Source organism: Coturnix japonica, chromosome 3, assembly GCF_054131305.1.
Source record: "Coturnix japonica strain WE chromosome 3, WE-NBRP24, whole genome shotgun sequence".
NCBI classification, from domain to species: Eukaryota; Metazoa; Chordata; class Aves; order Galliformes; family Phasianidae; genus Coturnix; species Coturnix japonica.
Window position 1 is genome coordinate 54,351,714 of NC_140665.1, and position 72,089 is coordinate 54,423,802.

General features: G+C 39.5%; 1 protein-coding gene and 1 long non-coding RNA gene across 4 annotated transcripts; one reads left to right on the plus strand and one right to left on the minus strand.

The window, feature by feature from the left end:
- The first annotated feature begins 2,619 nt into the window (after positions 1 to 2,619).
- Positions 2,620 to 51,021, plus strand: MOXD1 (monooxygenase DBH like 1). 3 transcript variants are annotated; one of them, XM_015858586.3, is made up of 12 exons: positions 2,620 to 2,917; positions 14,493 to 14,639; positions 16,286 to 16,453; positions 16,573 to 16,656; positions 33,006 to 33,185; positions 35,383 to 35,485; positions 38,699 to 38,865; positions 40,274 to 40,465; positions 43,236 to 43,295; positions 44,212 to 44,354; positions 47,744 to 47,912; positions 50,537 to 51,021. In XM_015858586.3, the coding sequence occupies exons 1-12, from the start codon at positions 2,651 to 2,653 to the stop codon at positions 50,702 to 50,704; spliced, it is 1,848 nt and encodes a 615-aa protein (XP_015714072.2). In that variant the 5' UTR covers positions 2,620 to 2,650; the 3' UTR covers positions 50,705 to 51,021. The 3 variants fall into 3 exon arrangements, with proteins under 3 accessions (XP_015714072.2, XP_085397741.1, XP_032299635.2); XM_085541615.1 differs by lacking the exon at positions 2,620 to 2,917 and adding an exon at positions 10,218 to 10,336; XM_032443744.2 differs by lacking the exon at positions 2,620 to 2,917 and adding an exon at positions 13,447 to 13,523.
- Positions 51,022 to 52,537: 1,516 nt separating this feature from the next.
- LOC107311765 (uncharacterized) lies at positions 52,538 to 59,423 on the minus strand. The gene is made up of 4 exons (XR_001554232.3): positions 59,295 to 59,423; positions 57,647 to 57,700; positions 54,926 to 54,989; positions 52,538 to 52,647 (listed from the first exon to the last, which is right to left on the minus strand). It is a non-coding gene; the product is annotated as an uncharacterized LOC107311765 (long non-coding RNA).
- Between the last annotated feature and the right edge of the window lie 12,666 nt (positions 59,424 to 72,089).

Genomic DNA, 72,089 nt, shown 5'->3' on the forward strand with positions numbered 1-72,089 from the left:
TAAATACAATTTAAATATGGTTGCCTATGTTTCATAGGTTGATACTTTTGCCAATGTAATACGCACTGCTATTTGCCCGTCCACCCATCATGTGGGGCACACATGATTTCCACGCTTTTTACATAGGTTTAATAGCAGCTAATTTTTTTTTCCCCAATGACTGCTATGTACTGCTCTTTGAAGCATTATTCACAGGTCCATGGTGTCACACTTGCTGGTAATGCACCTGCAGCACCTGGGAAGGCCTTTACCCTGTAGGTTTAAAATGCTTCTGCACTAGTCAGCCAAGCAAATTACAGTCTGTCCTTCAGCCAAGTGCTGTGTTCAAGGGAGACATTGCTCTGAATGAAGCCCACTGTCACTGCCAGCTCTGAGTGATTTACTATATATATATATGTATGAGATTTTTTCTTAAACAGCTTCAGCAGTTCCTTGATTGACACCCAACTTTGCTCTAGATGGAAATGGGCTATGATGCTCTATCTTGGATGTGTTTTTTCCCCTTACAGTGCTAGGAAGTGACGGGTGGTTTGTATCAAAAACCACAGAGTGCGTAGTTTTGTATCAAAGGGTGCCTGCCTTTGTGAGAAGTTCCTCATGCTTTACACATCTTGTGCATTTTTTTTTCTCCAGTGTTTGTAACATGAACAAAAAATTTTTAACCCCTTTCTTGGTGTGTGAGCAACTCCTGTGCAACTGTGTGAGGGAGCAATGGGCACAATCATCTTCTACAACAGCAGCAAGAGATCTGAGAGGAAGACACCCATCACTGTGTGACTGCCTTCCCCTGGGAAAGAAACACGGGGCTGGGTTCAGCCAGGAGGTGACACCCAACGTGGTTTTGCAAGAATCTGGTCTTTTTCTTAAGCAAAACAAATGTTTTTTTGTTGAAGTCGCTGAATTCTCTTAACTATGAATTTTGGGAACTGCACTGCTCTTCCCACAGAGTGCCTCTTCTAACTCCACTAGGAAAGTTTTATTGCATTGGTATTGTTCTTAGGAGTATAAATAGCAGCAAGCCTGAAAAGGTTGGGTTTGTCACTGTGCTTGTAGATGAAGCACACAGCTTTGCTGGGATGGCTTGTCTTAATGGAAAAATGTCTGCCGGAGGTTGGAAAACTGTAGGGCTGTCATTCCTGCCCTTTTACTATTCCAAGTTCAGCAGTGTGGGTGATGAGCAGGGCCCCTGGGTCCAGTTCCACAGCTGGGGACAGGCTGCAGCCCCAGGGTTGGCACGGCATTGTCTTTGCTCCAGCCTTCAGCCTTCAAAATGCCATTTTTCCACAAAATAAAGCCTGGGAGCAGCCCAGGGTTGGATCGAGTGCTGTGGAACAGGGAAGTCTCCATGATCACAGGCTGCTTAGGGCACACCGTACTGCCTGGGGGCTGCTCCTCAGGGGCAGCTCACCAGGAACACATGGCTGCCCACAGTGCTGCCACTTCTGCCAGCTTCCTGTCGCAGGGCAGACCTCTGCTCTGCCCTCTGAGACACCGCAGCCTGTCCAGTTTACCAGAGTATACACTGCCTTGGCTTTTGGCTGAGCTCTCCGGAATGATCTCAGCTTCCCAAAGTCTGGGTTACTCAGAGCCTGCTCTCTGCTTTTCTGACCCTCATTCCTGGAGATACTCAAGGTCAGGTTGGATGGGGCCCTGGGCAGCCTGAGCTGGTGGGTGGCAGCCCTGCCCACAGCAGAGGATTGGGACTGAGTGGGCTTTGAGGTCCCTTCCAACTCAGTGTACTTCATTCTCAGGGTTTCTGTTGTGTAAGAACGTAATACACAGCCTTAAAAGAAAAGTAAGGCACATTTTAAGAAAACTAAGCCCCTTTGTAAGGAACATCCTTCATTCCTCCCATGCGTCTCCCTCCTTGAGATCTACAGCATATTCTGTTTAACTCTAACAGATTACAGGGCAGATGTGCCATGCAGTTACAGTTTCTGCTTCAGTGAACATCATCCAGCTGTGGGCATTAGCGCTGCGCTGCCCGACACCTTCGTGTGCTCTGTGCTGTCAGTCACCTTTGAAATTACCGCTACAGTGGGAAGTGCTGTCACACTGATCTGTCCCCTTTAAAAATCAGGTCCGTGTCTAATCGCTTCTTGATATTTTCCCCCCTGTATTTCTTGCAGTGTTTCGGATGAAAGTAATTTCTTGGTGCTTACTGTTTTCTCATCCTCTTCTCTTTAAGTTCTGCAGTTTGATGCATCCCTCACTTGGTGATGTTTGTCAGGCATTTGCACACAGAAGCCAACGAAGAGCTCGCTGTTACCTCCCTTACGTACTACTTTGAGTGGCTTTTGTACAATCAGCTTTTCACAGCGCTGAGTACCGCGCTCTTTCCATCGGAGTTAGATACGCTCCGAAGTCCAGCAGCTTGACTTCACTTTAACGGGACGCGGCGAGGACCGACGCGCCCTGCCGGCCGTGACCCCCGGGCGCTACGCCGTACCGCTTTCCCCGTACGGTGCGGACTCACCCTCCGTCGGAGCGCGGCCGCAGGTGCTGCCGGCGGGGCGGGAGCGGACAAAGCGGCGTTGGCGGGGCCGGCCCGCGGCGGGGCGGGGTGACCGCCCCATCCCTCCTCCGCGCTGCCGGGCGCGCACGCTCCCACGCGAGCCCAGTGCCACGCGCGGCGCTGCGCGGCGGGAGGATGCGGCCGCTGCGCCCCTGGGCGCTGCTGTTGGGTGCGCTGCTGCTGGGCGCCGCCGCGGCCGCGACGCGGAGCTACCCGCACGTCGCGGTGTTGGACGGCGCGGCCGCTTACCGCCTGCTGTGGGGCCGCCGCGGCAGCGCGCTCGCCTTCCGCCTGGAGGTGCGCACCCGCGGCTACGTGGGTTTCGGGCTCTCGGCCGGCGGCGGCATGGCCTCGGCCGACATCGTGGTGGGGGGCGTGGAGGGCGGGCGGCCCTACCTGCAGGTAAGGACCCGCATCCCGCGCCCTTTGTCTGGCGGACGCTCCTCTTCCTCCCCGTGCGGCCGTCCCCTTCCTCCACCTCGCTTCTTCTACCTCCGCACCGCTCCTTCCTCCCGGCCCTTCGGTTTTTCCCATTGTTGAGCTCCTCTCCCCTCCTTTCGGTCCGCGCCCCGCCAACCTTCCCTCCAAACTTCTGCGCGGGTGTTGTCGGGGGTGTCGGATTTCCTTCATCCCAAAGCGCCTCAGCCTTCTCCCGTCTCCTTGGGCGCACTCTCCGCCCGTACTGCGAGCCTGGACGCGGACGGGACGGGAGCGGTTGCCCTGAGCGGAGCCCGTCGGTGCGGCCGATCCGCCAGCCCGGCTCCGTCCCTATGACCCGCTGATGCTAAACGACCACTCTGCCGCGTTCCTTCCATCCTCACCTGGCGGCGTTCTGCCCTCGTTACTGAAATGGGCTCACGGGTAACCGCTGGAACTCACCGCTTACCCTCCGCTAAAAGCAAGTTCGCGGGAGCCCAACCCTTCGAGAGTAATTCTCTGGGTGTTCTTCAGCGGTTGCCTATGTATTGCCGTGGCTGGGATAAGCGTGTGGGACGGCGGTTCACCCGCTCCTGGAGGTGTCAGTGTGGGGCCTTTAGTTCTCTCTCAGCGCCCCGAACCCCATCCTGGGTGCTCCATGGGGCCGGGCAGCGGGGTGGGATGCGGGGGAGTCGGGCTCGGCGTGGCGTCTTGTCACCCCTAATGACAGCTCTCTGAGATCGGATTTCACTCTGCTCCTATTGTTAAGGGGACAGGCTGGGAGCCGTGTTAGAGCGCTGAAACTGCCGCTTCTGTATCAAGAGGGGTTTTTGTTTGATTGTTTTCCCCAAATCCTGGATTCTTGCTAACTTTTCCCAATGAGGAAACGAAATGCTCCATAACTTCTCTGCTGTTTGTTAAGGTTTTATGAAATCAAACCTTTTCTAGTAAAAGGGTGCCTTTTTAGCACATATATATATATATATATATTCCTCGTTAGTTGCTATATCAAGTTTAGGCAAATATTTGTCTTATTGAAGTTCAAAGTTTTTCAAAGTAATCTTTTTCTCATATTTCAAAGCGAAGATGGATTTATTTTATTATTATTATTATTTTTAAAAACCTCAGTCTAAATAAATCACCAATAAGAAAACCCCCATTCTGGCTGGTGTGCAGCACAGCTCTCAGAGGTGCAGGGTGTGCGCTCACCAGAGCCCTGCATCGCAGCACATGCACCTATTTAAAGAAACCCAGACTTTCTGTCTGGCTGATTCATGGATGTGTTCATGTAAGGCAAGCCTTGTGGAAAGGCATCCAGAGCTGATGTAAAGGCACCCAGTGGTGGAGAATCCATCACTTTTCTTGGTAGCGTGGCCATGGTGAGACTTTGCTGTTCCTTATTTCCAGTAATCACTTGGCTGGGCCCAAATTCCAGCTATGTAATTTCTCTATTAGATTTAAAAGCCTACTCCCCAAATCCTGCCCCCATAAAGTTATTTATATGCTGTAATCAGGTCACTCCTCAATTTTCTTTTGCATAAAATAAATAGATGCAGCTCTGTAAATATTCCACTACGTGACTCGGCTTATGAGCAGGAGGGAGACTGACTTTTGACACTTTCCAACAGTGACAGGACAAGGGGGATTGCTTTACATTAAAAGAGGGGAGATTTAGGTTAGGTGTTAGGAGGCGATGCTTTACTCACGGTGGTGAGTCAGTGGTACAGCTGCCCAGAGAAGCTGCGGGTGCCTCATTCCTGGAGGTGCTCAAGGCCAGGTTAAATGGGGTCCTGGGCAACCTGAGCTGGTGGGATCAGCCCTGCCCATGGCAAGTGGCTGGGACTGGGTGGGCATTGAGGTCCCTTGTTACCCAAGCCATTCTCTGCTTCTGTGATTCTATGGTATTTTTCCCAACATTCAAAGCACCTTTGTGGCAGTTTTCAGCACCCTTCTCTGGTTTTCAGTATCTTTAAAAATGGTTCTGTGCATTCTTGTGCCAAAGATTTAATTTACTGTCAGCTTATGACAAATAGAACAGAGAGAGAAAAGGAAGGACTGCAGCAATTGCCTCCTGTCATGGAACAGATGATATTTGTTCTGAAACACTTAGTTAACACATAAACATCTGCTAGGCAAAGTGCTATGAGTTATTATGTTACACTCTTGAGTAGATAAGGTGCAGAAGAAGTCATTTCTATCCCTGAGGCTTGCTGGTAACCCGTGGCTTTCACCATCCTCAGTTCTTCAGTGTTAGGCAGTAAGGTTTATTTGCAAAGTGGGACAAGGTCTTTTAAGAAAGGCAAACTGATAAAACATTTCTGTGCTTGCCCTGGAAGAAGGAAGGATGAGATACGAAGAGGATGGAGCAACACCCTGAGGAAACAAAATCCATCCAAAGGGTTTTCCAGACAGGCAGCACAGACTGATACAAAATGAGTTGTTGACCTTGTTCTGAAGCCTCACTTTAGTAACGTCTAACTCTTCCCTTTTCTGGTCACAGAGCTAACATTTTAAAAACACTGCATTTATTAGTTGCATATCATCATCATTTAAATTATTTGCTATGTGAAGGAATTTCTCATAGATAATGGTCTATGTATTGTAGAGTATGTAGTAGTGTAGTACATAGGTTCATGCCTAGCTGCACTCTATGAAATATGTGCACCGTAAATGAAAGAACTTACTTTTCAGTTTCAGAAATACGTTTTTAATCCATGATCATCAGTTGGGAAACGTGCATCGTGCTCTAAACTCTTAGGAAGGTTATTTTTCGATTTCTTTGAACATTCTGAGATGCTTGTTAATGGCCCAGTTTTCAGAAGCCCTTCTGAAACACCTTTACAGCCTTTCAAGTGGGTGTTAACGTGCTGCTCTCTGAGGAAAACTGAACATCTTTCCCCCAGCTCCCTTAAATTCTCTCTCCTTTCAAAATAGAAAGTGTTCTTGGAGGGAAGAGTGCTCTCCTGGGAGCAAACAAGTGAGTGCAGTCAGACTGCAGCCCTTAGCAGAGTGATGGCAGGTGCTGCACACTTTGTGCAATGGTGTGCTGAGGTAGAATTCCAGAGAGCTTTTAGAGAGGAGAGAGGATGTTTCCTCTGGCGTTTGTTCTTCATCCTCTTACAGCCAGTCGGTGCCATTCCCACCATCAGCAGGCAGTGTCTTTCTTTCAGCATATTGAATGGCCGAAAGCTCTGGAGATCTGAGATGGGATTTCTTGTTGTTTCAGATGTTTGGTGAACTTAGTTGTAAGGCTTACCTATTCTGTTTTGCTTTTCCATTTTGGAGCTGTATGTAAGGAAAAGGAGGTGTGGGATAATGAGTAAAGAGCAGAAAGATTTGAAACACTTAACTTTTCTCTAAATATATAGAGGTAGAAAGTGGCACAAGCACCAGAATGTTTTTTTGAAGAACTTCTGAATAATACATAAATTATACCTTGATTATCTCAGCATTTCTGAAGTTTGGTTTTTGGGACAGGAACACAGACTTACTTTGGGAAAGTGTAGAGGATACAGCATGCACGTGTGCATACATCTGTAGCAGTGGTGTGTTTTGAGGGAGCTGCCTGTACCGAGTGCAGGGAGGAAAAGAGGGAGGTGGAGGAGCGAATTACCCAAGCACTTTGCTAAGAGCCTTGTGCTGTGCCACTGAGGGTTATGCAGGTTTGGGGCAAAGGTAATGAGAAGTAGAAGGTACCAATGGGCTCTGGTGTCAGACAGCCATGACCTGCCTTTACCTCTGCTGGTAAAGGGGTTGGCATGGCTGTGCAGTCTGTACTCTGCAAAGTGTTCCTGCAGCATGGCTGTGGCCACTTGCAGCGTATGCTGCTCTTCATGAATCTTCATTTCGGGACAGCTTCAGCTATTGCATCAAGTGATTCCTTCCTTCTTATTTTTCTATTTTACTTTTTTTTTTTTTTTTTTAATGTCCTTTGTGCTTATGAATTGACACAGCGTGCATTTTCATTGCCGTGCCTTTTCCTTGGTCTCCACCCCTGTCTGGAATTGTGCATCCCCACCCACAGCACGTAGCTGCCGAGAGCCCCATTTTGGGGCAAGTAATCCTCCTTGATGAATGGCTATTTTGTGCAAGTTACACAAGAGAGTGCCATTGTTGGAGTCTTCTGTTGAACTTGCACAAAAATAGTCCCTCCTCAGGGTGAATAGGGACTGTGTGTCACTAAAAAGTACTTTATTATTCATTACGGCCCCGCTTGTTAACCATCACCCGAACTAAAGAATATCTGTTATCAAATGTATCCCATGGAGTTAGCTTAATTGCTCGTAGGGAAGTACTTGGAAGAGGTTTTAAGGGACAAAAAAACAGTGTGCTTTCTCTGTACTTAACGATATGCCTCTTTTAAGTGCACTCGTGCCAACGGCAGCAAAAGAAGTGTTTAGAAAACAACTTGAAAGGCACCAGAAGAGAGATGCAAAGCGAGTGCCACGCTGACATATCTCAGTCGGCGCTTTGTTGGAGGTATTTCATGCCTTCGGGCATTGTGGCGAGATCTCCCGATGACTAATGAGTCCTCTTGGCCTCCGAGCGGGGCACAAAGGGACGCGGCACAGGCGTCCCCTCCGGCCGAGCGCTTTGTACTGCCCTTCGAAGGGAGGGTGGGGAGGACTGAGCAGCGACAATCGGGGAACAAAAGATGGGGATCACTCTGGAGTTCCCATCTTTGGCAGGGGCCGGGGGTCCGCTTTGCAAGTTTTTTGTTTGTTTGTTTTGTTTTTCGGGTGTTTGTGGTATTTTCGCTTTCAGTTCGGATTTTGGCAACGCCAGGAAAATTAAGTTTTCCACTAGAGTAAGTGTCAGAGCTTCACAGCCTGGGCTGGATGGAAACGCATTCACCTTGAGTGATGCAAGGGTTTAAAGTATCAGGGGAGTGGTTTTGTTCCCCTAATAAGCAGGAGCGGGACTAGGAGATATATTCTGTGGCACAGATAGCAACTTTGGGAACAAGTATCGTTAATAGTTGTGCTCCAAAATCCCTGCAGTGTTTAGAAAACTTCTAATAATTGAAGCAATTAAAGTAATTAAACCAAGAAAATTTGTGCTGCTTGAATGAGCTCCTGTATAAGGAATGTTCCTTGTGATAAAGTGCAGTAGTGGGACTGGATTGAGCAGTATCTCCTAGTTACAGACTTTCTCTCCCTTAAAACACCTAGCTACATGTTTAGTCTAGTCTGTTTGTGTAAGGATAGTCTTTAAACTAGTTCTGTAGCTGCTGATACAACTGGAATAAAACTTCTAAAATCAACATTTATTGCAATAATGTCCCAGGGTCTGTGGGACTCCTCTGCAAAGTCAAATTCTCCACGCTGATAAGCAATGCCAAGTTTGCAACTGCTAACGCTGCTTATACCTGTGTGTATCAAGATGGAGAACTTAGCATGCATCAGTGTTTTTCATTGCTGTGCACAGAAAATTGTGTTTTTATATCCTTTAGGAGAGCCGCAGGAACTAGGGAGTGTCACCCCAGAGTGTAGGCTGCTGGGAGCAGCTCTGGGCAGACACAAGAACCAGATACAAGAAATACACCCAGCATGTTCAAATGACTTACAGCCTGAGGAACAAAGATGTGTCTCTCAGTAAACAATTGTTTCATCTGTAAAAAAAGAATGCCTTATTTTTTCGAAGACAGTGTAGGTACATGTACACACAGATCTGTGGTATCTGTGCAAATACACAAGTGGATAAAGTGAATCTTTGTGTACCTACGTGTGCATTTCAGAACAGGTGCACCCTGGTTATTTGTTATAGGTAAGAATGTTCAGCCCTTGTTATAATAGCAAAGTAGCACTAAACACGTTGCTACACTGACTCCAGTGTAACTCAGCCAGTCAATACAGCTTCCATGTGACAGAGAGCTGGGCTTCTCAGCAGGGAGTGAATCATCTCATAGTCATCTGGTGTGTAGGTTAAAAAAAACACAAACAGCAACAAAAAGTACCCAATCAATCAGTAACTTAACTAGAAGCAGTTGGTTCTTAGGGCTGTGGCTGAACTTGCTGATCCCACTTACTTTAGGAACTTCTTGCAGCTGATTGATTGCTGCCACCATACTTCTTGCTGTGGATATTTTTCCATTTGCGGGCCAATCCCAAAATCAGATCAGTCAACTGGAATGCTCTCAAGGTGTTCTTATTTTCTTATTTAAAGCAGTGATGCTTTCAGACTCCCACTTTGTGTTAGTCTTCAATAGGTGGGCTCTGCTTTTCCCTCACATGGGGGTATAACAGGATCTTTTCCTTAAACTCAAGCTGAAATTTATTTGAGGTTGAAAAAAGGTTGGTTTTCTTATTTGTAAACTCATGCTCTGCTTGCTTCTTGCTAAATACAATGTAAAAACAGCTTTTTAAGATATATTTTTGGTGGTTATATCCAGTGTGTGCTGGAACCACAAGCAGCAGGATTCCATCTGAATTAAACGCAACAATAAAAAAGAGAAATGTTAACCACAGCTATTCTTCTGGAAACCCAGAAAGGCATAGCTTGGTGCTGATTTCATTATGAAGTTCTGGTCAATTCTTTTGCATCCTGTAATTTTTCCATCCTATTTAGACTAAGATAGATCTCCTCCTGCACCAACTCTTTTCTTGGTTGCAGCTTCCCAATTCCATTGCCAGACTCTTCAGTCCTGCTCTTAGACACAGGTTTGGGCACTCTGGGGATGTTCATAACTGAGAGTTGGCTGTAGATCATAGATTGGGACTGATTGAGACTTAGCTCATTTTTCCCCCATTTCCCTTTCCTGGCTGGTCCCTTGGCTTGCTTCTAGCTGTTCCCACGGCCAGGATGGTTGGGAGCTCCTGGCTGAAAGGCAGCTTGCAGGGATCCCAAAGACAGAGCTGTGCTAGAGCCCAGCTGCAGGTGATGGGGCCGCAGCCTGTAAGCTGTTGGTCGCTCCTTTATGTTGAAAGGTGCTGTATATAATTTAGCATGGGAAAGGGATACCATAAACAAAACGAGCTTGTACATTGTAAAAATGTGGGGAGGGAGCCTTATAAACACCTGTTCAAGTAAGCTATGACAGCTGGTAGTGCTTTTCTCATGAGGCTTCCTTCAGCAGCTGTGCTTACATTCTCTGAGGATAAAAAATTGAGAAATTATCCTGTCTGTCTTTTGCTGAGCAGCAAACAGAAACCATCTATGCTACAAACCATTTTCCTAAGAAAGTGAGAGGTTCACAGGATCTGAAAACTGTTCAATGTGACCAGACACACTTCTGGAAAAAAGCAAACAATGTGCAATATCAGAAAGATCTCTCTTTTCAATCTGTTGATTCAGCTCCTAGGTAGCATTAGGGATGATTGCACAATGTAACCCAGAGATCTAAATGCCAACATATGCGGTAGAATCAATGGAAGCGCAGCAGCTGTAAATGCTTCTAATGTAAATGTAAGTAAATTTTGAAGCAGCACTTTCTTATTATGTAGCTTGACAAATAATGCTGTCAAATCTTTGTTTTAAATGATAACCAAAACAAGATGCTTGTGCCTGAAAAATAGCCCTTTTCCCCTTTTATTCTGTAACTAATGATGTTTTTGTCAAGTTCATGTAAAGCTTAGCAACTCTATCTTCTTTTGACAATGTATTTTGTGTATATATAAGAAGCCGAAGAATCTGAATTCAAGGGCAAAATCAGTAGATAAGTCACGTTTTCAGGTTCTTGCTAAGTATTTGAGAAAATCAGTATTAAGGAGTTGATAGTTGCTGCAGATCTGTGCTGGAACTGCATGAAATTCAGAATATCTTGCACCAGTATAATCCTGCCAACAAAAGAACCAGGTTTTCTGACTGTATGGGGTGTTAAAACTAAATCTGCATGAAAGAGGTGTCCGTGTCAGTCTTTTTTTATTTGGTAGGAATAGTAAGTTGTGCTAAAATGAGGCAAATTTCAGACCATCTGCAATAGTTATTGAAGTATTGTTGTTCTGTTGGTGGAAATGTCACCCTCCTTTCTCAACAGAATTACATGTGTGAAGCTTGTAAGTTTAGGTGAGGTCTGTATCATGGCAGGCTCTCAGTGGGGGCATTTGGAACCATATGTAGATGCCAGCCATGCTGCTGAAGCCCAGGCATCCCTGACTTCTGGTGGGTCCATCCTCTGTGCTGTTCCTTGGCTTTGTAAATAACATTCAAAGGCCTGCAGAGGTACCCAGCTTTCTCCTAACAAAGATTTGAGCAGAGCATAGGCTGCCCAAATATGATCTTTTGATTGGATTTGTAAAGAAATTTCCTTTGTCACTTTTTCTTTTCCTCCAAAAAGAAACATCTCTAGAAACATCTTTAAATATCTGTAATATCTGTGATGCTACTGATCCAAATCACAGCAAGCTTAACTGTGTTAGAAGAAAGTTACCTGGAGTATACGCATCTTCCATGGTAATGCCTGAAAATATTTCTTTTAAACTAATGTTCTTTACATAGGTTTAGCTTAGTGAGCGTGAGGAAAGATGAGTGAAACTTCCAGCCACTTCTTGTTATTTTTCCTTTTTTGATATTATTCAGTCATTTTTGCACAAATGTCTATATATGTCTTTTCAGCTCAGATGGATAAATTGACCAAAACTTGCATAGTTTGGCTTAAAATGTGTTCTGTGAGCAGAAGGAGATTAGAATATTTCTTTGGTGACATGTCTTTAATTTGTTCTCAATTTGGCAAACAAACTTTTCATGGCAGAGGTTGAGCAATCTAATTCTGGGCTTTTCAGAAATAATATATATTATAATATATATAATATATAAATAATATATATAAATATATATAATTATATAATATATATATAATATATAAAATATAATATATATATATTATATAATATATATATATATATAAAATAACATTGTATATATAATATATGATGAACATCTGGGTAATTTTCAACAAAAGGAATAAAAAATAGTGATAGAGGCAGTTGGTAACTTGTAAACAGCTTGTGGGAAATGCATTCAGGCTTGATTCCTTTAGTGCAGTCCAATTGCACTCAGTGGAACTGTAGGATTTGGGGGACAAAGGGACACCTCTAGCTTCCCAGGAACTACATGAATTTGCTTCCCAAGTATTCTCAGCACCCTGATATTCAAGGGATGTTTCATGGAGCCATGTATTATGCAGTGGAAGCAAACAGAGCCAGCGACTTCATTACTCCACAGAAATTTTCACATGGGAAAGATTAACATTAGTTGATCAGATTAAGATCTGCCTGCAGGATGCTCTTGGATGAGTTGAGGAGTGAGATGCTGCTGGGGACTGGTGGTGGGCTGGCAGTGAGCCCCTAGCATTGCAGAAGCCCCTTCCCCAGGGCACAGGATGAGCCCACAGCAAGTGGGGCTGTGGCACAGCTGTCACCCAGGTAGACAAAGAGTTCCACCAATGGTTATAGTATCAAGTCATAGCTGAGAAAGTACCCTTCTTTACGTGCTTCTTTCAATTGGTCTTACCCACACCCTGCAGGCTCGTGGAAGTTAGGGCTGTTCTACACACGGTTTTTATACTTGCAGATCACCAGGAATATATTGGAGTGCACGCACCTGATTTGGCTTCTCATTTCTGAACTCTCCTTCCCAGCTGTTTCAAGCAAAGACTCCCAACCTACTCCCAGGAGGGAAGGCTTCTCTCCCATTTCTATTCTGCAGTACTTCAGTATTTGGTTGCTTATTCTAGTACAAGGATGCTTTCCTCCAGTTTAATGTAACATCTCAGAAATATACCACACCTTGGTCAAAGTTGGTGGTCACAAGGTTACGCTTCTAGTTCAGACAAGCATTTACTATATTTAAGATGAAAATAGATGTTTTACTTACATAAAGGTGTTTTCAGAGCAGGGATGGTATACAGTCTCTCTGCCCAAGCTCTAATATAGAAGTGAAGTGGAGCACTTTGTTCCCACAAAATATCCACCTGAGTACCGTCCCAGGACAGGACCAGTATTTCCATCTGGAAAAGCAAATCTGAAGTAGCTAATGACTACTCTTTTTTTCAGGACATAGCTTCACCTCCCATTCCTCTCTTTTGCTGTTTTTAGTGGTAGTTTTCCCAGGTATGCATTCCTTCACATAAGTATTCATTCACTTCTAGTTGCAAGAAGTGCTGACAGGAAAAGCATGACACTTTTTGGTAACTTTAAAATTTAGATTTGTTTTAGAAGTGAAAATCAGAACTGTTTCAGTAGTTTTGGCAAGGCAGAGCTAAACCTGAATGTTTCCATGCTGATATAAATGCTCTGTGTTTACCCTTTTCTTCCTTGAAATTGTGTCATGACTGAGATAATTTTATGATTTTCATCATCTCGAATAACACATCTTATGAAGTGTTCAAGCATGCAGTTATTCTCATACCTGTAACAGATGTGCTTGTGGTCTCTTGTACACAGAAAGATTTCTTGACCGCGATTAAGTTCAAAGTTATAGCTTTTTGTGAATTCTTTTGTGAATTAAAATTATGTCAGCCACTTTTACCAGTGTCACGATATTTGAACATAATATTTTGTGATTTTTCAGCTTTCTCGCCTCCACTTGAGCAAATGGACATGAAAGCTAGAAACCTCTCTAAAATTAAATGGAGGTTCAAATAGCTTCAGAGGTAAATGCCTTCAAGAAACAGCAGGTCTTGGTGTATTTTGCTAAACATGCAACACAGTTCACAGTGCCCACCAGTAACTACCTGCTGTCAGGGAGGAAGGTGGTATGTTCTGGAAAAGAAAGGTATTTAACTGAGGTTAGAGGCTCTGCACTAGACTTGGCTGAGCAGAGCAGCATGCTCAAACCTCCTCTTATCTCAAGCAGTGCAGAAACAGGCAAAAACTGTGCCTTGATATGGGGGTGGAACAGGACAGAGGAGAGAGAAGAGGATGACAGTGGGACTTGGCACAGCTCTGTGGTGTGGCAGGAATTTGGGGTGAGTAGGTTAATGATCTGGCACTGCTGCACCGCTCCTCCATTGCTCTGTTTTTCTGCTGAGCCAGGGACCATCTCTTTCCTCCAAGAGCAGCCACCTAACCCCAAACCACCAGTACGTCCAACCCCAAAACCCTCCTGGCACATTCTGTGTGCACCGAGTGCTGTTCCTCCTGGTTAAGCTGTAGGACACCTGGTTCTGATTGATTTTACTTTGGGAGATTTGCTGTTTGTGGGGATATAAAAACAAACAAAAAGTTGGGAGAAGAGAGAAGGTCAATTTTATTGATTAGAGTCTGATTATGTTGGCCAACTACATCAGAGTTGGATGAAGGTATTAAGTGAATTTATTTCTCTTGGTAATTTCCCCAAAGTTCACAGCGTCTCAGTTTTGTTAAGTTAGGACTGAGTACAACCTTTATTTCTGTAGTTATGTACAGTCAGTGTATGGTTAAAGTTGTTCAAACCTTTTCTTAAAGGTTGTCAAGGAGACTTCCTTAAGATTTTTAATAAAATACAATGTTTAGTGTCACGCAAACTATGATCCCTCAGTGTTTTACATAAAGACAATATTTAAGAGTATTCAGTATGTGAGGAAAAAAGTTACTGCTTAAGTATTAGATTTTAATAATGGTGTACCCTTTATTTTCAACAGGACTATCACACAGATGAAAACAGAGTACTGAAAAAAGATCCACAACAGGATTACCACCTGGAATATGCCATGGAAAACAGTACTCACACCATATTGGCTTTTAGAAGAGAACTTCACACTTGTGATCCAAATGATAAGAGCATAACGGTGAGATACTCTGCCTGTATGTAAAGAGATGAAATAATTAACACAGAACAAGTGTATACCTGGTTATGATGCTAACTACTAAAATCTCACTGGATAAGTTCACTTAGGGAACTTGTTTATTCAGCTCTCAATGCACTTTCCAAAGTGTCTATTTTATCAAATCAGCCAGATAAAATACTTTTGTGTTAGTTTTATTGAGTTCTTATATTTTATTTTCAACTTTCTTTGTTCTTCCACGTCAGTGCATAATGTTCTCTAAAAAGTCATATGCCGTGTGAACCCAAGAGTGGAACAGGTACCCCTGTGCCTTCAACTCCCGTATCCCGTGTTTGTAATCATTTGGGAGATGTCAGCTTGTGAAATACTTTTTAGGTCTTAGACTGATTTGTATTTGATGTTAAAGCTGGACTTTTAGAAGAGTTTTGAACATGTATAGTTTGAAGGTATTTTTTGTTTCATTTCCATATTAAAAATGAGGAGGTCAGATAATCTTGTGATACAGCTTTGTGATACAGCTCTTTCCATGCCTGGTAAATATTTTTCATAGGAAATTCTTCTGTTGTCGTAGTGACTGCTGTCCTTTATAAACATAATTTTAAATTATATGAAGTTGATTATTTTCATATCGGAAGTGAGAGGCTGTAGAGATCTGAAAGACTTCTCATGCTTTGGCTTGTTTACTACTATTCATTTTGGAAGCATTGCAGTAGTAGTTCAACATGATTGTCATTATGTGTGTTTTCACAATATATGCAATAACAACATCATGAGCTAAAAGATAAAGCAATTGCACAGCTGTATAAACTGCCAGATTTCCATATGTCAACGGTTCTGTGGTTTTTGCATCTGCTCCAAATTGTCTCAGTGTAACTTAACATTCTGAGACCCTTCAGTGTTTATTATTTTGTCTCACTGGGTGATTATTGCAATCTGAGAATGGTTTACAGAGAATTAATCTGCATTGTAGCTGCAAATATTTTTAAGATGTAAATCTGTTCTATAGCTGAATGTCTATTTTTCCTAGTGTATAGGGCCAGCAGTTCACAGAAGGTGCTCAGAACTTTACACAGGCAAGCCTGGAAGCTGTTTTGGCGGGGCAGCTTCTGACTACGAGTCAGAGGAGTGCCATCTCTACAAAAAATACTGTGTGTTTAGTTGGTTGCCTCCTTATGAGTCTGTTCTGCTGTTATCAGATATGACTCAAATGTGCCACACTACTGAAGGAAGCTACAAGAGGAATTCAAGTTTCGTAGATCCACGATGAACTATGAATATAAGCTTGATTATTTTTTGATAAGAATTTGTATCACAGAATATCCTGAGTTGGAAGAGACCCATAACGGTTACCAAGTCCATCTCCAAGATGATGCATCAGCCCATGAGAGCTTGCTAACATGCTTTCTCATCCCCAAAAGTACAAAGTCAAAAATGATATAGCTCTCAAATTCAAGAGAATGATTTATTAAATCATGAATTTAGTTCATTATTTTCTAAGTTCTTTGCAATTGTGTCAGTAGCTGTTTTCTTCTCATTACTGTTGTTCAAACACAGCAGCTTTTACATCATATCTATCTTAGGAATTGCATGAACTATCCAAGAGCATATTGTTCCCATTCCTTATGTGTTTTTGTTTGTTTGTTTTCCAGGAGAGTACAGTGCGGGTAATATGGGCCTACCACCACAAAGACTTGGGAGAGGCAGGTCAAAATTACCATGGTTCTACCCGTGGTACAAAGAGTTTACGTTTACTGAACCCTGAGAAAGCAGAAGTCTCACCTGCCTCTTTGTCATACTTTGACCTGACCAACAAAGACGTAAGTTAGTCTGTGTTTTGGGTTTGTGTGGGCTGAGGTGGCAGCCCAACATCTGAGCTCACACAGCAGGACAGTATAACTTTTATAATATTGTTTTCTTGCCCTTTTCATTAAGACAGGTGCCTGTACCAGACAAGGATACAACATATTGGTGTCAAATGTTTAAGATCCCTGTACAGCACGAGAAGCACCATGTCACAAAGGTGAGGGATTCTGATTGTGTGAATCCAGGTTAAATATTTATGTTTTTGTGTTTAGAGGAGTTCAGGTGAGAATGATGGCTCTTCAGATTCAATAATTGATTGCACTTTGGAAATTTGTTTCACCACTTGTGGACTAAAAACAAGACTTCTTGAATGTCTTAACAAACACAGGGAAAATGTATGTGTGTTCTCCCAGGACCTGGTTCTGATGCACCCTAAAAATCAGCACGTAGAATGACAGAGATTCTTTCTTTCTCCTTTTCATGTCCTCTCTCCCTTAGGAAAATACTGCTGAAAGTTTTACCACTGTTCATAATTGTGTTTGGCAAAAACATGTTTGTCTAAAAGCTTGTTCCATCAAGTTTTTGCTATATGTAAGAATGTCATGAATATCTTTTAAAGGAGAGAAGGAGAGTAATTTTAGATTAAAAAATAAATAAAAAGCAGAATTTTGTTAAAATAAAGGGCCATGTTATATCATCTGAGCACGGTGTTCATTATCTTTCATTGTGTAAAAGTCAAATATTGCCAAAAAACCAAACAAACTTGTTATAGTTTGAATAAATTAATTAACATAAATGGTTGTAGATGTAGATTATGTAGATGCTGATTCTTGAGTTATTCTTATGAATAAATCTATGGAAGTCTCAAATAGGTTTAACAGCCACAACTGGGCTTCTCTCTTCTCTGCCATTCCTTTTGTCTTTCAAATGTCTTTGCTTATTTCATAATAATGTATTTTTTGAAATGTCAGTTTCCTCAGGAAAGCACAAGATTTTAGTGATGGCAAATGTCTTAGGAAAAAGACTTAGCAGCCAGGGTAGAGGCTAAGATTTCAAGCCAAGAGGGCAGTTGTCTCTAGTTAATGAGTGCCAGATTCTGAATTTAAAAGTATTTTTAACCTCCCTTCTGCTGTTAGGCAGAACATCTTCAAAGCATTTAAAAATGTCTACAAGCTAATAGTGTACCAGCTGGTTGAAGTGATGATGCTTGGTCTTAGGATGTATCTACAGTGTTTTGGATTAGGAGCACACCTTTGAAGTGAATCTTCAAGTTGTTCTTTCTCACTTTGAGATGGTTGCTGTCATTAAACAATTGTGGAGATCATGAAAAATGAACAGTAAGATGTGCACCAGCAGAGCAGTGAAAGTACTCCAGGCATAACCCATGAAAAACTTCTGATTCTGGATAATGTGGATGTCATCGTTTTCCTCTTCTGTTCTTCTCCTTTTCCATGTTTTTGGTGTTTATCTTCTTTGTGGGGGAAGGGAGGACAGGGGAGAAGAAAAAAGGAAAAATAAAAAGCAATACTGAGCGGAGTGACTCTCTGAGCAGTGAGAAGCTCTTTTGCAGATTTCCCAAGGTGCTGCCTTTGCTCCCCAGAGAGCTTTGGCACAGTCCTCTACTTGAGTTCTCACAGGAGTGAGCTATGATTGCATTAAGGGACTTGTTGGAGTGGGTTTTGAAGGACTAGGCTTTCCCCTTAGCAGAAGATAAATAAAGAACTAGCACAATATCTCAAAATCAATAGAAAATAAATGATGCAAGTTCTTATGTGTTTTCTTTCTCCTTACATAATATTCATGCTACTTTCCAAGAACCTCAAGTAATGTGAAACAGCATACTTTCATTGACTGTTCTTGATCGAGGACTACATGACATGTAAATTCTTCAGGAGATAAGATCGTAATCTTACATTCATCTCAAAGGTGGAATGAGGACATGGCTGAGTAACTTCTTCTGCTGCACTTTCCAATGGATAACAGCCTCTGTGTGGTGATGGGACACTCAGCCAGGTTTAGGATGGCTCTTTTAAATCTTCCTTTGTTTCACAGATCTGCAGCTTCTTCTGTAGGGCCTTCAGCCTGGAGAAGAGGAGGCTCAGGGGAGACCTTATTGCTCTCTATAACTTCCTCAAGGGAGGTTGTAGTGAGCTGGGGGTTGGCCTCTTCTCTCGTGTAATCAGTGATAGAACTAGAGGGAATGGTTTTAAGCTGCGCCAGGGGAGATTCAGGCTGAACATTAGGAAGTATTACTTCTCAGAAAGAGTAGTGAGGCATTGGAATGCACTGCCCAGGGAGGTGGTGAAGTCACCAACCATGGGAGTGTTCAGGAAACGTTTGAATGTTGCATTGATGAATATGATTTAGCTGGGAAGTATTGGTAATGGTTCGACTAGATGATCTTCTAGGTCTTTTTCAACCTTGATAATTCTGTGATTATGTGAAGAGAATGCATCTTCCTATGTGTCTCTGCAGTGCCTTTTGCTATGAAATCTTTCCTGGTGCCTTCAGGATCTCCTGGAGAAACAACTCACAAAACTGGTTATAAGGACTTTATGCCACCTAAGAAATAAAGCAAATTAAGATGATTTCTCAATAGCTGGGCATTATAGTGATAAAGGTTGTTCAGATTGCAACTGTTACCAGCTACCAAGCTGTTTTTATGAGGCTGATGGAGTACATTACTTCCTCATCTTCAAGCAGCGTGCCTGGTGGAGAGGTAGCTACTTGGAAAGTTCTTCCAAAAGTTTTAACTCTTCTTATGTGTTTATGTTAGCAGAACCAGTTATCAGGGTAACAGATCTATACTGAAAACAATGACATGCAGAAGAGATGAAAGGGGCAGCTTGGATGTAGTAGCTGACAGCCACCTTCCTTCACATTAGCTCTGGTGCCATCCTGCAAGAAGCTATCGCAGGGTGCAGACTCTGGCAGCCCTTCATGTAGCAGTATGCATTGCTGCCTGCTGCAGAATCCCCCTGCAGCTAATTGTGCATTTGCCTGTTCTGCTGCTTTGAGCTCCAGGCTGTGGTATGCATGTCAGGCTTCCTACCCTACAGGGATTTCATTTTCCTTACAAATGGAAGTTAGCTGTGAGCTTTCCCAGAAGCAGATTTCTTAGAAAAAAAACATTCTGTTTATTAGTCCACAGTTTTTGGACAAGGGCTTCAGGATAGCCCTTGCTATCCTGATCTTTGCTGTGCTCTGTAAATGTTGTTTTGCTTGGTCCTGAGTGTGCCTCTTAATCATATTGCTAAAGCTTTCTGGATTCAGTGACTGCACCTGGAGAAGGCCCCTGGCTCCAAGAAGGACTTCTCAGAATGAGGGAGGAATCCACGGGTGAAGCAGGCAGAAAGACAGACACACAGATAGGTATGCTCATGTGCTGGCCTCCCCATGAAAAGGTGTCTATTTCCCTGCATGGAGGGCAGGTCCTGCAGGTGTGGTGAGCCCTACAGACAGACAGACAAACAATGCTGTGCAGGGCTGGCAGCAGAGACCTAGGGAGGGAGGGACACTTAATCCTGCATGCACAGAAATGGTTCATTGTAAGTCTCCTTAGCATTTTCCTTCCAGTAAGTTAGTTAGCAGCAGCACACTCACTTCTGAAATGCTTTAATTTTTGTCCGTCCTTTAATGTCTGTTTTTCTTGATTTTAGATGTACATACCTATGTATGCATCGACACGTCTGTGATTCCTTTTTTTCTGCCTACTTGCTAAATTTGTTTTGCTTACCGTGAGCTGGCAACACGTAGATGTTTACCAATGTCATGAAAGTGGAAATCTGTTTTACATTCATAAGAAATACTTCTCAGTATTTTAGCAAATGCAGCTCTTGCTATATTTTTGAAACCTGCTTTCAGTGCTCTTTCTGCTCATAATTTTAAAGATACAGCTCTTTTGTTGCTCATCTTTACTTTAGATGCCAATGCTCTATGTCTTCCATTTGCTTCATTTAATCATATTACTTATTGATATTACTGCCTCCGCTAAGATTTGTTGCTTTTTGTTATCTCAGGTGTCCTGTGTGCACTGCTGTTTTTCCTGATGCAATTTAAATAAGCTTAAAATATGGTAGATCCTCTACTGTCCCTACATTTTCTGCAAGTTCTCTACACCTGTAGTTTTTCCCTGCCATATTGTGTAATGGGATGTGTGAACTTCTGAAAATGCCTATTACCCACTGGTGAGGGAACAGTGCCTATAATCTACCTGCCAGATGAGCTGTAATCAATTTGCGTCAAGTTTTTCAGCTGCAATGTACAGCGTGCCCATGCTAGTTTCAGCACTTTTTGTTTTCCCACTTTACTTTCTTCTTTGAAACAGGCTACATTTTCCTCAGGGAAAGTAGTTCCCAAGGCTTGACTAGTGATAATCTTATAGACAAAAACATGCCTGACATTGCATTTCACTATTAAAAGCAGGAAAAACACTTTATGTAAAGTATCAAATGCTATAGAGTACTTGGGTCATTTAGGTGTGTCTGCATACCTTTTCCCTTAGAACTGCTTATTTCCCTGCAGTTCTGAACTTCCTAATTTTTTTGAAATCAGTGTTAAGAGTGGAGGAACACTGGCAAAAGGCTCAGGAGCATAAAATACTTCAGATTCTGTAGGAGAATTTTTAGTGGAAAGCCCAGTTTTGTAGGGTATTCAGAGCTGGCAGTGAGGACAGTAGGTTGCATTTTGTAAGCCCTTAAACTATTGGATTCCATGTTGAGGATTTGGTGGTATCTTTTCAGTATGCCTCATGTATATTAAATTAAACTCAGCCAACTTATTAAAGACAAGATTTCCAGTGATAAAGATGGGCTGCCTCTCATCTAACTTGACCAATCTACTGGTCTGAGCTAGCTTAGTTGTCAGTGGCAAAAATAGCTGCTTAAGTCATCCTAGAGTAAATGTCTAAAATAGATGAGCTCAGACATTCCTCGTATGACTCAGTCTCTCTTCATTGACTGAGAAGAGAGAACCAGCCTGTGTTACATACGTAGCTCTCAGATGGCTGAATTAGAGATGTGTCCAACCAAAATGTCAGGGTTGCAATGAGATCAACTCTCCCCCCCCTTTCTTTTTTGTTGTTTTCTTAATTTGCCCTTAGGAAAAAAAAAATGTTTTTCTCAGCCACAACAACATGTAATTTTTTGACAATGAGCTGAAGATATGGATAGTGAAAACAGGACAAACATAACCAGAAAAAAGTATCATTATTAAGCATCAGTTTAGAAGTGTTACATTGGGAATATTTTTATAGAAGTATCAAAGTTTCCCATTACTGATCCCTTTAGAAAAGGGACCTTCATTTCAGTTAAAGAAGGGCCTGTATTAGAGCGCACCAGCAGCTGCCAGTTAATCTTCATGTTCAGTTTCAGAGCAATCTCTGATAAGGAAGTAAAAGCTCCAAAAAAACTTGTTGCCAAGGGTAACTTTGCTTTTTGACAGTGGAATGCTTTAGTAATACCACAGACCCCAGTGTGAAAATACAAAGGGACTCCAGTTTAGGAGACTGATTGATTGAAAGCCAGAAGGGCAGCTTGTAGCCTTTGGTACCTAAATAAGAGTACTGATTTTTAACTTGAGTGATACCAGACAGTAACTGCTTGTTGTTCTCTGGCTTGAACTTTTACGTTTTGCTAAATGCGATAGATAATTCAAGCAAATTGCATCATGCAGCCTGAAACAAACAAATGTTCTGTGTTGTCCTATATGTCCCCCTGCAAAGCAATTTCAGCCTTGACAAATTAGACTGATGATGAAATGAACTCTTATGCTGCAGAGCTTGCAGGCTCTCTGCCCTTTGGTTTGGAGGGCTCTCTTCAATCCTAAGTTAGGTTTGTAGTGTTACAGACTCATATATCACTAAACTGACTAGAAAATGCAATTTTCCCAAGCAGCTCTCTCAGGAAATAAAAGAACTGCTGTCTTCTCTCATATTCTGCTGAATTATTTCATATGTAAAATCATTTCATACATTAATATGTGATCAAAGATGAAACTACATATTACCACAGATTTTACTGTCAGACCAAACTTAGTATTTCTTAGTGGAATGTATTCTTGTTTTGTGGTAGTCTTCTTTCATTTCCTTCTATATCTTTACAATAGGAAAACTTAAGCTATGCAGCTATTGCTGCATTAGCTATTCCATATTTGGTATGCAAAAATAATCTATTTCATTTCTGGCATCAACAAACTTGAATATCTAGTTAATTTAATATAGTTTCATTTTCTTCTTCTTCTTTTTTTATTTCTTTTTTTTTTTTTCCTTTAATTAAAACTGCATCCATCCGTCCATCATAGCAATGTATTCACTAGCATGTAGTTGGAAAATACATACTTTGTTAAGTGAAAGTTAGAAGTTATGTAAGTTCTAGGTGCATATAATCGTTAGATGAAAGGAACCTTAACTATGACTAAAGGTGAGAATGGGGAATAGGAAAGATTTTGTGAAATCTCTCTGAGGTGCACCTCTGTTTCTGAGGTGTTTAGTAGAGAACTGTTATTGATTTAAAGTAGCTTGGTTAGGTAGCATACTGAGAAGATAAAAAATCCTACCTAGCAATTGTCTGCAGTCATCCTATACATGCTTCTTACTGTAGCAGGTAATGAAATATTCCCAAGAAAACATGAACCTCTGATGAATAAATGTAAACCATCTTCTGTGCAAATGGCAGAGCAGCGGGTTCACAGGTATCAAAATCTGACTTGGTGGAGCTTACACAGTATGAAGTGGGCACCTGGGTAGATCACAAAGCACATCTACTTCTGTCCTATTAACTTCTTGGTATTGCCTCTTATGATTAACTTTCTAATCCAGACAAGTCATGTAGTAACAGTATCCTAACCAGATTTCCAGTAGGGCCACACTCAACTGATCCAGTGTAATTTACATGGAGAAGAAATTTCATTCTAACCATAAGAATTGTTCTCTCTTCAGTTCCCAGCTCTCCCTCTCCAAACCTAGATTTAGTTGCTGGTGAAGTTTTCAGAGAATAATGCTGGAATATCCCCTCCATTCCTGCTTCTGCATCTGCATACATCAGTTACAGTTATGACCAGAGCATAGATTCATTGTCAGTAATAACAGTGGGAAAATAAGTTGGTCAGACAGTATCAGTCCACCATATCCCCACATAGCATGTCAGCTGACAAAGATGACAACTGAACTGCAGGTAGATAAATCAACGGTTTCTGTTTGCACCATGGTTTAAGTGAAGTTTTAGGTGGTATACAAATAACTTATATCTTGGCCTAATTATAATTTAGCAAACAAACACACAACCCTAACCTGAGAAAATAATAAGTTTTGAGTGAGTTATTGTAAATTGGAAAATGAGTGCTCCTCCATCTTTTTTTTCCCCCCATTTCAGTGACTTTGCCTTTGCTATATCTGAAGTTGTTTGGACTGAAACTGTGTCTTTCTGTTTTGTAAACTGCCAGTTGCAGTTGTGATTTCTAGAGAATTATGAGCATATAATTTTAATATAATATTCTTACGTAACTTCCAAAGACCATGTTGTCTGAAAATGGCACTTGTTTCATGACTTTATGAGTTCTGTTGATGAGTGTTGGAGCAAGAGTATCAGGACTTGGATCAGGGTGAGAAAATGTGGAAATCATGATATTAATGGAGTCATAATGTAACCTCACACAGTACTCAACAACATATATTTTACAAATCATCTCATGTCTGTCTGTCTGTATGTAAAACCTGTAAATAAAAAATTTAGACAGTATGAACAGTAGTTCCTGTTGTGCTGACTTGGGAAGCTGTGCCAAATCAGTGTCATGAGACATGCATGTTTTATCCACTACTTTCATTTCAGTAGACTTGAGGTTCCAAAGAGTGCAGGCTGGCAACTGCTGTTCTCATTCTGTATCCACGTGCTTAAAGTCTTTCCCATGTGTGTTTCTTTCCTTCACTTCTTCTTCACAGAAACCAGAACTTTGTTCACAGAAATGTATTAACCTATGCCTGTGCATTTGTAAAACACAAAGCAGACATGTTGGAAATTCTTATGCATTCTTTATTCAGTAGAGCTTCTTGTTGCTTCCCAAAAAGGAAAAGTATGATGTTATTAAATTATGATCAAAGGGAAAATTTTGCAGTACAATAGAATTATTTTTTTTTCCATTGCTAATCTCAAAGAAACAGCTAGACATCACTGTGCATTAATAGTGATTTCATGAAAAAAGGGAATACCAGCATTACTTATGCTATTCTAATTACATGTTCATCTGGGATAAATACAAAGACTTTATAGACTGTTCACGTTGGCTTTAGATCTGAAAAGTATTTGGTTACATATTACTTTATTATTATACTGTTTTCCCAAGAAAATTATGATGTTACTGATTAATTGCCGATTCATTCTGTTTGGTGTATGTTAGCTTTGCTGAAAGACTCTGATCATACTGAATACTGCAACTCTCTGCCCATGTTCATGTTGCTTAGGAGTGTAATGAATTTATTGTCAGAAAGTGTAACTGAATGAAACACGTCTTTTCTTGACCCAAGCTTTTTATCAGATTGCTCCTCAGGGTTATAATTTTTAACTGTTGCTAAATGTGTTATCTTATATCTTCAGACATTCCTCAGGCAGAAATAGTTTTTTAATGTATATTTCTTTTGAGGCATATTTCTTTTGGATTTAGTCTAAATTACTGCGTGCCTTTCAGATCTGAACTTTTTGTGAGTGGCAAAGTTCCAGGCAATTAATTAGGAATGAGAATTTAGGAATAAACTTAATGGCAGAGAGAACAAGGAGCTCTAAATCCATCCCTAATTCTCATTTTAAAATGTTTTGTTTTTCATGTTTATTGTGTTGTTTGATTCCTTTCTCCTAATTAGAATATTTAAGTTGTTCCTTATACTAACCTATAGAAATTCCGGCTGTACAGTGCAATCATTAGCATTTCTTTAATCATGGTGATTCACGAGAATGGCAGGATTTGTGTGAATTCTAAGGTACAGCCCCCTCTCCAACTAACAGGAACAGTAACTATCATGAAGGCCTTATTCTCTTCCAGTGAGCATTCCCCAGCTTAAATCTGCAGTATGGTAATTAGCTCTTAATGTGGTATACTAATAAAATTTAAATATGAGCCTTTGCTGAACAACACAGTCACTGAGTAAACAAATCCTTTCTTCTTTACACCAAGAACAGGAAATATCTGTGCTTTGAATAAGATTTTCCACTCTTGTGGTAAGGACTTGTTTCTCCACATTGATGTGAGAATTTTTATGTGTTTTAAACCAGTTAAAACAAAATGCCAACAATATAACTTAAATAAGTAAACAAACAAGTCAGCACTGTTATTTCAGTTTTGGATTATATCTTGTATTTGAATCTTGCTTTGGGGGGAAAAAAAACCAAACAACACAGGTATATTAAGGACAAATCATGCAAATTTAAATGCCTTAACTTGTATGGAACCTCTATTTTTGGTCTGGAAAATTTCCATCCTCCAAGGAAACCTTACCTAATCACATTATTAAGGTGGGGGTGGGGATAATTGCTGTTGCCTGTGCTTTTTTCTCTTTTGTATCTCTTTTGTGTTAAAGCGTAAGAAGCCATACGTATCAGTAGCAACACTAGTAACATTTTCTCCAGATAAAAGCTGTGAAAATAATTTGAATGAATATTTTTACATTTGGAGAACAATTCAAGATATGCAATAATGCCTGAATGTAGAGAACTGCCAGTGAAACAATAGACGTGGCTTTGCTAAGGCTCCTGCAAGTCATTCACCAAAATATACAGCTTTTTATGTAAACAGAAGTATTTAAATTCAGATCAAGTGAATTTAAAGGATTTTGTTACTAATGACTGAATTTAAGATCTGAATTGTTCAGCAAGAAAAACAAACAGACCTTTGGCTACAGATGATAGGGCTGATCTCAGTAAAGGTTAGGCAGCTAGCCCGTGCTTGACTGCAGCCTGTTGAGCATTTGAGGTATCTCTTTCAGCCCTAACTGTTCTATGGCATTAAGTTAATGCTTTCTGACAGATGGGGTTGGGGGCTGGGAGGGTGGTCCCTGCCTGACCCCAGGATTCCTGAACTTGTGGCTGAAAGTCTGCAGCAGATTAGTGTTGCAGACATGATGCTGGCCTAGACAGGCTTTCTTCCTGACATGAGATAGCTGTTGGGGTTAAAATCCTGGCCTATCCTGGAGTCATAGACTTAGATTTCTCTCCTAGCTCTAGGGCAAGTTTCCAGCTCTTGGGCTTTTGCTCAGCTCACCTTCAGTATGTCAGTGCAAGAACCAGTCCGAGGCAGAAAGCAACTAGTGTTTTTTCTGTCTGAAAATGTACATGAAAATCAAACCATATTATTGTTGAGATTTTTTATTTTATTTTATTTTATTTTATTTTTTTTCTGGAATACACAGAGTTTTTATTGCCAAAAAGTCTCAACTTTATTGAGCCAAGTATTTCTACATGTTTGCTTTTCTGAGGAAAAATCTTAAACCTTCAGTGAGATGTCATAAATAAACATTTGTTTTCTCCAAAATTGCATTTTTGGGGAAAAAAATGGAAAAATCTTGATGACATTTTGAACTTTGAACTTCTCTAAATAGGACAATTACTGAAATATACGTACATGGTATACATCTGTGCAAGAAGTACTACCAGAATAACCAGTAGAAAGGTGGTGGTTCTTCCCAAGGTTGAATATAGAATGCAGAGAGCAAAATCCTTGGCCTCTGTTTCAAAGTTTCTCTATAGTAAACTCAGCCAGCACTTAGTTTCAAAACCATCACTTTTTGGTCTGAGTTTAATCAAGGACATGGCAAACTCAATAAAATAACCAACCACAGACTAGAAACAATCTTAGACATAACAGTGCCAGGACAAAATCTTGTGTCAAATTTTTATTCTCAGTTTTTGGGTGATAGAAAAATGTTGTTCTTCTGTGTTGCCAGAGGCTACATACACAAAGTGTTATATAAGGCTAAGGCAGTCATTTATAGTGGCAATATGCCATGCTATAGTGTCTTTCAGTTAGTAGAGGTGACGGTAGGATGCTTGGTGCTTTATAATGTTCTCCAGAGGGACTGGGAGATCTTAGTAGCTTGATAGTTGTATTGCTGAGGTCACTTTGCTGAAGACTCTGGGCTGAAGTGCACCTGATCTTTTTAAAAGCCCATTCTCTCTCGTTTTCAGTATCTCAGGTGTAGTTGAGGATTGCATACCTTTTAATTAGTTGCACGTTTCCTGGCATGGTTTTGACCACTGCTGAACATCTAATGCCCAGGTATGGTTGAGGCAATTCTATCACCAATTTTTAGAGCTTAGCTTCATGAATATATGAACATGGTATCACAGGTAGATTCAAAGATAAGAATCATCTGTGGTTGGCATTTATTAGTGTACATATGGCCAAAGGAGATTAAAAATTGCCATGTGATTATGTAACAGATTAATGGAAGCAGATTTTATTTGAACACTTCAAAATGTAAAACTAAGTTGAAGCAAGCTTTTGAGCTTGAAGAAATAAAATTACATTTTAAAATTACATTCCTGTGTAGAATTACCATTGCAATAGGACCAAAAACCTGTTGCCATTTTTCATACACAAAAATAAACTCAGTATTTTATTTTCTTAAGTTCAGTGCACTGTAGTTTGTAATGTGGACACTACGGAGAGACTTTGGAGATAGTTTACTGACTTTCATCATTCACACAAACAGACACAAAGAACAAACCACAGCTGTAACATCAAAGAAAGCAAAGCAAATAAAAAAAAAAGGAAAAAGAAGAGAACAAGCAAGAAAGACATTCAGCCTTCTGGAGATATTTTTCCTTGTAGGGAATCTAACTTAGATTATGCTCTTAGAAATGCTCTTTGTGCTTTCATCCTCTTTAATGTGTCTCACATTAGAATCTTGACCCTGCTTATCAGCAGCTGGAGATGCAAGCCTCTATTATGTTACAATTTTTGCCTGTTAGTTCTTTGTTTATTTTTTTAAGAAACAAAGACATGTTGTATGTTCAACTCATGCATTAGGCAAAAGGATAATAGAAAACATGGAAGAGAGGAAGTAAAAATTGAAGTTGATTATTGCAGGCATTCTTTGTTCAGGTATTGTAGACATGTTGACTGGAATACGGTTTCTGTTAAGTGTAGAGTGGGAAACATGTCTTAACTAATTTAATTCGATAATGAATTGAAAAATTGTTATTTTGTGTTTTGAAAGTCAGTATTTTGAGAAGTGCTGAGGGATACAGTAATTACATGTGGAGCTCCTTAAAAGCTCTCCACCTGCCCCATCAGTCATGCCACTCAAACTCCATAACCATAACCCATAATTTTGGTTGTAAAAGGCATTGCCTTTATTTTGCATGATATCTCCTTCTCTGGGACCCTGATTTGTTGTGGTGGGTGAGTATAGTACATCCATTGCTTTTTTACCTCTGTCAGAGGGAGTCAGGTTTGTTCACGTATGTCAGTGTACTCAGTTAGAAAGATGTTTCATCCAAGCTTTCAGAAATGGTAGAAAAGATCTAAAACGTAAATTGTCATGAATAATAAAAGAGCAGATTCTTTTTGCAGGTTTCATGAAAAGCGAGGGAGGGTGATTTTTGGGTATCCACTTATTTTTCACAGATCCAAATGCTTTCAGCACTTGGTGGACACAGGGCTTTTGTTATCTGAGCCCCTGGCAGTTATGAAATGTCAAGCAGAAAATGCACTTTGCCTGCAGGTGAAGAAGTCAGTGAGGTGCCTTGGCAGTAGTGCACTATCTCTGCAGGCTTATTCATGGCATGGCAAAGAGATGAACCCTGACAGCTGGTTCTTCCTTGTGTTGCAGCTACAATTAAGGCACCACAGGTCAACCTCAAAGAATGGAGTAAAATTGGAAAACTAGTGTTTTAAACAACTATATGCTATATAACTATATAACTATATATATATATATATATATATATATATAAATAACTATAACACTCTTTAAGTTTTTTCAGATGTTTTCCCTTACTGCGTTGGCTAACAGGAGGTGAAAATGAAGGGCTGACTTCCATTTTCACTACAGTATTCTGATTTGCTCAGGTACTGATAGATGAAAGTGTAATTCAAGTATCCCCTTACACTACAAGTACAAAGTAAACAAGCCTATGTATAAACAAGGTATCAATAGAAAAGAATTCCTTAAATCTCTAGAGTTTATTGACTACTATGCCTACTTTTATCACTTTTTTTTTTTTCTGCATTTCTCTCTGCCCTAATTTGCCTTAGTAAGTTACTATCTTTTCATAAATATTGTAAAAGTAGCACTATTTCCCCAGAGAAGCATACAAGACATTTATAGTGACTTACAGCATTGGGTCATTATTGTTGTGTCTGGAGAGCTGCAAAAGTAATCTTTAGTTTAGTTTTCATTTCTGTGGTTTGGGGATAAAATACTACCAGAAGCCAAAAAACTTTATGCTTAAAAAATTCAAGTAGTTGGAAACTTTGAATGTGTGCATAAAACAGTACACATTTTGTAAATGAATGCCTGTAATTACAGTTCAAGACTGATACAGAGCAATTCATAATATTAATAACCTTGTAGAGGTGAGTCCAGCTAATTATGTCATCATTCATTGGGGCTGCAAGTACTCTGGAAACAAGGCCACCCTGATCTAGATATTCAAATGTAGATACCTACTCTTGCAGCTGATTTTAAATCCGGGACTGCTTATGTGTACATTTAAATGCATGTGGTTTGTTAGTTTTAGATACTTAGTGGTTTGTTAGATTTGGCTCCATGTTTGAGGAACTCTGTCATTGTTCATCATTTTTTGTAGGGCAGGCCAGAAAACAAGAAATTCTGTTTATTGAAAAAAAAATAGTGAGATTTGGGAATTTCTTTTTTTCTTGGAGCAAATGAAGCTGTACAGATGTTCTTGTGGAAGGAGAGAGAGAAAGAGGGAGGCAGTTTAAAGAACCTTCTCACACTATAAGCTATAGTGACAAACTGGCTGAGTAAGTAGGGCAGCACTCACCTGGGGTGCAGAAGTGGCATGTTTAAATCCCTGATCCAGATAACTGCTAGAATAAGGGGTAAGATGTATGTTTTAAATATTATTTTCCGCTGAGGTTATTCCACTTATTAAGTATAACTATATTTACTGGGTCAGAGAAAGGGAACTTTGCACTACAGCAGGGCTTGCTCATTTTCAGTTGGGAACAATGCCTGTGAACTTCAGGGAGGTGATCTAAGTGAGTGATTTCTACTCATGGGTTTTCCCTACATTTTTATAAGGTTTTTTGACCCACTCCCAGCAGTTTCTTTTTTATCTCTCTACTTGTTGAAAAGGAAAGAGAGAAGCTGGTACTTTTCTAAACTCTAACAATAAAAATGTATGAAAGGTCTAAATTCACTGCCACTTTTCATTATTTCTTGGTGCATCTGAAGTATGAGATGTCCTACAAAATACACTGGAAAGATGGTTGTTTTCTGTTTTTCTTTTCTTTACTAAAGAAAGCTGAACAAAACTGTCTTCTAATGTTTTTATTTAGGTATCTGACACTAAGACATCAGTGACAGGATGTGAGTTTCTAATTTTGGTGATGTCCCATTGCTCTGAGAGGAAGTTGGTTCTGAAGTAGTGATTGTAAGCACAGCAGGTGTTGAGATCTTGTAGCAGCACACAGAGCTATCAAGTGTTTGGACAAAAATATTCCTTTTTCTTGGTAGATACAGAGATAGCACTCCCATAATCAACTCTCTGACTAATCCATACATTATGTGGAAATTCTGAATTCCCATGACATATGCTACTGTTTAATGTATAAGCTGCCATGATGATTAGTATTTGGATGAATGCACACATATATGAAAAAGCAAGGAAAGGAGCAACATCAGTATGAAATGGACATCTGAATCTCTGTCAGTCAGCCTCATATAGTTGAGTATTAACTCTTATCTGATGGGAAAACTGACTCTTAACGCCTTTTAAAAATATTTTTATTCTCATGAAAAAGTAACATATGAGAATGGTATTGCTAACTAAAATAGGGATTACTGAAAACAGTACAGAAGATTTCTTGTGAAGCCTTTTGGTTTTGCCGTTAGAACAAAACTTTGGTGTGTCACTGCAAGTTGGCACCCTTCCATTGACTTCTAAGGTGGGTGGTTTGGGGTTGTGCACTTCTTGGAAGACGTACACATAATCAGCAGCAGCTGGACTCCCCAAGTGCATGACTTCAATGGTACTTTGTGGATTTATATCAACAAAGGTGGTCTTTATATGTTCTTCTGCCTGCCCTTCCTCTTCTGTAATTGCTTCAGTGGTTTGAAGAATATACAGAGATAAATTCCTGTGACAGTATTGTGCTGAAAATATTTCAGTAAGGTAAGAAACTCTTACCCTGCTCTTGTTCCTGGGATTTTTGTTCAAAATAAATAGATTCAATTTTAGGATTTATATATGTAGGTGGTTTTTTTGTTGTTTGGTTGGTTTTTTGTTTGTTTGTTTGTTTTCTCTCTGCTTAAGATACCTTTGCTATTAAAATGCAATACTGCATGGGTACTTGCATCTTAAATGTTGCATTGCTAAACTTTAGATTTCTTGTAAAAACGTTTACAGAAGATGTTCAGCTGACTTAACTTAAAGGAGATATGACAGACTGGGATGCAGCCTTTGAAAGTAAAACAAGGGGAAAACTCCTTTCATTTTAAGATAGTTTTTTATATGCTGATGTTTTGTGGATCTTTCTGAAAAGCAAAGTAAATTTTTTCAGAAGTATTCAGGGTTGCCTCAGGGATGTCATCACTGACAGAGATGATTTAACATCATCCATCCACAGACAGAGCAAGCACTGGGTTGTTTTTTAATTCCAGAATGAAATTTTAGACTACCTTGAAGTTCAGTGGTCAAATTATACTGGGAGCACCCCTGCAACACTCAAGAACCCTCCAGCTCCTCACTGCCACAAGCAGACTGGAGCACCCAGCCTCTGAGGAATGTCTTAATAATGTTTTTACAACTGAGCAGATTATAAATTCTAAATTTTCATAGATGTCTAAAAAATATGAAAGTCCATCTTGAGCTGCTGAGGAATGTGGGGTTATACCTCTGGGCTCCCCCTAGATGTACAGAATGAATAGGCAACTCTTGTTCAAAGTAGTGTAAAAGAGGCAGAGATGAGGCTGAAAAGCTCTGTGCAGTTCTGATACCAAACCTGGTTTAGCTGAGCAGACATTCAGCCGGCTTATATGTCAGGCATGCTGGAATATGGCTACACAGGGATGGTCATGGGAAAGGACAAGTGACAGTACAAGGCTGGGTTGGTAGAAGAGAGAAAGGACAGATGGCAACATAGCTTTAGTCGAGACACAGGTTTTCCTTTCTGTTCCCTGTTGATGCACTTAAATGAAGATGTTTTTAATGGTTGGGGTTGCAGAGTGCTGAAATAGCATCTTAATGTAGCAACAATCTACATTTGAGTATTCTCTTTAAATATAAGTGCACAGTGTACTCTGTAGTTCTATCTGCATACATATATTGAAACAATCATATCTGAGACAGATTTATATTTTTTTCCTTTTCTTTTTCATTCTGCCTTTGACAGGTTGAGCCATTGATTCAGAAGGGCCATGAGAACCTGGTGCACCACATCTTGCTCTATCAGTGCAGCAGCAACTTGAATGACAGTGTCCTGGACTACGGGCATGAGTGTTACCACCCCAACATGCCAGACTCCTTTTTCACATGTGAAACAGTCATTTTTGCATGGGCCATTGGAGGAGAGGTAGGACGAATGGCTATCTAGTGTGCTTCATGAAGTGGGTATCAGTAGGGTGTGTATCATAATGAAGGTTCCTTCTTGTACGTTAGTGACTTCTTCATCTGTCTTTTTTTAAGGTTATACAATCAGTCTCTAACTGCTTCAGCACCAAGTCCTCAACTTCTAGTTGGCTTTCTAAGTGCTAAATACAGTGAACTTCTTGAGCGACAAGCTTAAAGTGATGAAAAAAGCATAGATCAAATCTATGCTTTAAGTAAAAAAAGATGACTGGGAGCATAGAAGTCTGTCACCATATCATCTTGTCCTATAAGGAATGCACTGCTTTCAGCAATGAAAATAAATATCTGTTATCTGTGGAGAATGGCAGAATTAAAAGCAGTGTCTGTAGGTGACATCAAAGGTTTTGCTAGACATAGATCTATTTCATTTTGCACCCCAATCAGCACCTTGTTTGTAGTACTTCCCCACTAAGGAGTAATATTCTGAAATTTCCTTCCCAGACCTAGAAGTAAACATTTCAGTGTAGAAGTGATTGTGTATTGCTGCAGAGCCGTCATAATGAATGTTTTGATTGTGGCAATGGGATGTATCTCCTGAAAACATAGTAGATGCCATGCTAACCCAGACTCTGACTTCAGCTTATTTCACATGCTAATTTAAACTGCTGTTAATGTTTTCAGCTGACATAAGACAGAATTACTGCCAGATGAAGCATCCCAACCTTTCTTTACCCCTTTCCTTCACTGTTTGCCAGCTCAGACTTGATGTGGGCAAAGAGAGGGACTGAGGAGATTACAGTTTCTGGAGCCTTTGCTTGCCAGCCTGCAGTCCAGAAACTGCTTCTGAGTGTTACAGTGTAAGGAAGCTGGAGCTGCTACTTGTACAAACTGAAAGAAGCTTAATCCACTATGAGCATTATCTCTGATGTACACTTTGTGCATTTTTGCCATCAGCTATGCTCTGACCTAGTACTTTCAACTTTCTTAATCTAAGTGAAATAAAAAATTCATATAAATACCTTATCATTTGACAACTGTTACAGAAGCTTTTGCAAGGATGCTCCTCTTGTTAAAGATCCACAGAGTGCAATCTGGAAGATCTGGGTTACACCCAAGTTTACTGGAGTACTCAGTGCTTCAGTTTATGCTTATGTAGCATGAAGATCATAATACTTGTAACTCTATACTAAGATTAATTTTTGAATGTCCATCAAGAACCGGAAAATTAGGATCTCACATTGCATATAAAAATAGGATCTGTAACATAGTATGGGGCAGATTCATTCCTCATAAAGTGAGTAGAGTAAATGAGCTCACCTATAAGATACCGGTGTTTTGCTTTGAATCAGGCATGAGCTTCTGAAACAAATCTCCCAGTTATCCCCACTTATCTAAGCTCCTCTGTTAGTAACTTCATCCTATTTGGGAGGATGAAGTTTAATGTTTGGGTGTGAACCCAGCACTTCTCAACAAAAAATGGAATTCAGTGCATAGAGACTGACTGTAGAGATTGTCCAAGGAAAGCAGACTGGAGACAGTGAGTCTAGCACAACCTGTTGCACTGTATTGATCTATTTCTTTCTCACTAATGTGCATGTTACCACAAATAAGTTTTTACTGTTGAAATTGTTCTGTTTAAAATGCAGTGGTTTGTGCAGGAAAAACAATCTAATTATGAATGACCTCTGTATTCCCTGCAAGTTACTGCTTTTGTAATCTAGAAGCATTTAAAACGTAGATTCACTTTTTCATAAGGATTTTATTGTCAGACTAAATGCTGAATAATGCACTGCTTATACATCTCAAATGGCATTTCCATTTTCCACTCAAGCAATAAGTAAAGAATAAATAATCACAAGATCATAAGATAATGCAGGTTGAAAGGGACTTTGGTAAGCCTCTAGTCCAGCCTCTTACTTGAAGCAGGGTCAGTCATAAGGTCAGACCAGGATGCTCAGGGCTTTATCCTTTGGCAAACACAAAAGCTGTCAATTTATACTGGCCTAGTTATTTAGTGCATGCAGTATTAATAAATATATTATGCTACAATGTCACATTCAGAAAGTTTTAAAATAAATGATGTTTATAAATTGTATCATTTATATGACTGTATAATTGCAAAGCAGTATTTGTATTCATATATAAAAAACTCTTAACCATGGGAAAAGTTCCTTAGCTCAATGTGCATGTGTTGATTCCAGGGCTTCACCTACCCTCCCCATGTTGGATTATCCATCGGCACAGCAGCTGACCCTCAGTTTGTTCTTATGGAGGTGCATTATGACAATCCGACATACACTGAAGGTTTGTACCCTCCTGTTCTGTAAAATAAGCAATACTGTAAAATGTACTCATTGCATCACACTGCAAATAGAACAGATGCAAAGCTGAGGCTCATTTTCCCCTTCTTGTTATTTTCTGGCTCCTGTGTTATCCTTATTGCACTAAGAAACATAGCCTGAAGCAAGTGGGGGAATCAGAGATAACAAAGAATTGTGGACCAGGTGAACACACCTATTATCAAGACATTCTTTGTGTTATCTCTCTCTTTATTCTTTGCTTTTGCTTGGAAGTCCAATCAGACTGAGAGACAGTAGCACATCAACCAGACTGCAAGATAGCATCACAGAGAACAAGCCTTTTATAAGCTTTGAAGTATTTTTTAATACATCTGCCTCAACTGCGGGTAATTTCTGAACATAAAACAAAATTCAGATTGTTAGCCATTCATTATGTAAAAATAGTTTATCTTAAATAATAAGCTTCTCTTTTATAATGGTATTATTTTTTTTAATCTTCACCCTAAAATTTATTTATATCTAGAAGAAACAAAAGGAAGTTTTGTTTTCCCTTTGTGAAACTGAGACGCTCAGAAAATCTAGAATACTTCAAAGCTCACTTTTGAAAAGTTCAGTAATGTTTTCTGTTTTTATGCAGAAGTTTGTTGAGATTCTATGCCTAAGGATATGCTGATTACTGGAATAAATGAACTGGGTAAAATCCACTGCACAGTGTACTGGTTCTGTACAGCCCCATGCATTTAAATAAAATCTTCTGTGTTGACTGGGGCATTCCATCGTACTGCTATTCTCCCTCTTTATGATGTCTTCGAAGGACTTTCTTAAAATTGTTTTATTTAATGACAGTCTTTCACCCTTCAACATGCATATTCTTATGTGATACAGTAAGTGGAGACACTCAGGATCAGGCTGGAAGGGGCTCTGAGCAACCTGATCCCTGTTTGTTTCAGGGGAGCTGGACCAGATGATTTTTAAGCTGAAATGATTATATGATTCTATCCTTGGTAAAACATGATTTCCCATCAAATATTACCTGAAAGCTCAGTACATCGTGCAGAAAACCTCTTTTCAAATTGGACCATATCCCTAAATTTATCTTTTTATGTTAATTGACTGTGATGTATGATTTTGTCTTAGCTTAAATGACATGTACAAAATCTGGCAATCGGGAGTTTTATTTCCTTTGTAAGAAATGGGTGCAGCTTTGCCATGTTGAGATAGTCCCATGTGAATACAGGTCTCACTGAAGACCTGGGAATATTCGGAGATCATTGGCAGAGCAAGGTGTGTGCTATCCAGATGGTTTATCTTGTCCCTGGTTAAACACACAGCATAAGATTGTCCCAGGAGAGGGAGGGGGAGAACCCAACTGTTTTTGCTGCAGGTGGGATTCTTGAGTTCTCCCACCCATCCTGCCACCAGATCACCTTCACCATTGTTTTCCCATTTTAGGGTCTGTGTTTTCCCAGTTTGGGTCTTGCAGTTAAGCCAGCAGCCTCACCTCTGCATGTGGAGTAATGTTTGCCTAAGTGACTCAAATTCATAATCAGTGCTGGCACCTGGTCAAGTTCAGAAATGTATGAACTGGTTCTTGCTTGGCAGGTTCTGAATGCTTCTTTTTCAGCGACATCCGCTTTTAATTTGAAAGATATCTTCTTTTGAGTCTGTTTATCAAAAACTCTTAGATATCACAAAAATTTCTGGCATTTAGATGTTAGCAGGAGGCTTGAGGGGGAAGCACCACAACGGAAAAATCCAAGTTGATGGGATTACAAATAGCTTCAGTAAGAGAATGAATATAGGTTCCAAAATGAATTAACACTGATATGTGAGATAGTGTACATTAACTAAAATATCATGAACTGTATATTACAGACAGTCTCATAGTTCCCTGCCACTGGTAATTAGTTGTGCATAGCTCATAGCATTTGTTCCTTAACTTTTATGAACCACACTGTCGCAGGTGTCACAGTGACTGAGTAACTTAGCGCCTCCCGTATCCCTCTGTCATTTGTCCATCTTAAAACAGCCTGCTGAATTCGTACTGATGTAAAATTTGGTTTCAACCACTGCTATGTCTGTTACTTTTTTTAGAAGAATAACAGAGGAAGCCTCTTACCTTCTCTGAGATACTTGGCAGTGTTTTTGCATTTTTGATTTCAAGGCTGAAATTTGAAAAAGAGCAATAAACAGGAAGGTAACAGATGAGATAACACGGAATTTAGGGCTTGTGCAACACAAAGCAATCTTTGTTTCTGCTTATGTCTTGCCTCATAAAAATAGCTAAGGCAAGATAAATAATTATAAAAACTTAGTGGATGGAGACAACATAAATTCTGAGTAGATACACAAACAAATGAGTGTGGCTAAACATCTAGATGAATGAAGTAGATTCATACCGTTCTCAGTCTTAAAGCTCACCCTTCCTACAGCAAGGTTTTGCTCTTTAAACCACTCTTGTAATCAAGAGAAATCCTTGAGGGGAAGATTAAATTCCAGTGCAGTTCTCTTGCTTTCTTTGTTCAGTGTGGTAGTATTATACTTAAATTTGCAATTTAAGAAGCTTTTTCTCATATTTTTTGTTGATGATTTCTTAATTGGGAAGACTGCAAAAAGGATGCGTTTGGTCATCTGAGGTACGCTGTGATGTGACAGGCAGTCTAAAATAGAGGGGAAAAATATTATTGATGGAGGAGCTTAAGGTGAAGGAACAGAATTCACAAGGAGAAGGTAACACAAGTCAAATACTTCAGGGGGAAAAAGAAATGCATCACCTTTAAGCTCTGCTTTAAATATTTCATTTTAAAACCATACATGGCAACTTCCGAGGTTTCATTGTATTGTATTTCCTTGTATTGTTTCTTATGCCTGCGATCTACTTTCTTTTCTATGACATCCATACTGGGTAAGTTAACAGAAGGAACATGGGGGCTTCCAGTAACATACATTTTTCATTCCTGTCTGAACACCGCAAATATCAGCATACCACCTTTAACGACCTTCTTGTGGGCTTCCCCGGTTTATTGCTTCCCACATATGGTTTGATTCATTTCCAGGTTACTGAGGTTGATTTTTCAATTTTCTTGTTAAAAATAAAAAATAAATAAAAATAGGACAAGCCTTGAAAAAATGTGAAATGATTGGATTTTAATTTTTTTTAATTATTTTTTTTTAATACTGATTTACTGCCATGTCTGACTGTGTCATTTTGTTGCAGGCTTGATAGATAATTCTGGTCTGAGGCTATTTTATACTCCAGTTTTAAGGAAATACGATGCTGGTGTTATTGAAGCTGGTCTTTGGGTCAGCCTCTTCCACAATATCCCACCAGGCATGCCTGAATTTGTGTCAGAGGGTCACTGCACGTTGGAATGTCTAGAAGAGGTATGCACACTGTCTGAAACTAGTGGCTTTCATGCTTAGAATTAGTTAAGGACAGCCTCTTTATCTCCTTGGAAAGATTGATAGTTGCTGGTTAACGAACCGGGTCAAAGCATCTGCTACATGCTGCCCTCCAGAATTTCAAGTCTTTAATCTAGGTGTTTGGGATGCCCGGTACTGTTTTACTGATCTGAGAAATATTGGATGATGCAGTGCTTGTGACAATTTAATTCTGTGTTTGGTATATAAACATACTTTGCTTTCCATGGCAAAGATGTTTGTAGCCTGAAATCACTAACCTAGGAGGACTGTTGAGAGTGAGTAATTAAGATATATGTGTGTGCAAAAGGCTCCTAATAGCAAAGTGAAAGTCTGAAAAATGTACTTAGACCAACCATAGAAACTAAAGATGACAGCAGGTTTTGTTCTTATGGCCCAAAGCACAAGATTATGCATTCATTAAACATTTGGTTTCACAAAGATAGCTACAATTTCTCTGTAGATAAAGGAAATAGTTTGAAATCTGTGATTAATATATCACAGGAGATTCTCAGGTACTCTGTCATTTTTAGAGAAAGGCTGGATCAACATCTACTTTGCATGATGTGGATTGGAATGAAGGGGCAAATTGCATACAGAATTTTGGCTTGTTCTTATTGGTGTTAAAAGTTGTTTATAATCATAATATATTTCCACTTAAGCTGGAGTAATCTATTATGGCATGGTTTCTGGTTTAAAGGCTGTGCGTGTCACATATTGCAAGAATAGATTCTTCTTTGGGCTCTAAACAGGAGAAATTTAGTAAATCCAAAGTTTTCATCTGCAGATCTCAGGTGTAATGGAAGTTGTATCAGATTTGTTGATTTTAAAATGTTTTTAACCAGCAAAAAGAAGTTTCAGATGAAAACCTACAGTATTTTACTACCCCTTGGCATGAAGATGGAAGTAAAGCATATTGTAATTGCAGCCTCTTAATATAAAGGTCTTCTTCTGGCACAGTGTTCATTCACAGATGCATATATATAAATATATATAGAGAGAGAAATCCATATTCAGTAGCATTGGCCAAGAACAGTAAAATAACGTGTAGGTTTTGATATAATACACTTAAAAGTCTTAATATACTGAGAATTATTGGCAGTCCAGTTGATTTTCATAAAAGCTGCGTACATTAGGAGTGAAAACGTGCGTTTTTTTTTGTTTTTTTTTTTTAATTAAAATAAATTTTAAAAAATCTCTAGGACAAAATCAACGTTTTTGCTTATTGAACTATTAATTCACATTCTGATTTAATTTTTCTCCAGACTGTATTTTGCTGTAAAATATGAAATGCATGGATTAATACATCTTCACTCTGCGTCACACTACATTGCCTCTAGGCATGCTGATGGTCTTGATTTCCCCATGCCAGGCTCTAGGTGCTGAGAGGCCTAGTGGGATTCATGTGTTTGCAGTCCTCCTTCATGCCCACCTTGCTGGCAGAGCCATCAGAATGCGTCACTTCCACAATGGTGAGGAGCAAAAGCTGCTTGCTTATGATGATGAGTTTGACTTCAACTTCCAAGAGTTTCAGTATCTAGAAGAAGAAAGAACCATCATGCCGGTATGGCAATCTTAATTCTTTTCCTGAAATTGTTTAAGAGATCACTTGCCTAACATTTACTTACACTTAGGATTAATTTTGTTACAGAATTTATTTGATATTTTGGTCCTTTTTCCAGTTACTGAAATAGACTCATGCATTAAAACTGCCGTGTCTCATGGGTATCTACCCGGTTCATTACAAAACTGACCTGAACCATCAGCTCATTCATTGGATGTCTTTGATGTCCACAGTTGCTTGATTTGAGCTTTGCTATCACAAATGCTCGAACAAAGCAGGAAATATAATTACAGGTGTGCCGGGTTGCACTTTTGTTGTGCATCCAACCAGATGAAGGATGCAAACACCACCATGGGGCTTTAATGAGCCCTTGGAACTAAGTAGCATATCACAAATATTTGTGCACAGCAAGTATTCACCCTTGCAAGTGTGTTAACGAATCAGCTAAATTTTCTCTTTGTTTTACATTTTTGTTTATTGTTAGGAATAAAATTCTAAGATTGCATTCCACATGAGATTTCACTGAGTAAACAAAATTTTGGGGAAGAAGAAATCATGGGATTCCATCTGCTGTTTTTGTGATATTGTAATATACCTTTTTTCAAAGTCCCAAATATATTTATATTACAAAGCTTTAGATTAAACCAGTAGTTATCCGTAGGTATATCATGAAAGCAATCTATGCTTCTTGAGTGAGTCACTCACTTAAAAATTATTCATTCACCTCTTTTTAGTTTGAGCAGGCACCTGTTTGTGAAGCTGTGGCCTGAGGACAGAAAGCTTATCACTGAGAAGGGTTGGATACTCCAGCAGATGGAGATGTGTTTGTTCTGGTGTATGTGAACAAGCCTATTACTACATGAAATTGGTTGGATACAAAGTGTCAGACAACTGCATTTTATTTATAACTGGAGCTGTAAAGGCCATTGGAATGACTGAACTTCAAGTGTAGTCAGGATCCCCATGGTTTGATCTCCTAGGCTTTTTCTTCAGCCTCTTTTCCCATGCTGTGCGTTACTCTGACATTTGTCTCTGAAAGGCAAAAAGCTAAAATGTTGACCTTGGAATTTAATAATCTGGATGCTCAGGTGCAGCATCTATTCTTTGAAGTCCAACTGCTTGTACTCCATGAGGACTTCAAAGACATACTGATGTTACCTCCTCCAGGAAAGAAACATTGAAGAGTTTAGGAAGAGGGCTGGCAGAAGATGACAGGTTTACAAAGAAAGCCTGTAATATTTTTAGGAAAATCCAAGCAGATTATAGAGAAGGGCCTCTTAAAATTCAAGAACAAAAGGGAGTAGACAGCAAAAAGACTAGACAAGGTATTTGATAGTATCAGCAACTTAGCAGACAGCTAAAGTAGAAGCTGGAATTCTTTCTCTGAAGTGAGCCTGTTCCATGTCTTTTGTTTTCATCTTATGCAAAAGTACCAGTACTATTCTTCATATACCATTCTGGTGTAATTCTAACCAAGACTAATTGATTATAATAATAATATAAGAATATAAGACTATAATATAACAAGAATATAAGAATAATAATAATATCATAATAATATAAGAAAAAAATATATAGAAGCTCTTGTTATTCTCTCCTGATATCTCTTCTTTCAGCTGTGGAGTCCAGGTGATTTGTTTTCTTTGTGTACTGATACCACCTTCTGAATTTAGAACCTATGGATCTAATCTTGCAAATGGAAAACTTTTAGTGAATGTGATCCAGCTTCAACCAGGAGAGACAGTGTCCTCACTGATGTCAGTTGGCTTCTTGCCACTGGGAGCAGTGATGCTGTGCCTGTTCAAGCTCCCTCAGAAGTCTCAGGCTTCATTTGCCAAACATAAGGTTGACGTACCTTCTTTTGGTAGCCCAGATTACAGTTAGTGCTAGCACTGACCTGGCAGGAGTAAAGCCCAAAAGGGAGGGGAAATTCTCAGCCTTAGAGGGGTAACCTGATTTCTTTCAGGAAGTGTGATACAATGGGTGATAAGGGAAGATTATAATAAACAGAAAGAAAACAGAGCAAGTAAGCCTCTGGCATTCTTGTGACATGAAGTTGCCCCAACATGTCAGATTTTTTAAGTATGTTCTATATTCTTCAGTATTTTTGTTTCTGTTGATTATCATAGAGATTTTGAGACGTGTATTTGATTAAGTACAGGGAACAAAGGTGCTGCCTTCTTATTTAGAAACACTGTTGAGACAGCAAACAGTTAATTGTGCATAGTTGAGAAGGTAAGTGTTCAGCCCTTCCCATACATATCTGTCAATGCAGCTAAGTCTTTGCCTGCCACTCCTCTGCTCCCAGACTTGGCAGATAAATAGCTGTTATTGTGTTGTGGAAAACCTTATTTTCCTGATTTGTCAAGCAATTCTATAGAAGTTGGCAGGATAAATTAGCCTGGGAAAATATATGCAAAGTAGCACTGGAAGAGTTTTGGAGAAAGAATCATGTGTATGCATTGTCTACACATGTAGTTTTCCTGAAAATAGGCTTTTAACTGTGCACTTCCATTGCTGTATGAAGAAACAGATCACCCTCTTGAGAAGGCTCTGTTTAAATCCATGGGAGATCCTTTGAGGATCTGGGCTAACACGAATGTTAGGTTTCAAATTTTGGCACAGAATAATTGCCCAGTTCTTTGCTCTTTTAAGAGTTCGTATCCACTGCTCCGATCCTTTTTCTTAAGTTTTTGCCATCGTCTTTAGTTACTTGAAGTCAGGGCTGATAAACTTCAGAAACTTGAATTTCTTAAATCTTCTGTTTCAGGGGGATAACTTAATCACAGAATGTCACTACAGCACTATGGACCGAATACGCATGACATGGGTAAGAAAATCTTATTCATAAGGTGCAATTAAAATGTGTGATATTACTTAATTACACAATAGCATGTCATTTCTTAGGTTTTAAAGTCAAAAGGACTGTTAGGATTAAAGTCTGATCTCTTGCATAATGCATTCATATGACTGGTTTATAAAAATAAGCAAGCCATTTCATAACAGATACTGAAAAAGGAGATTTCAGTAGTTAAATGAATGCTTTCTTCATAGCATGCATTAACATGTAAATTTTGCATATTCTAATGAATTATGTTCTACGTTCTTATTACCTGTAGTTCTGTGAGATTTATGGAAATGTTTCCACAGGATTTAGGGACACATAAAGGTCATAAACTTGTCCATACGTACCAATGTTAATTTTAAATTCAATTCTCAGTGGAAGGCTATTTCAGAACATGTTTCCTCTGACAGCTAAAAATCTTACTTATTCTTTTACAGTTAGTGCTCATTTGTTCTTGAGTCCATATAGTCCATATAGAAACATATTCCGTCCCAGCCTCCATTTTATGAGGCAGAGCTCATGCAATTTCTTATTAAGAAGACTAATTATCCTATTAGATTTTTCCTGCACCTGTTCTGAATCACAGTAGATATAAGTACATTTGAGACAGCCAAAAGTAAACCTGAACTTCTCAGATCAAACTTAAACTTAACAGGGGCTTGTTTTACTGACCGTTGTAGTTTCTGGCATCTCTTTAGCTTAGGAGATGTTGCTTGAGCTTGCAGTGTACTTTGTAATTCATTACATAATAATTTATTGTTACTCGGTCACCTAACATGCAAAGTAAACCTGTTGACTTTGGCCTCCTGCTACACATTTCATCAGCGTACAAATACTAACCAATGTTTCCATCTGTGGTGTACCAGTGCTACCTTGATTAAAAGAAAAATTCCATTTTCAGGGTGGTCTGAGCACCAGGAATGAAATGTGCCTGTCATATCTGCTCTATTACCCGCGGATCAACCTCACCCGGTGTGCAAGTATTCCAGACATCATGGAGCAACTCCAGTTCATTGGTGTTAAGGAAATTTACAGACCGGTCAGGCAAGTGAAATGTTTGTGAATATATGCAACCTGTTGTAAGATCACTCATGACAGTTTGTTTTGATGAATAACCCATGCTCTGCAGCTATTTGTTTCTCTGGCCAAATTGCTTTTTATTATGTTTTATTATTATTTGAAAAACAGTTTCTTTTGTTAAATAGGTTATTTTTCTCACAGCAGGTACCTCACCACCAACCATCTAGAGAAATAAAGCTTCATATAAATATCATATGTTTCAAATGTATTAGTTTATCAAAACGTATCAGTGAAACACTGATATACAGATAATTTTGAAAAAGTAGGTCTTTGGGAGCACTAGTGTTGAATTAGTCCATGTAGATCTGTTGTCATTAATTCAGCTGAAGTTGATCAACAGCTGCTCTGACTGTGTCATCGCTGAAATGTACCACTCACATCCACTGTTTGGTCTCCATAAAGACAAAAGAGTCAATGAATATCAGTGGGTGCCATTTATTCCAGGTGGAGAAATTCAGTGCTTTTTACTTCATACACCTTTGCTTCATCGTCACTTCCATGTCTGATGCCATTTGGTCAGACTGCTTCTCTGCTGCTATCTGTCACATGGCAACAAAATGTATTGGAATACTGGCTGGAGTGTTCAGCTTCTACTGCCATACTGCCAACATCTGCCTCTGAGGTAACTGGCTAGAATAATAAAATAGGAGATATTTCAGAGCAGCCCTTGTGGAACTGATGCTCACATCTGGAGCTCACCACTGTCTCAGTGACACTGACAAGAGTGCATAAAATGGGAAGTAATAGTAAGTAAGAAAGGCAATGAAGTGGATGAGAAAATTAAATCATTCACAGTAAGAGATAAAATGGTAGATGAGCATCATGAATGGGGAAAAAAGAGGCAACTGGAGTTTTGGAAGAATTAAAAGTCAGAAGATGATATGCAAAGTAAGTTGAGAAAAATAAAATAAAATAAAATGGAGATAAAGTAGTAGAAATGTAGCCAAGAGGAAGAAGAGGCTTTTGGTTAACCACTGACTGCAAAAGTTGTGCAAACACTGTCTTCTGAGACTGAGATTCCCACTTTTCAGGGAAACAGACCACTGCACATTTTTGAGAGGAAACAGGATTGCATCAGAAAGGAAACCCCCTAGCTCCATCATCATTTTTTCTTTCTAAATGAAATAAACCACAATATACTGAATATTGTCCAGCTGCTCAGATTGAAAGGATCTGACTAATTCAGGGTCCACCGTGGCAATTCAGTATCTGTAATAAGCCCTGTGAAGACCCATGCAGTTCAGCTGGCATCTGGCTGCTGGCCTGCAAATTTGCAGAGGGTGTGGCATGGGGGGATGGTTAAGTTAGGCATTAGAATTTATTCAAGTCAGCAGAACTCTTGCTGGCCTTCATCATGGAGCCCAAGGAAAAACCAGCATGCTTCCCACTGAGTTGTTGGATCTAACCTTTCTGCTTTATGATGTCACTAGGTTAAACTGCACAGTGATGTTACTTTCTGTAGCAAGGGTAAGTGGATTAAGTGGATAGGTGACTCGTGTGGCCTCTTGTTTAAATTTTAAAAGTTGGCTTTCCTTATGCAGTAAGTCTGAATAAAACCATATAAAACCTATTGCAAAACAATTTAATGTACAGGCTGATTAGTCTTTGTTCTGTAGTTTGTATCCAAGACTGGATATTTTAAAGAGAGCCAGAATGCAGCCAAAGTCTACTTCATTTTGACACTACTGTTATTTACAGTCTCTCTTAATACAGGGAGAGCACAGTTTCTAAACTAATCCTAGCAGAAAGGGTCTTTTTGAGGTTATAAAGAAAATATTCTAACGAATGTATGCTCTATTGAGGGTTCATTCATGATAGTTCTATTTAAGAAAAAAAATGCACATTTGGCCTGGGGAAATAAAGATGTTTTGAATAGAGTAAGTATGCAGGCTGTCTGCTGTAAATGGAAGAGTAATTAGAAGAAGAGATTGTTAATGCCTCTAGAATTTATGACCTAATCCACAATTCTTGTTTCATTAAGCTCTGTTAGCCTAAGGGTATGTGACCCAATGCTCATCTCTCTTGTGTCAGTTTTACACTGGAATTGCTTCACTGGCTCCTCTAAAGTCTCTTGACTTAGACATGAAGGCAACTGGATGCAGGATCAAGGCACTGGTGGCTCACTTCAGAACTCTTTTTTTTCCCTGTCTGGTGGCATGGACAGTGGTATAAGTAATGAGGAGTTGAGATTGAAATGATTGGGTTACAATAGTGTAAAATAGATGTTTGACTAAAATCACATCCTCCATGCCCAGATATTGAATGGAGATGAAATTGGCATAGGCAGCATTTTACTCAAAGCAAATGGGAGGCAGTGTACTGCAAAATAATACAGGCCTGCCTAAAATGTTTTAGAGGGATAATACACACTTCATCCAAAAAAGAAAAACAAAACATTAGGTTAGTTAAAGTTTCTGTCACTTTATTTTTTGCACAAGGTGTATCTGGCTTTGTTTTTAAAAACTTGTCCCATTCACCATGTTTTTTCCTTTGACTCTCTTGAGTCAAACGAGAAGAAAAAATAGTAGAAAAGTTTTTCTGTAGCTATTTTTTTTTGTTTGCTCATTATTAAATTTAATTTTTTGTTATTTTTATGTTTCAGTTTTCTACTACTTAAATGAAAGATAGGAGACCTCGTTCCTTCCCCTCCTCCATCTCAGGGAGCTGGTGGGGAATGAGACTAGGTCCACTTATCCATGACGAGAGTTAAGTCAGCTCTCCTACAGAAGAACAGCAGATCTCTAATCCACCTCTTTCCAATAGCTCCCTTGCAGCCATAGCACTAAGACATGCCAAAAGAAAGCATCCAAAACATTGGTTATTTTCATTTATTTTTTTGGCAGCTTTGCCAACCTAGCAACTCTGTGCTAGGCTGAGGTTTGACCTATTATCTGAGTTATGGCCAGAGCTTGGTGGAGTCATTTGGAAGCAGCTTTCTAACAGCAAACATTCTTCTACAACACTGCCTGTCAAGCTTAGTAGAGGGCATGATTTATTTATTCATTCATTTGTTTGTTTATTCCATTAGGGGAACAAATCCAAAATTTGTTTTGGATCATCTGTGTATTCAGTTCGTAGATGAGATAATAGCACTGTAATTCTTAATTAAAAGTCCTTTACTTCTAAAAGCATCTGGCAGCAACTCCTTAACAACCGTTCTGTTGAAGTCAGGGACATTGTATCAGTTTTCACTAGCAGAGATTTCAAATGAGTTATATATATGTATTTATATGTATGCATATTAATGGTGTGTTTATTTTCTTAGTAAATTCCCAAAAGTAAATTCCCATATCAGTTCTGACTTGGTGGTGTTTATTTATGTTTTAAAATTCTTTTTATTGCTCTTTCTTCAGGACTTGGCCTTTTATTATCAAGAGTCCTAAGCAATATAAAAACCTGTCTTTTATGGATGCAATGAACAAGTTCAAGTGGTCCAAATCAGAAGGTCTCTCCTATAATGAGCTTGTGCTTAAACTACCAATGAATGTGAGATGTTCAAAAACGGATAATGCAGAATGGTCGGTAAGTCTGTTCCCATCTAAGCTTTCTAAATCTTAAAAAGGAGGCAACTATGACATGAAACAAATGGGATTTGCAGTACCTGACTGAATATGAATAAGTACTTGGCCTCAAACTGTTTACATGTCCACTGAGGATCTGCAATAGAAATTATGAGAAAGTTTTATCAATGCTTCCATGAACTCGAGATCTAGAAATGATTATAAAGAATAGAAAAGTTGGAGCTTCGAGCAGGTTTGGGGATTAATAACAGGAATACAGTCTCTTCCACTGTATTTAGGAATAACAATGTATTCAGATTAGGTGTCCATGTTCTCAATTTAGAGAAGTGATTTCTTCTTATATTTCTTCTTTCTTCTTGCTCTGTAGGGGAGATTGTATTGGCTACATAAGGAAGCCTCCAGAATCTGCTCTTTAATTCATATATCTAAACCACTTAAATCTATACAAATCTTCCAACATCTCTTTTCTGTTGGTACTTTATCTTAAAGATATCTGTAGTAGTGGGTCAGAAAAATGCATCAAGCATTGCCCATCTTTTTATGCATTCTTTCTTGGAAGATTTATAACTTTGATAGTTTTCCTTTACCTGTACTTTTGATGAAAAAACTGTAAGATAAAAATAATTTCCCATTAATTTGTTATTTATTCTAAATTAATGTTATATTAGCAGGACCTCTGGGAAAAACTCTTATCATTAATGTTGATATGTGCTTATAAATAACTACTAGTGTCATCCGCTGGAAAACATGCATTGCTCCTTGAAATCCTTTACAGATTCCAAATTCAAGATTTGATTATACTTTTTTGATTTTTTTCTCCCCAGAAGGGGAAATTGTCTTATTCTGCTAGTTCATTTCCTAACTGATTTTAATCCAGCTTAACAGAGCTGATGCTAGATACTACTCATGAGAGAGGTCCTAGGAAATTGTCACTCTGCAGAAAAGCTTCTGTTGCTTCTGAGATGTCACACAGTAGTTTCAGGTAGTGGAGAAATTCCCCTTCCAGCAGCAGTGTCCTAAGGTCTCTCAAACATTGGACTGTTCTGCCCATGGGAGGGCAGTGAAATACTGTGAGCTATAAGTAATCAAAGAGATCCAGATATATATATATTTTTAATATTTTCCCCACTGCAGACTTTCTGTGAAGAGTAGTTATTGAATACATGCAATAATAGAGCAAGTGACTATTCGTTGGTTTGGGGTAAGATTCTTGGCTAATTGCTGTCCAGTAGCAGCTACTTAGCCACTTTTTCACTGATTATTAGTGAGAAAACAATTAAAGAAGATGGAAAACACTCAGAATTTTTATCAGGAGTGGATAGGCTTCTTTATTCTTTGAGTGGTTTGCTTTCTGGAAAATGCTGTTTCACTTTATCTTACAGGATGAAGGAATAGTATTTGGGTCTTAATTTTCTCAAAGAGCGAGTTCATTGGAACTGGGAGTACTTAGTTCTCTCTTTATCACTAGTTTCCTATTTCAAATGACTCAGTCATATTCTTCAAAGCTGAGATTAGGGCTCTTTCCTTTTCCTTCCCTAAGTAGGGATATTACATGTAATTGGCTGTACTCATCAAAATCAGAAACAGATTTAACCTGAAAGGCTATGCAGCGAGTTGTCACAAGAAGATAAAAACATGAAGTGGAGGAAGTGAACTGAAAATTCACTTATCCTACTATAGGGATAGCCTAATAATCAGTTTTATCTTTGTCTAGGAATAAGCCAGTATTTGGATTATTCTTTCTCTGCAGTGCAGGATAATTGCAATGTAGAGAAAACCACTGAGCATGTATTGTACAGTTGGACATTCAGACCTTCAAAAATATTTGTGCCCAGGGGTTCACTCATCATAGAACTAATTTTCTTCAACATAAACCTGACAATGTTTCATTTAATTCAGGAATTAAACCATGTAAGCATGGAGTAGATTTAGGAGATTCATAACTAAGTGGCACACCTAAATCTCTCTGATTCCATGTCAAAGCCAGGACAGACAGGTAGATGCCATACTCCATAAAAATTACACTGAGTTCTAAGAGAAGAGTAAAAATGCCCAATATATAGAAGCATGACATAGCTCTGGGTGGCCCTGCTTTAGTAGAGAGTTGAAACAGATGGCCTCCAGAGGTCCTTGCCAATCTCAGTCATCCTGATTCTGTAGAACTAAAGTGATAAAAATGCGAGCACCATCAACTGCCTTCTACATATAAGTAAAAGCCTTGTATGTGCAAATGAATATCTGAAATGCTTTTAGATATTATCCAATATCTCAGTAGCACTGTAACACTGTAATCTTCCATTTTCATCTTCCAGAAAGATGAAAACAAAAACCAAACCAGCCAGAAAATCCCACAAAACATAGCAAGGTCATACAGATCAATAAACAAAAGCCTAACCTTGTTTACTGGAGAGGATGCCAGTGTACACAGCTGTTCCCAAGCTGAAAACAGTAGATCCACTCACTGGCTGATCATTTGACAAGTAATATATTAGTATTTTTACTGAGTTTGATGTCTTCACAGTAAGATCCACAACTACAATACAAAGCTAACAACAGATTCTTGTGCAAGCTCTGACGGATCTAATCTTATATGATGAAACTGATAATTTTTCATTTTAATTGCAGTTCCAAGGCATGACAGCTTTTCCTCCTGAGGTAGAGAGACCATACAAGACAGAACCAGTAATATGCAGTTCATCTTCCTGTTTACCTTGCAGTTTATCCCTCGCTCTGTTGTTTGTGGTACATGTCACATACAGTACCATAGGAAACTTTGGGGCCTTTGTACAATAATTTTTATTCGTGTTCTGTATGCCATGCAAGTTCTGATGTGTTTGCACTGTTGCTGTTGTAGATTTATTTTTTTACATATTAATAAACTAAATTTGCTAGTTCAAAATAAAATGTGTACTTCGTTTGAAAACTGTGGTTTACTTGGTTTTCAATGTAAAGTATATACAAAACACAGTAGGTACACTGGCACGTTGCATATTGAAATCTTTTCACATACAGTTTTGTTACACTTTGTCCTGGCTCTTCACATCATGTTTTCAATACCAACTATGTATATGGGTGAAATTAATAAACTAAAAGAAACTTAGTTAATCACATTCAACCTGGAGTATGCTTTATTATTTTGTCTTGGTTCTTGATATGTGCAGGTTAAGAAGTAAACATGTACTTGGGTATTTCTGACTGGCCCATGTAGTACAGCCACAGGGAGGATTTATTCAGGGGAACATGTCTAGGAGCAACACGTTGCAACTGGTCACTCCTCCTATAAGAAACAAGTTGCCACAGTTGTTAAATGGATGAAAATGGTGACAACACCCCAAAATTCCCCATAGGGATTCTTGTACAAGGAGTCCCTGGCTAACCAGGGGATTCTCTCCTCATTTCTTCTCTTCATCTTTTCTTCAGTCCCTGACAGTTCAGTGTTTCTGTCTTCTTAAGGTATTGGGTAGGCTCAAGCAGAGCTTTGGTGAGGCTAGCACACACTTGTTGTACACAACCTTGATATAGCAGAACTGATGAAGATCAATCTTTCTCAATGCTCGGTACTGGTATGCACAGAGAAGGCTATTAAAAGCCTGCCTACCAGCAGCTATTGTTAGCACATGCCAAGCATCCTGATATGCCAAAGTGTTGATAAAGAGCTTATTTTTTGCATACCACACACCTTGTATGACTTTTTTTTTTTTTTTTTTTTTTTTAAATGTGAAAATCTGTGTCTTCTTTACTGAGATGTTGTTCAGGAGGGAAATTTTCCTAAAGATACCTAATTCATTCCCAATGATATTATGCAACACACTGGAAAAGGACTTACTTTGTCCCTAAGCCCTCATTTCCATAGGCACACAGTAGCTGCAGTTAACTATACATTTTCCACATTTCAGCATAAACATTACTGGAGGTCAGCTGTGAAAATAAGGTCTTTTTGGATGTTTAGAGTGCTTCCCTGACCACTGCAGTACCAGCACTACAACTAATCTCTGTAGACATAGTTACATAGAGATTTTTTTAGTTCATTCTATGTCACTGAGTACCATGCTGCAGCATGCTCTGTCCACAGTAGATCAAGAACTCAATTTAGCTGAGGTGAACTGATTTTCTGGTTCATTGGATGTTAACCATTAAAACCTGTACTTGTTTGTGAAATTAAATTTCTTCATGAGAGCAGTCTATTCTGATGCAAAGAGCTGTCACATCAGAAGCAAAATAAGGAGGGGATTTGGAATCTGTCTTCTTTGTGTTTGAGTAGTGAGAAGGAAAGCATCACAAAGCTGGTAAAGCTAATTTGTGGATAGCCAAAATGACAATTAGTGTGAAAGTCTTCATAGAAGAAAGGCATTGAAGATACTAATGCCTGAAGTAGAGATGAAAGAATTAATCAATGTTAGATTAAATTTCTAAGAGCTATAGCAATCTCATTATGAAATGTATGCATAAAGAGAGTTTAAAATCATCTATGAAGACAGGCTCATAGGGCCCACTAAATCCTCCTGATGTTGCAATCTGCACTTGGAGCAAAAGAACAACTCCCACCACATCCTGGGGACTCTCTTCATCACTATTGCACAGCTGCTGCTTCCTTTGGACTACTAACATGAGTCCTATGTAGACTTGGTTTGTAATTAAGATAAAGCAGATCCAGGGTTACTTTCCATTCACTTGGCTGTTCTCTGATTTGGTGCCATTTCTTGTCTGAGGGAATTTCCTTTCCATGGGTATCTGTCCTAAAAACAAGTGAACAAATGGGTATTTGTTGTTGCCATTGAGTATGCCATGAGATGATGTAAAGCATGCCTGTGAGAATTAGCTGCCAGTGTTATCAGCAAGACCTGCCTTATACACTAAATATTCATTTTTACTTAACCTACAACTGTTCTATAATTCCTTGAGGAACAGAAAATTTTACTTCACAGGTAGATAAAAATAGAGACTGGTGATACAGTTCTGGGATACTTGCTGATAAAAGATCTAAAACAAATAAAAGAACATTACATTATCAAAAAAACTTAAGAAAATAAATAAATGCTGAAAGTCTAAAACTGACCAAAGCTCAAAGCAAAGATAAAGGTGTAGAATGCTACACGTTAGCTCCATGCCACTGAAGTAAAAACAGGTGGTGCAAACAGCCAGCAGGTCATACTGCATGTGAAAAAGCTCTTAGGCACAGATTTTGGTGGTTTACTTTCAGCATCATCCTATACTAAAGCACATACTCTTGAATAGTATAGTTACCCATAGCTTTCATAATAGTTAAAAGTTAGTAAATGATTTCCAAATATGCCACTCAAGGATATTGAGTGCATACCAGGAGATCAATGAGTTAATTTTCCTTGAAAATTTTTGCCAAAATTTTCCTGTGTGAAGAAATGCATTATGGGTTTCTAGTGTGAAACTAAACATAAAAATAATGTACTGGGCTGGAAGTTACATTCTGAAACAGCAGCTGAAATTCCCTACCTTCTTGAATCAGATTCACCATATAATGGGCAAGCTGCCTATCACCTGTATGCTGTCTAGCTGTTTGTCTATCTACCTATCCTATTTATACTATTTAATTCTCTTTGTTTCATTTTAATATTAATTATTTTTTCATTATGGAGCTTCCATTTAATGAGCATGCAGTTCAAACAACCACTTCAGATTTTGACTGTTTATCATGAAACCATGATTCAGGAATACTGAGAAGGGAGCATCTGGAGTTTACTTAACTCCTTTGACCCTCAGGGTATAGCATCTCCTCTCCAGTTCCATTGCACAAGCCCACATCCACCCACTGGTGCCTGGAGTGTGGTAACCTCTAAGCTGAGTGTGTGTAGATCTGCACACATGCCAGCTGCAGAGCATTGGGTGTACACTTCTGCTGGCCTTTGTACATGCCACTTGGGGAGGTCTTGCTTAGCAAATCAGCCTGACTGGTTAAATGGAGGGACAGTGTGACTGTATTACCCCAGATGCTGAAGGGGCACAAATTTAATAAATAAAACCCAGTGAAAACACTGGCCCCATTCTCTTCTTTCCTCCCTTCATGCAGAATTGGACTATTTATAGACCAATTACTGCTTCTAGCATGTTTAAGAATTTCCACTTCTGCTCTGTGCCTCTCATAGAAGATTTTTGATAGATCCATGAGAGAGAGTGGAAGCTAATCCTGAGATTTTCAGTAGAGAAGTGGGGAGTCAAAAATCACAGCTGTAACAGGGACTGCTGGGCTGCTTCCTTCATCCCTGTGCTGCAGGAACCCCCAAGAGTATCAGCACCCCCATAAAAGACCACTACAGTCATACTGAGCACACACAGGCTGGCCAAAGGTTGGGTGCAGCTGTAAGTTTTCCTTTTCCTCATCACCTGCAAACTGCTCGTGGTATAGGTGCCCCCAGTTGCCTGCATGTTAACCCTGTGTGGACAGACTGTCTGTCCCCAAAAACTCAGACTCAACAACCAAGAGGTGGAAAGAGGGCTGAGAGAACCACTGATCACAGAGAAAGGCTCACTGACCTCCATGCTTTCTAAAGCTGCTGTGCTAAGTTATTTTAGTCAAGTTGCTACTATTCATAACATATTCAGGAATGGGCTCATCATTTTATGGGCACATGTACACTAGTCAACTAACCAGCAAAAACTATCCTCAAGCACAATTTTTAACTCTCTATTCATGGCTGTCTTTTTGGCATTGAGCCTTCAGGGCTGAAGGGATGGAGATCTTGACCTGAAACTCTGGGGATGTGCAGCCAGCCATCTGCTCTGCTTGCCTTAGCATGCCAAGGATCAAAACTTTTTAAAGCATTTAGATATTGGTGACTGTTTGGGGCTGCGGGAATACATTGCTTGTAGATACTTAAGAAAAAAGGAAAGAAATAAAAACCAGCATCCCATATGCCACCTACCTGTGCCTTAGGCAAGTAAGTCTTTCAGTCACAGCCCTGGTCTATGGACCAGAAGTAAAATGGAGAAACTGAAAATGGTTGGAAGTTGTAGAGCAGCACGCTATAGTCACTAACCTACCAGAGTCATCAGCTCTTGTGGTACTGGGTACTCAAGGTGATTGTAAGGCTCCAGCTCCTGGGATCTAGAAACGAATTAAAAATAAAAAAGAAAGAAAGAAAACTTCTAACTCTGAAGAAATTGTGAAATGTGACTGAAATACGTGGATTAAAATTTTTGCTCGGAACATCTAAGTCAAATACAAGCCAATGTGATTTCTGAGGTGAATGGTACTCTATCTTTTGCCTTCTGATAAATCTTTCAATTTCTCTCTCTCATTTCTCTTAAAACTTCTTCCTAGCACTTTCCCACATCTCTGTTTACTCCCTCTTCTCCTGTTGTCTACTCGCCCCTCATTGCTCCACCCTGCATGTTTGCTGTTCCTGCTTACCACAACATCCCCTTGGTCATCTGCCTTCTCCTGTCAGGGACAAATATTGGAAGCAATTGTCTGACATGTCCCTGAGGACAGCCTGGGCTCCAAGCTCTTCAAAGTAAGGGGGAGTACTAACCTTCATGAAGCAAGATAAATTTATAAATAACGACAATTTTTGTTTTATTATTTCTTGTAAAAATATGTGGATTCTATTCCCAACTCAGACTGTTTAGTAAGTCAACTTGGAAACTCAGAATTGAAGGTTTTGCTCTGCCCAACATAGAGAATAATTAGTTATGCAGATCACCTGTCTTGCTTTCCTCTCTTCCTGCCTCTTAACTGTATTGTACAGACAATTGGCTATTTATTGGAGCAGACATCAAATCTCAAGCCCAATACTTAGTGCACTCATGACATAGGTATGAACATAGTGTATGTTTGTACATCGGAACTAGCAAAAGTAGAGTATTTCCCCAGACTGAATTTTTACTTCTACAGAAGCTGCAGTTTGTAAGACAACTGTAAGTTTTTATGTGAATATAAGGTGATTTAAATGTATCTGAAAAGTGTAACTTACAAGACAAGTTTGAAAGCAGGCCATTTTAGGATGACTTATCTTCACCTGTTTATAAAAATAAAAATGTCACGCTAAAATTCAGCACAAGTTCTTCCAGATCTTTGGGCAAGAATTACACATACTGCCATCTGAGAGATTCTGCATAAATCAGATGTGCTTCTCCCTGTTACCCACTTGGTTTATGTCATACACATAGATTTCAATATTGAAAAGCTTTTTCAGTCACTCTGCAAAACTCCTGCTTCCCATACCTAAGCTAAATCTGACTACTCTCAAGATTACCTGTGAAAACTTTCAAGGCTACCACAGCTGTGGTATACATGCAATATACATGGGAGCTCAACGTTTTTCCTAAACAAGTGTTCCATGAGTAGCATTTCCTCCAGTAAAATATGTTTCAAGTCCTTGCTGCAGTATGGTGTCTTCGTGTTTCTCAGTTCATTGGTGACACCTGTACTGGCTGTGCACTGGGCAGTTCAGAGGCTCTTGGCTTTGCCTCTTGGATATCCTGAGGAGCTCTAGACCTGACTGTGGACTCTGAGCTTTCCATGGCTGCCCCATACATTTCCTTGGCCATCTATGCAACTGATAAGGAAGGAGTAAGATATATCACAGGAGCTCTGAATTGAATAAATGATACAGTTGGATTGTATACATTAAATGAATTTTAAAAATGCAGGACACCTGAACATAGAGAGACAAAGCATGTTTTCATAACAGTGAAAACAAGTATAGTTGCTCTAATATGCAGATTAAAAGTTCAGTACAGCATAAATACTTGCCTTAGAAACAAAATCTTCATTATAATGTACTTTGTATATTGCACAGTTTGGAAGGTTGTGGAGTGGTGTAGATGTGGCTGATTAAATGCTTGTTGAAGTGTCCTTTTAGAAGTCCTGAGGTTTAAATTGTACTGTTGAGATTTTTAAGAGGCTCTTTTGAATTAAATATGCATCTTCTTAGCCAAAAGCAAAGGAAACATGAAAAATGTAAATGAATGACTTCAGAAAGAGGAAGGCTGGCATGTCGGGCAGATGGAAGCAACTACCTTATCACCACTTCCTCAGAATAACATCATTGTGTGATTCCTTTCTTGCTCCCTTGTCTGGTAGAGTCCAGGAGAGACAAAGCAGGACTTGTTTTAGCTAGAACAGATGACAGCTTTCATCTCCCAGGCTTATCAGAATTAAGCTATTTCCCCTTAATTTGAATAAAATTATTTATATTATGATTTAATTATTAAGTTCAGACCCAGATCATACTGTTGAAATTAACTTTTATTATGTTGTAGGTAGCATAAATGTAGCTAACTAGATATGTACTGCAGCAGTTCTTAGCTTGCAGAGCACACTTTCTGGGAGAGAGTTGCTTTGACCTTATTCAACTTACTAACGAGCAGTAGAACCTATTTTCCATTCAATTTCCATAGTTTTCTTTGTATTTTAAATCCCAGTTGACTTTATAAAGCTTTTGTTTGTTTGTTTGTTCCTTTTTGAAAGAGAGGTTGTACCTACTGAGATGATAAAGATAACTGCCTCTTTCTCCTAGCTTTCCTACGTACTGCTGGTTTTACCTGGAATATGCTTCTTACATGATGCCATGCATTATTCTCTCTTCTTACCTTCAAGGCAGCTGAGGTCTTGGGCTGCTCTTTGTAGCAGAGGAGGCCAGCACAGAACATGGATATGTTCAGCTCTCCCCTGGCAATATTTCATATCAAGTAACATTTTGAACAAAGCCATACTAAAGAAAAAATAAATACGTCAAGCAAATGTCTTTTTGTACTTACTACTTTGTGCGCAGCAGACTCATGTAGCATTGAATCTGGGACATCACATCTCACCTAGGACAATACAGTGGAATTTCACTAACAGCTTAACTGTGACATTGTAGCGAGCAACGAGAGACAGAAAACTTACTGTAAAACACAAAGAGATTTTATAAATAATCCTTGAGATTCAGAGAGTTACTGGCAAAGTAAATTGCTTTTTGTGAGACCATAATCTTCTTTCCTATTTATGTCTCCCATGGGTTACATATATACCACCTTGTAAATGCTTTCAGCTTTTTCCATTCCATTGAACAAGAAACCAGCTGGGAGCTGAGTGTGGTTCTTTTCTTAATTAATTACCAAGCAGCCTCACTACAGGTGGTTTAGAATTCCCTTATAAAACAGTAACACAGCAATAAATAAATAAATATCACTCTGTCTTTTAGTTTTATAAGCTGGGACACACATTTTCTCAGTATACTGTCATTACTAAATCATAACTTCACTTCTCCATTCACCATGATTTTAAAGAAATATTACAGTATTTTTCACTGTAATTTTCTAGTGTCTTGAAAGAAAAACTGACAAAATTCAAGCTATATGACTTCTTCCCATACCTAGCCCAGGAATCAGAGAATAAAAAGCTCTTACAGCTTGACACAGTGCTGTAAAGAATGTAACTTTACAAAGGAGCAAGAATAATGTGAAAGCCTGAAATGGCTTTCAACTTCAAATGTAGGTTATCAGTACAAGAGAAAATGCACTAAAAATGCCTACTTCATCAAAACAAACAGCACTTCTGAGGGGTTCGTATTGTTTTACAGAAGAATTCTCTCAGATCTGGAAGAGAACGTCTTGTAGTACATTTTTCATTTTGACTTGTCACTTCAAGATACTATGACAGCCTGTTGTCAGAAATTTTCTTAAGATATTTAAAGAAATAGGATTTAAAAACTAGTTCAAAACCTGTGCAAAAACTTGTGAGTCATTTCTGGGGAATACAGAAAATTTCTATAAATCGCAAGTTTTCTATATGTTTTGAATTCCATAAAAACTGCTGAAATGTTGAAGAACATTTGTGGCATCACACAGTAAAGCTGGAAGCTTTTTCCAGATTGTTCATCTCTGGGGAGACTGTAATTGAAATAGTGAACCTGGGCACATTTTTAGACTTGACAGGCTGGATAAACTGCCAGTGTAATGTGGCAAGAATCCATTTATAGAGCTATATCAGTCTACCTCATCCCTTGGCAATAAAGGATTTGGACCATCAAGGATAGCAGGATGAAGAAAAGCAGGTCAGAAAGTTGAGAAGAGAAATAGACAGCATAGGAAATTTTTTAAGATAAATATCGAGCTGAGCATACCTCTAAAGGGTAACACTTTTTGGCTTAGGTGGGAAAAACTGAGGGGTAAGGAAGAAGAGAATGTCTACATAGATTTCTCTGTGTTTGTTATTGTTACTGTTGTATGTTTGCATTATTGAAAGGCATAAAAGACAGAACAAACAGGTTCACACCTAATGTTCTGAAACAGGCTTAGTCCTGAGTTGGCCACCCATCCAATTACCATGTGTGCGCACAGTTAGAGTAATTAGTTAGTTAGTTAGACTAACATTAGTTGCCATACTGGGAGTTAAACTTATATATTCAAGATTAGTTTCCACCTGTTTTACTTTTGCAATTTCCTTTCTCTGGCTTTCCTTCTTTCATTTCAATTCAGTGGCCTTAGCTGGAACTCTTCAATTCCTCTGCTACCCCATCAGGTGCAACACAAGATCTGCTTTCATCTTCTTTTAGTGGCTGGGTTTTCCTCTTCTTTTGTCTCCTAAGGAAAAAAAAAAAAAAAAAAGAAAAAAAAAAAAAGCCACAAACTCAGGCACGAAGGATTCATTTTGTTTGTTTATCTCTGAGGTCTATGAGAAAACATGCTTCACTTGCCTGCATAGCCAGATAGCAGGAGAGGAGGAACTTTGAAGGACTGAATCCTGGACTTGGTAGCAGGCAGCTGATACCTTCCCGGTGTCGTGCTGAGGGTCTGCTCTATATACCCACCTGTTAGCCTTTAAACAACTGCAGCTGAAACAACCAGGCAGGAGAAACAGACTGACCAAGTGCAAAGGCTTGTAAAATGCTAACTGATCACATAATCATAGAATCATAAAGGCTGGAAAAGACCACTAAGATCATCTAGTCCAACCCTTGAGCCCATCACCAGCATGCCCACTGACCATGTCCCTTCATGTCTTTTTCTGGTCCCACATCAGCACTTGCAAAGGGCTCCTTTCAACGAGCATAAAGAGTCTAGAAATCGTCCCTCTTCCACGTGTTCCTCTTCGATTTTTTTGGAGAGAACCAGACTAATAATAACTGCTTATTGAACAGCACACTCTGCTGCCTCCTGCGAGGTTTGCATGCGGCAGCCGCCTCCGAACATTAAGCGGCTGAAGTGGCCCATCCCACAGAAGCTAAAGCTAAAGCTCATCACGAAAGCAGCCTCTTTAAACTCCTCGTTTAAGCTTTCCAAGCAGAAAACAGGCAAATCAGGGTAGCTGAGCGTGGGACAGCCCCAGTCGGAAGGCAAATCGAGCCAAACAAAAACGACAGACCTACGAAGCCCGAGCCCTCTGCCACCTTGTGGCAGCCTGGCCCAGCAGCCTGAAGGATCGTCCCTCCATTTCCTGACCCTGGCCAGCCCCCTTCTTGCTCTCCTTGAGCACACCTGTAGCTGACACCCTTCCCAGAAACAGCAGGGAGTGGAGTAGGGGTGTAAACAGCACAGCCTATCAATCCTCACCTAATGGGAACTGTTAAAAGATTTGTTATTGGTTTTATCTACTTCTATGCAGATGCAGGAGCTGAACTCGGTGATTCTTGTGGATCCCTTCCAACTGAGGGTGTTGCATCTTCATCTTTCTGTTAGCAGAGTGCTTACCAGCACTCTGGTAATACCATGTTGTATGGTTGGGGCTGCCAAGTCTAGCAGCCCAAGAGAGGTGAGGCTGTCACATGCATCCCCCCAAAGTCCAGCCAACAGCCTGGCTGAGTGTGCATCCCCAACAGCACACCTGTGCACACACAGTATGCAAGTGTATGCAAGTACAGATGGCTGACCTCACAAATCAACACCCACAGTGATGCTAATCACTAATCCTGTTCTCTGGGCTTCTTTGGCTCAGAAGAGAGAATCAGAATCATGGAATTGCTCAGGTTGGAAAAGATCTTAAAGATCATGAAATCCAACCACAACCTAACTATGCTACCCTAATTCTAACAACCCGCCACACCAGGGAGACCTCACTGAAGCATTCCAGTACTTGAAATGGGTTTATACATTGGGGGAGACCAATTTTTTACATGGTCTGGTAGTGATAGGATGAGAAGGAATGGCTTTAAACTAAGCGAGGAAAGAATTAGGTTAGATGTTATAAGAAATTCTTTACTCGGAGGATTGTGAGGCACTGGCACAGCTGCCCAGAGAAGCTGTGGATGCCCCAAACCTGGAGCTGCTCAAGACCACATTGGGTGACGCCCTGAACACCCTGGGGGGGGGGGTGAACTGGTGGCTTTTAATGTTCCATCCAACCCAAACCATTCTATGATTCTATGATAATTTCATCATTCTGTTCTCTGGCAGTTCATGGTAAAGGTCCATTAGCTGCAAATCAATGTGTATGAACCAAGCTGATCTCTCTGATGGCTGGGTGGTGTCACACGATCTGCAAGTAACTGTATTTGCAGTGCCCCAGGTCTCCCTGCCCTGCACCACTTGTCATGCGCACACAGGCTTGGAAAGCAATCAGATGGTGGAAGCCTGAGTATGCAAAAATGCTGATTTTTTTCTTCCCTAAGTCACAACAATCCCATAGCCAAAGGCCTACAATGCAGCTCCTCCTGAAGAAGGAGAGAGAAACATCTGCAGTTTTTGGCAAGTACAGTGTGTACCAGCTGAGGAGCAGCCTGGGCAGCCAGCCTGAAGTGCCTTTCTTCATGCAGCTCATTGCAGCAGTGGCTGGAGCAACAGGTCTGATATGGCGCACAGCACCTCATGGAGGCTCCAATGATAGGTCTGCACTGTACTCACACACTCTGAGCTGATGTTTCCAAACAAGAGCTTGAGAAAGAGCTGGTAGCTTAATGTGGCCCCTACACAGATCTATATGGTGGTGGCGGATGGGGAAAAGTGGAAAAAGATGTGTGACCCAAAGACAGATTTGACAAACATCTGCAGTCTCTCCTAGTGGGGAGAGAATACCTTGCTAGCTGGTTTGCTGCAAATATACCAGATTGTGCTCTAAGCTAACCCACAGTACCTGAGCAGCCCTTTTCTTCTAGCCTTTGTGCCATCCAACACAAATTTCCACACCGTATTTCAAATGAGAAGGGTGCTTACGTGCTTTTCCAGAAGAAAGCAGCCAAAATGTTTTGCCTGCATGAAAAACAATGTATTTTTAACTAACCTCTTGGAAATGAGTGAATCATTTCAGGCTGAATTTTTCCATAAATAATGAAGCCTAAAGCAGACTTTAGATATAAAAAAATTGGCCAAATGAAAAAATCAGAAGAATTATACTCAACCAGGATCTGTAAATGGGAAAAGCTGGGGAAACTTTTGTAATAACTGATAGTTTAAAGCAGTTTTGTAATAGTCTTCATGCTGGAAAGCTGAATAATTCAGCAAATAATGTTGTTATTCTTCATCTTTTCCTTCAGTGCTCATTTTTAGCTCTCTTCTAACTTATATGCAATGGGAGATCTACAGCAGTACTTAGGATAAATTATTTTATTATACTTTTACATCTCCCTTCAGAAGCAAATATAAAAATCTCTCAATATGCTCTTCCTTTTGTAGAACATTTTTATCACTCATGGGAGAGTTAGCAAGGTTTTTCTAAATTGTGATAATTAGAAGTGAGTGTTATCAAGCATTTAGAATTCAGCATTTTTGACAGGTTTCAGTGTTGACTCTTCACCTATAGGTTTAATGGTCAGCAAGTCCTGTGCTTATTTTTTCTTCATTGTTTTATTTATGAAAAAGGAAACTTTATAAATAGCCTGGAAAATGATGTTAGCAGTTATAATTTGACTCCCTTCCTTTTCTTCTCTGTTCACACATAATCTTATTATAGAACAGAATAAATGCAAACTATATTGTCAACTTCATTTTTAACATGTTTAAAAATGTTGGAAAATATTGCATATTATTTCTATTGCAACATCTCTCCCACAAGAAGGGTTTGTACCTGCTCAAATAGCACCAAAACAGTGATAAATGAAGAATTCTGTAAGTATGCACGGTACCCATAAATCCCATGATCAGTCCTGGAGTGAGCATTCCCCTACTCTCCTGCCACCATAGGCAAGGGCAGCTGCCCTCTTTTCATCCTTAAACCAGAGCTTGGATCACAAAAACAAAGCCTGCTTGTTATTAACTCCAGAGCTGAGACAGCATGTCTGAAAGCAAGAGGGAGTATTTTACCCAGTTCTGTACATTTATTCAGTAAATTTGGATTGGGATTTGGACTGCTGCCCATTCATCTTCCTTTTCTGCTCTCATTCCTACGCTCTGGTAGGTAGGTGACTGGAAACACAGGCTCTCTCATCTCTCCATTCCTGTTGCCATGCTGAAGACAGTCATGGAAAAAGTATGACTGGGAATCACATCAAGGGTAAAACCAGCTCATGACATCAGAGGTGTGACCACAAGAACAAGATCCCCATTCAGGGTGAAAAACAGGGGCTAAGTGTACCATACAGAGCCTACCTGAAATTTATTTAAAACAATAAAACCAACAAAGATTAATGCTACAAGTGTCAGTAGTGAAAAGACTGCATTTTCCTTCCTCCCAGAATGGATCTTTGATGGTAAATAAAGTATCCCTACCGGCACCAATCAAACTAACTTTTGTCATGCATCTGGGTCATAGTATGCCTTGCTCAGAAAATTTCAGGAACAATACAGACATCTGCATTATTTAAAGCAAAATTGGAAACCACAAAACACCTGGCAAAGTGGTTCAGTACATCAACACAAAGTTAAACAGCAATCAGACTGGATGAAAGCATACAATCTTTCCGCTCACTGTTTTTATATTCTGTTTCTCAATATTTCCTCTGGAAATGTGGGATCAGTGTATCTCTGCCCACCTCAGCAAGGGCTGCATCACTACAGGTGCAAGGAGGCAGATGGAAAGCATCCATCTTTCTGTAACTGCAGCTTTCTTGCAGATAGTCTAGCATCCCTGAGCTGAATGGAAAACTAACAAGTGAGGCAAAAGTTATGTTCAACGAAATTTGTTTTGAACTGGCCTTATTGAACTTTTATACATCACCTTCTCTGAAGATAATTATGCCCTTTTGGCTGTAATATTTTCCCCTCTTTAAACTCAGATTCTTTCCTTTCTTTGGGTGGACCAAGAAGTGTCATTTTCCATTGGAACCACTGAATTAATTAATCTCATGACTGTTAATTCACACTTTCTTCAGTCAACTTGGAAAAGTTTGTTTCCTAGGAGTTGTAGAGGATCTCAGGGCTTGTTTTGGAGTCTCGTGTTTATGTACATTTTGCTTATTGACAGTATGCCATCTTCCAGATCTCTACAGAGGTAGTCACCCTCCAAGTTAGTAACACAGTTGCACACTATGGCTAGAGTCTGTCAGGAAAAACAGCTGAGTAAGGTACCCTGGCCGCTGCTGATCAGCTGTGTTTATCTAGACTGAATTAATAAATATGACCGAGTCAAGATGGTGAGTCTGCTGTCTGTGGCTGCTGGCCAGGAGCTCCTTGGTAAAGAGAGCAGCTCAGTGACACAAGAAGGCAAAAGGCGATGTTTGCTGTTGGTACACAACTGCTGAAACAACTTACGCAGATCACATTGGGCTGCACAGTCAACAAGGTTGATCCGATGACCTAGGAAAAAGCTGGTATTCTTGTAGAATACCTGAAAAACAGAGGGGTTTTTCTTCATGTTTTCATCAAATTGCAGTTTGGAGGAAAAAAAAATCTGCAAAAGCAGACTGATGGGGAGAATATTCTCTTTGTACAGTGAATGACCTGATGGAGAATTTTAAACATTGGCAAATGCTATCTGTCTCTGTCTCTCTTTCTCTACCTCTCTGTCTTTTTCTCTCACTCCACAACACCCACACTGTGTGTTTCTCTATGGACAGACAAACATACACATATGCCGTTAAGGAACCTTTAATCTCCATTATCTGCAGGATGCAGTTTCTCTCACCACTTATCACAGTGTGGTACCAAATGACAGGCTTACTGTAAGGGGGACAGCAGAGCACAGATAATGCTGTCTGCTAATGCCCGTGGCTGCAGCTTTGGCTGACAGATGAAGAAAAGAGACATCTGACATACCTAACAAGTTGTCAGCTTGAATCTCTCCTTGCTTCCTTGAAGTTTCTTGGACTTGTATTGGGCACCTGGGTGCAGACTAAGTCAAGATGTTCTCTCTGCATCTTAGCTTACCCAGACAGTTCACAATCTTCAAGTTATTTTAAATTGATTTCAAATTAGAACTTTAGCTACCCTCTTTTCATTGTTTATATGAGTTTCTCTTTTACTCATAATTGTTTCAGAACAATTAAAGTGTGTGAGAATGTGATCTGTTTAATCTCCCTGAAATTAATGCATGACCACATCTTTTTTGAGACATAGAACTTTGCGAAGAGTATTTTATTACACGAAACACAGTATCTTATTCTATGTTACAGAAATGTGTTTATAAAGTAAATCATGATTCTTTTCAGGATGGGCAATCTGAGGCATTAAAAATTAGAAACAACAATAAAAACATCAATTAGAACAACAGCATCTCAAGATTTTGGCTTCTTGAATTTTCACTTGACAGTTTCAAGTGATCTTCCTACTGACTGTTTGTGTAAATCAGTAACTGATCATTCGTTCACCCCATTTCTTCTAGAGGAATTTTGGTGTTGGCAGATGTGTGTTGCTTGTCCCAGTCCGCATGCATAAAAGCATAGGCAAGGAGAAATGGTAATCATTTTTGAAAACCACTCATACTGTCACCAGTCTTCAGACATCACCATGTTGATCCAGTCACGTGAGGACTATGGACACATAACCTTCATGCTTTTAGTAATATGCATTATTTTGTAAATCTGTCATACTCTCACTGCACATAGACATTAAATTAATTAGATTTTTTAATAAACAAGTCTTCATTTTAAGAACAATAATTCCACTTGTCTTCCATTCCTTTATCCAGCTGTTAAGCCTTGAAATGTGCCTATACAGACCCATAGGAAGTTCTAGACTCTACAGCTGTGATCCTTGTAGGTGCTATTCCTACAGTGAAGGACAGGAATGAAGTTAAGGATACAAAGGTTTAGACTGTTGAAAGCAAAGGTTTCTACAGTAGTGTCCTTTGAATTACCTCCCAGAGAAAGAAGAGTGGGGGAAAAAAAAGAGGTAGCTCAGAAGGAGGGTTGTTTCCAATTCACAATGTATTTCATGCACTCCAACTATAAGTGGCATGGGAAGAATTAACTTAATCCCAACAAAGCTGTGGCCCTGAAAAAGACGGCTGTAAAGAGTTTTTAAGCTATTAAACTTAGGAAAGCCAATAGATACAGGAGAGCATGTGCTTCAAGATGGCTGGGGAAGGACAGTTTTCTCCTGGCTAGTTCTAGCTAACAGAAAAGTTTAGTATCATGAATGGGGGACTGCAGGTTAAAATAGCTTGTCAATTTGCCCAAATTTTTGCTGTGGTTGCCACAAGTGCAGCCAAGAACCTAACGGCTCACAAATAGGATTAAGCCAGAGATGGTGAACGGGTGAAATACAGCAGAGCATGAAAAAGTCTTGCAAAAAAACCTGCAGATGTCTGGTTCAGATGTGGTGATGGGAACTTGATCTGTGGAAAACAAAATTATGAATAGTACCTCTCTTACATTGTATGGCCATACAAAGAGTGACTTGTATCTGTTCCTCAGGAATAGTTTAAGAACAAAAATAATTCATTTTGTATCCAGTTTATGCAATTCACAGCATATGTTTTTTACACAGCCCACTGCATGCTTGGGCTTGAAGTGGACTGATTAACAATTTTTTTGACCAGTGGGATATTTTGTTTCCTTTTATGAAATGTGGGCTTCTTGTGGTCACAGGGTGAATGTTTTCCAGTTATCTGATACTGCGAAGGGAAGGTTAAAGGGTTATGCCGTGAGCGGGGATGCCATGCCTCCAGTGACTGGAAAAGAAAAAGAGCAAATGACTTGGGATCAGTATGGCATTAAATGTGGTGCACTTGTGTGTATCAGATTTTTTTTTAGAGATCACACCTGATGTTCTCTCCCATTTCAAATATATCTCTGGGGACATAGAAGACTACCAAACCCTCGTGACTCTCGTTAAGACCTCCAGGTTGTATCTCAAACATCATCTCAGAGGAAAAGTGAATGGTCTTTCCCAAGATTCCTTACACTTCTTCCCTGAAATACACGTGTGTAGATCTTAGTCCAGAGGCAGTTTACCACTGACCAGAAGTTACCTCCTTCCAGTGGTGAAAACCTGTCCAGTTCTCCTCCCATTCGTGAGTACCCACTTGAGCCCTTCCTGTCCCAGCTGTTGAAAAACACCCAGTCCTTGGCCAAGAACACCCAGCTCACTTGGACTGTCCAAAAAGAACCAACTCCAAGGCTGGCTATGAATGTGAGGAATGGACCGTAAACAGTACAATACTGATGTGATTGGCCAGCAACCAAATTACTCAGAGTTCTCCAACAGGCTGCTGTGGGATACACCTATACTTCCACTCAGATTATCGTCAAAATACAAAGTATTCTTGCCTACCCATGGTCTCAGTACAAAGTGCATCCTAGGTGATTGATTTCTGAGAAATGTAATATTGGATCTGTGATAATGCACTATGGGCAACTTACAAAATATTTATGTTCCACCTCAGAGTCCAAATCTGTGAAATAAATATTTGCTCTCTTGTATGTCTGCGGGATCCTGCCATAGAGAACACTATGTGCTATAATATGTTTCAGAGCCACCCGTGGCAGGACTTGAACAAACCTTTAACTGCCTGTTTGGTGTGGCATTTCTATTTTGAATTGCTTCCTCTGCTCTACTTATTTGAAAAATGTTTTGTAATATATTTCTGTTGACATATAATGGGTAATATAAACTACAGGCTATATACTGAATAAAATATAATGTATTTTTATAATTATAATACTATTGCTCCAAAACTTTCTCAGACACATCAGAGTTGATGTCAGGTCAGAGTAGTTAAAATTCAAGCAATATTTAACTGCAGTGATGGAGAGAAGAGAGGTCAGAGTACAGATAGGAATGCAGCTTATTGATCAACTATGCATATATTTAGAAAATTTTACCTCAGCAAGAAAATATGTTGTTAATGTTTTTTTTTTTGTTAGATACATAATCTGTGTTGTCATTAAAAGACATCTCTCAGACTTTCATTGTGAACAATGTTCATTAAAATATATTGTACTATTGTAACTAAAAAATATCATATAATATACAAGACCCCAGATTGTCTCATATTATGTATTACCAGCATTCAATCTCAAATAGCATTTTACAAGTCGGAGAATGAGTGTTCTTGTCGAGAATGTATTCTCAGCATATATTTTATTGTCATGCAGTTTAGGTTGCTGAGTGTGAAAATTTACTAGAGAACTACAAGAAGCAATTCAGACGATGGGAAATGTATGGCAGTAAAGACCCCATAGCTAGGAAATACATGACTCAGCTTGAATTTTTTATGTACATTCTCACTTGAAAGTGCCCGAGCCTACAGACAGGTATACATTTTCTGTCTTAGAAACACAGTTATCTATTTCTTTCTACAAGATATAACATCATTTACCTGAACAAAAGGGTAATTCTACCTTGAATAAGCACTTCCTCACAACTACTTAGATTGCTTACATAACACTAGAACTTCATATTTTTGTTTATTTACAGGTTATGTTTTACCATTCATAACAATAAGTAATTCTAGTAATCAGTTATTGAGGACAAACATTAAATGAAGACTGGATCCTAAGTTAATATTGCATCATTTTAATCTATATTGTTTTTATGTTAATATATTGTATTGTTTTTGAGTTCAGTCTATGTATCTGTTTCTGTGAAATAATGGAATTGTGAAATACTACTGCAGTTTGAATATGATTAGTTGGCAGCGAAATTCTGGAAGACAGTTCTTCATACCACAAGTATTTAAAATAGGGCATCCTTTAGATTTGGCATATTTCTCTAAGACTTTGATGTAATACAGAAAGATGCAGGCAGAAATGAAACATACAGTGACAACAGTAGATCAAATATATAGAGATATAGAAAGAAGAAACATATAGTTATCTACCTATTTAGTGCTCAGCCCAAAGTAATTTACCTGCAGATAACAGCTACAGTGCCCTATTTGATATGTTATTTATTGATCTGATTTGGGCACAGTGTAGTTTTGTGTCCCCGAGGCATTGTCTTGGATCAGCTGATAAAGGATCATGGTGCTGAGTAATCAGAAGATAGACTTTCTCCTCTGTCATAAGGAAAGTAATATTTAAGGGTATCATAATAAGAGACCCATTTTCTAAGTTTGCATATTGCAATTGGGAAGTTCTTATATTGAGTATTTGGTAAAGACTGGACCAGCACAGCTGCTTCAGTTGGTCTGTTGGCAGCTGTCTCAGTGACTTTGAAGATTTTAGATTTCTTCAGAGAGAAAGCTGCAAAGTTTGCTTCCTCACATATTTCAGACAGTCAGATGCCCTCTGCAATGTGTCTCAATTCTTCATTTTTACTGATGGTATCTTGAGCTTGCTGCTTGTTGCCTGCTGAGGGTAGGGGAAGGAGGAAAAACAAAGTTATAATTCACCATGGACAGCAAATTATCTTGCTTTGGCTCTGCTTGTGGTGCTTTTCCTTTCTCCACATTTATATTTGGAGATCTGAAGATGTTTGAGTATCTCATAGATGATACCCCTTCATTAGAGATGGTTGGAGTGTTGCCACTGGCAGTTACTGTGACTGAGACCTTTAATTCTCTGAGATGTTTTTGAAGTGTCTTTTATCAAATCAGATTTTGTGAATATCTTATTTCTCACATTTTATTCCATGTCTTACAATGTGCATGCATACATGTGTGCACAAACAGTTTCAATACTTGAAGTAAATTGCAAATTCTTTTTGTAAGTGTAGTTTTTCAGTCTCTTTAGAAACATTTTCATATTCCAAATCTCCTAGCCATTTGAAATGGGTTATTCCTGGTGGTTTATAATTTACCAGATTCCTGCATTACTGACTAAACTGTGGAAAGACATGAGGAGAAAAGAAAATGCCCATCTTCCTCAGCACGAGTTTCTGACTTAGTTGGTACAACCAATGAAAATAACCATTTACATATTTTCCAAATGAAAATCAGATCAGAAAAGCATGGAAATTCTTGCAGCTACTACTGGGAAATGATGAAGCCACAGCAAGACCTGACCTTGACTTATGTGATCTGTGTTCTCAGCTGAGCTACATTCGTACTTTCCACAACTTCAGTACATGAAAGATACATGCTGTGAGTGAGAGCTTCTGCTCTGACATAACCTCTCTTCACACCCTGTCAGGAAAGGGCTGGTAACTGAGCTGGCTGCCATAGATGCACTTTTCTTTGTGGGCAGAGCCAGGGAGAAGAAATTTTCCCTGCCCTCTGGCTGCCCATCAGGTCTCACTTCCAGCTGTCTTCATTCAGATGCAAGGAGGAAGGAGACACCCTGCTACTCATGTTGGCATGGGAAAAAACATGACCAGGTCTTCTAAAGCCTGATGTTCTGTGATATTAACAAGAGTACAACTACAGGTTATGCAGTCTCTTTGCTCAGCACTCACTTCACCGTATGGGAACACTGCCTCCAGTCAGGGTTCCAGGCCAAAAGGATATGGAGCAAGTGCCTCAGAGGTTTCCACACAGTCCTGAGCAACCTGGTCTGACCACACAGCTGGCCCAGGGAGCAGGAGGCTGGACTGGGGACCTCCTGAACTCCCACTCAGCCTGAATGACTCCAACTCAGTCTTCTTTCACAGACAAATAAATTTACATGATAAATAGGAATTGTTTGTTCAAAGTGAGTGCATGTTCTAATGGCTATTTGACTTTCAAAATTATCAATCTTTCCACCTACTTGTCAGACTGGAAAACAAAAATTCATAAACAGTGAGTGATATCATATATTTGAATATTTTTTTTCTCTCTGCAGAAGAAATTACCAAAGTTTACCATTGGAGGGGGATAGCGATGAAGTTTTTGCTGTCTGTCAGAGTATAGCTGCCTACTCAGAGAGGAAACATGGGATAAACAAATTCCTCTAGGCCAAGTGGTAGCAATACATGACTAGCAGAAATAGGACCAGAGAAAGAAGAATGTGAGATTTGATTCCATTCTTTTCTCTGTAAGAAGTGAAAATGTTATTTCTTACCTCATGGATAACTGTTGAACTACTTGAATATTACACAGTCTGGGACAGCCTATGCCAAGAACAGTGTTTTACAGGGCACTCTCTCCCTTTCTGACCTAACGAACTTGCAGATATTCACAGAAGTTCATTATTCAGGTCATCAAATAGGACATTCGGATCTTAGAGAACTCTATCACCTGGTATTTATGGCATTGCCTTTAAACAGGCCTTTCAGAAGAGGATGGAACTGAGCCTGATCCTCTCATATTCCAGATAAGAGCTTTTCCTGTGGTCCAGTGGGAAGAGGAGAATGAGTATGGAGCTGAGTATGATCTCAAGTAAAAAGATGGAAGTGCTTTTATTACTGGAGAAAGTGTTTAGTAAAAGTCCTCCAAAACCACTTGCCAGATCAGGTGAGAGAAGCAGAACTGTATTAGACTGAAATACATTGTGTTAAGGTTTAAGAATCTGACTGATTAAAAAAATAAGTGCTTGCAGGGTCTGAAAGCAGTCAAGAAAACACATTTGGAATTTGGGCACCTTCAAAGCAATTTGGCTTGTTATCTGCTTAAAATCAGCTATGAAAATGTAAATATCACACAGTCTGATACTGAAAGTTCTTGTTGTAAGAAGGTGTCTGGAGTCAGCTGAGATATGCTCACAATCCAGATTTGCATACCAAATGCATTGCAACTGTGAAACAAAATGAGGTGTTTGTGTCACTCTCCAGATAGCATCTTTGTAGCATGTTAGGTCAGGATACTAATGAGCAATGATATGCTTGCCCTCAGGAGGACGTTGCTTACTGAATCAAAGTCCTAGACCTCACCAAATACTAATGTAAGTGTTTAGCTTAACTCCACCAGTTTCTTGAATTAGGCAAGTTCCAGTTCTAGCGCATACTTTAAACATTTGCAGAACAGAGTTAAGCCATAACACATTTGGGTTCAAATTCGTCCAGAAAGGACTTTTCATTCAAGGACCATCGCCCTCTGAATCACTGATAC

What these genes read in the sequence shown, in the direction of transcription:
- MOXD1 (XM_015858586.3), top strand. Translation starts at nt 2,651, where the DNA reads ATGCGGCCGCTGCGCCCCTGGGCGCTGCTGTTGGGTGCGCTGCTGCTG. An exon ending in CATGGGCCATTGGAGGAGAG is followed by an intron (nt 33,186 to 35,382) that starts GTAGGACGAATG and finishes TGTTGATTCCAG; the next exon opens with GGCTTCACCTACCCTCCCCA. An exon ending in CAATCCGACATACACTGAAG is followed by an intron (nt 35,486 to 38,698) that starts GTTTGTACCCTC and finishes ATTTTGTTGCAG; the next exon opens with GCTTGATAGATAATTCTGGT.